Genomic DNA, 70971 nt, shown 5'->3' with positions numbered 1-70971 from the left:
GTCAGAATTCTGATATTAAAAGTAACAGTTTTCTGAGCTATAATAGTTTTATGGTTGGTACAAAACATGTTTATGAAGATGTCACTTCTAAGATCCTCTGCGCATAATCCAGTCACCAGTTGGTGCTCCACAGCAAAGAACAATGACGTAAATAAAATATTTAATAGGTGCCAGCACAAAAAAGAGCCAACGTTTTGACGCCCGCTTGTATCTTCGTCAGAGTCACGGTTACTCTGACGAAGATACAAGCAGGTGTCAAAATGTTAGCCCATTTTTGTGCTTGCACCTATTAAATATATGAGTGCTTCAGCTTTCTTTTTGCTTTTTTAGGTGTATGAAGTTATTTGCACAAAATCCCTCTTGAATAAATGGATTTGTTTTTCTTTCTTGACATTTTCAATACTTTCCAGAATGAGCTGTTTCACGGCTCGGCCACTTTAAGTAAACAAGTTGGATCTGGCCACACTTCCACCCATGCTCTATTTGGCTGCTGTAAACTGAGATGCTCTGATACTTGAAAGGGGCTCAGGTAGAGCTGCTGCTCCTCCACCAGGCACATAATTCCTAATACCAGACAGAAAACAGATAGATGGTTATTTTTTTTATGTTTGGAGTGTTTGAATGATAAATGATAAATGACCCGCACTTGTATAGCGCCTCTCAAAGTAAGGACTCCAAAGCACTTTACATTACAGTGTATCATTCATCCATTCACAGACACATTCACACACTGATGGTGATGAGCAACGATGTAGCCACAGCTGCCCTGGTGCGCACTGACAGAGGCGAGGCTGCCTAGCACAGGCGCCACCGGTCCCTCCGACCACCACCAGCAGGCAAGGTGGGTTAAGTGTCTTGCCCAAGGACACAACAGCAGAATTCTCTGTCCGGAGCCGAGATCGAACCTGCAACCTTCTGATTACTGGACCACCACTTAACCTGTTGAGTTACTGCTCAAAGAGGCAGTAGAGACCCATACGGATGCAAAAGGTAAGTTTTGCATAATATATCCCCTTTAATGTCCGATTTCTGACATTCAAATCAGGATTCTGACTTCGTTTTCCCAAGATTAAAGTCAGAAATATTTTTTTTCTGTAAAAATCTACCATATGAGATGTGTTGTCATTTTTGAAAAACTAAAGTTTGTTTCAGTTATTAAATTTTAAAAGTTATGAAACAAAAAATAAAATGTTTAGGGAATGTTTTTTTTTTGCGGAAGAAAAATCTGGTATATCTAAAGGTACTACTGGTACTTTTAGTGTCATTTTTCTGTAGAATTACAAATAAAATAGAATGGACTTTAACTACACACAAAAAAAGTATTGAACACATACTGATGTTAGGATAGCACCAGTAATGGTGAATCTATGGAGTTATACTTGGTTAAATCATTTTAGCCAAAGTTATTAAAAGCCACTGTGGAGGGTCCAAAGGGCTTTGAGGCTCCAGAGGCACAGATTGCAGTACCCTGGTCTAGCCCATTGCACGACACCAACAAGGGGCTTCGGGAGCAGAACTGGGTCACGGCACTTAGTGAGTGGAATGTAGTTAACCTGGAAGCTACAGCCATACGTGGCTAATCAGTTCCAGTGATACATAAACTGGTGCACCATGCTCAGAAAAGATAAAAACGTGGAAGATGGAAAAAGACTTCACATCAGAATGCGTGTGTCATGCAAGTCAGTTGTCCTATAAATGCTGCATGGAAGTCAAATCAGGACGCAAATCACACCCCCATGTTGAACTGCCTAACCAGCAAAGTACATCTGTTTCTCTTTTGCTCCCTTCTGTGTGTGTGTGTGTGTGTGTGTGTGTCAGGCGCTGGTTATCGAGTGCTGCGTCAGTCATTCAGTCTACAGACGAATGTGACAGTTTTACTTTGGTGCACGCTGGCAGCTTTATGTGCAAAATAATTTGGGGAAACCAGCCAGGCACTTGGGCCAAACGAAGAATTGCTTGTCTTCATTAAAGAAACATTTAGAGCAGCCCAGAAAAAATAAACAGCTCCCAAATCAACCAGATGGAGACCTATTTCCACCTGGAAAAGACTTGGGCAAACCAAAATAGGATTTATGAGGGGTAAATGATCAAATGTCAGCTTTTTTGGGTGTTGAGAGCACATTTAGATGTTTAAAGTTTGAGCCAAATCAGAAATAACACAACTCTGTGCTGTTGAGAGTTGATCTTTTATTCTAGATAACAGTTTGTGTGGCAGGAAGTGAATCTTCATCATGAACTCCACCCAATAATAACTTTATATGGTGCGGTTTCTCAGATGTGAGGAATCATCTGTTACCTTTTGATTTTCCTTTAAACAGACTTTCAACATATATTATAAATAAAAAGTCAACAAATTCTCATAATTTCTTTAACAATTTAATCTAACTTCAAATAACTTTTCATAAATTTATACCACATTCAGAACGTTTGTATGAAAATTTCAGTCATACTAAAAATAACTTCAAAATACGTTTGAGGAAAAAGGTTCAACTTTATGTTCTTCGATTAGAATTATTCACATTATTAACTGATATTATTATAGCCTACTGAACTAAACCAAATTCTTGCTTTGCAAAGTTTAAATAATAATTTATTTAGTTTGGCTTTCCAGGCTGATATTATTATGTTATTGACCTAAATAAGTAAAACTTGTAAAAACATTTTCACTGTTGTTTTTCTGGGTTTAAGGAAAGAAAATGAAATATATGTGAAGAAAAAAAAATTGGAAATTTGAACTAAGTGGGTCAACAGATGCCAATGCTTGAAAACAATTCTCAGATGTGAATTTTTATTTTTTAGTCTGAATGTATATAAAACATTTTTACACCTAAGTACCTGATACTAAAATGCATTCCTCAGCCAGAGAGTACTTTTTACTTCTTGGCTATAAATGCATAATTCTGTGTCTTTGGTCTATCTTGGAAAATGAAACAGTGCATTAGTCTTTTGCGCTGAACTTTGCAGGTTTTTATTGCATCCCCCCCCCCAAAAAAAAAAACTGCCAGCCTAGAAATCTAGACAGACCATAGCAGAAGCAACATCAGGCATTCTCTTCAGGTCAGTCTAGCCTTGCTCCTTTGGAGCCTCAGTAGACCCGAACAGCCTTGTATTTTGCCAATCACAGCCATCTATTGGTGTGGTGGCCAGGATAGTAATGCAGCTGAGCGAAAAAACAAAGATGGCTGTCGTGGCGTGTTTGAAATGGCTTTGGCATCGACTTTGGACTATTTAGACTTGGGCATAATCAGGGGGGAGCCACGGCATTACAGTGAAGGTGATAAGACCATTCCCCCCACCCCCAGACTTTTAATGGAGGTGATCGGACAGACAGGTTTAAACGCAGATAACGCAGTTGATGCTGAAATATCCTACATCCCTGATTAAATATTTTAGTGAACAAATGTCTTCGGTGAAGGCAACAACAAACGTTCTATCATTCAGTGTCAATAGATTAAATCAAACATGGATGGGTGACTCTCGACACAAAGTGAGCATGGCTCCTCTGAAGCTGGGGGTCGATGACTTCTGTTATTGACATTGACACTTCAGTAGCTACATGACCCCATGCTTCATGTCTTCTGAGTCCACAGTCTCTGTGAGACTCATTTGTGTCACCGACAGAGCCCAAAGGAATTACCTGCATCACACACACACACACACACACACACACACACACACACACACACACACACACACACACACACACACACACACACACACACACACACACACACTCTTCTGCACGTTCGGACTTGCATGGAGCCTAGAGAAGACATGTGTGGCAAAGTACAGTAGAAACACTGAACCACACAATGCCTTGTCTTGTGTTTTCCTGTTTCCATTTTTAAGAAGCAACGTACGTGTGAAGAGGAACAAGCTTTCATTCTTCTTTTGTGTCCTTGAACAAGCCTCGCAGTGACTCATGAAAACCTCCCGATGAGATCAAAAATCCACAAGAGTTGTTTCTCTTTTACCTGCTTTAAAAGCTGTAAAATACAGATTTTAATTGATGTTGGCATTCGTGCCAACTCTCCTTAGTTTTTAGGAGGCCTTTTAAAGGGCGCTGTTGCAGTTGGTGGAAATACAGTAAAGTTTGCAGCGGTGACCCAAATCGGTGAGAAAGTGGTTTTATTTTCGCAGTTGGAACCAAATGTATGAATGCAGCGGCGGGTGGGAACTCCGTGCCTCACGCTGCATCTGTGTCCTGACGTGGCCCCAGCCGTCTAACCGCATTTTGTCTTCTGGAACTCAGGGGGATATAAGGATCTCGTACGCCTTTGGCATGGGTTCACGCCCACATTCCTCGGCTATGTGCTCACAAGCATTCTCCCCGTCTCCCTCCCACTTTGCTCTGACACCAAAAACGTGGCCCACGTTGCGTAGCTCCATAAAAAACTGCAAACACTGAGGCATTTAGTTCACCTCTTTTGAACCGATTCTTTTCAGCTTGCTGCAGCTTTAAGTGACACCTATGGAGGCAGATTGAAAAGGTTCATGGAGGTTGTTCACCTAGATGAAGCAAAGCAGCAGATAACTACAAAAAATGATAGGTACTTGCTTTTTTACTTCTCAAACAGAGCTGTTTATTGGACTAGTCCCTAGCGGTTTGTCTAGTTAAAGGTTATCTTTTACTGACAAGTCAAAGTCAAAGGCAGAGGGGCCACGGAGGTTGAGCAGTTTGCTGTCTGGGGTGACTGGGTTCAGGGGTAGGGGGTGCAGGGTGCGGAATGTGGCTGAAGGAAAAAGCCAGAAGGAATCAGTATTGCGCAGAAATGAGACGTCAGAACTGGAAGCAATGCACAATTGTAGGGTCCTCAGTGGGGTTTTTTTTCGTTCTTTTCAGTGACAATGTGTACATGTAACTTTTTTAGGGTGTTTTGGGCAGTTTGAAGTGTGTTTCTGTTTAAAGTTAAAACTATTATTGTAGTTTATGTAGATAGCTTAATGAACAGCCAATGTGCAGAGAAATAGCTAATGTCTTGTCCTGAGTGCAACCAATTGTGAAATGGTGAACTATTACTTCGATCCCCAAAATGTGACATCACCATCAATGTAAAACCGAGATGAATCCCTTTAGTGTTTAGGAGACTGGTTTGTTTGATGACGCTAGTCTTCTTTTGAGTTGGGGCTAACCCCCAAATTCCACTACCTCCGCTCCGCTCCGCTCATGTCCGCCCCCGCCTTCCGCAGCCGCTCGCTTCCGAACTCAATTTTTACTGGTACCCGCTCTACAACGGCTCCGCTCCGGTGCGGAGACCTGAGGTGGGCAAACAGGCATGCGCGGGATTTTCGAGATCTTGCGATACAGTCCGAGCAATAAACGCGGAAGTTAGATCCAAACACCCGTTGTGTGGGAGAAGCATCGAAATGAACTGTTTAATCTGCCATCATGTGTGTTGAGAGATCAGCAGTGTTTGGATCAACAAAGTGTGACTACTTTGATAGTGGAAACTGTATTCATGGCTTACTTTTGTGCATTTAAACTTCAGCCGCCACTGATAGTTGTTAAAAGTTGTTAAACCTGTTCATATGAAACAAAAAACACCTTTTGTTTATCGATTTATTGTGAAAAACGGAAGTTGTGCTCGCTCCTTTTCCTGTTGGGCATTTGTGATTTCTGTCCATTTACTGCGGAGGTGCTCCGGCATCCGGCAAAAATAGGATTGGTTCTATTTTTGCCGGACGCCGGAACAGAGGGCGGCGCACGGCGCCGCACTGCCGGAGCACGGCCACAGTAGTGGAATTGCTCTGATTGACTAGAATGGGACCGATTTTGCTCCGGCGTTCGTGTTGGAGCGGAGCGCAGCGGAGCGGAGGTAGTGGAATTTGGGGGTAATCTGACAAATTTTTAGCTCAGTCTTACAATATTCCACATAGAATATGTTATTCATGCTTTTACAACTTCTAGACTTGATTATGTGAATTCTGTTCTGTTTGGTGTAAACATGTCTTTGCTAGACTGTCTTCAGAAAGTCCAAAATGCGGCAGCACAATTTCTGACTTGGATAGGCGCACTCATATCACTCCTATACTCGCTAATCTACACCGACTTCCTGTTAAATTTTTTTAGTGGGTTTAAATTAAGATCACGAACTGGCTGCCTCCTATCTCTCAGAGTTACTCATCCATCACATAACCTACCGCACACTGACGTCTGCTGACCATCTTCTCCGGACCCCTAGAGCAATAAAAATCTTGTGGGGAAAGTGCTTTTGTGTTAGCTGCTCTTCAACTTTGTTGTGGTGAAACACTTCCCTTCTATTGCTTGTATTAAATCAATGTAGCTTTTGGTTTTTAATGTTGAAAGTTTAGTGTTTTTTAATGCGACATTTTTTGTGTTTTCGTACTGCCATCGTCTTTTTTCCTGCTTGTACTTTTATGAATTTGTACTTCTCTGTTTTAATAATATTTGTACACAACTTTGGTCAGCAGCCATGCTGAGTGGTAACGTTTATAAAATTGACGAGTTCATCAACACGATACGAAAAGCAGAATGACACTTTTGGCCCTTTTCCACCTCTGCATGGCTCTACACAGTTTGGGTGGTTTTCAAATACAATTGACAAATGACACTAGTGAGCGGGCTCATCGTAGCGGAATGCCCCAGAGTTTGAGCAGTAGTGGGGGAGATCTGTACAAAACACAAAAATACAAAAATGGTAGTGATGTAAAAGATTCAGCTCAGTCTGTGGCTTTTTGTTAGACCCCAAAAAGAAGAGACCCGGAAAAGGCTGAGGGCAGCGAGGCAGAACACTTTGGAGCAACCCGTGACTCCGCCTCCTGGCCAGTTAGTGACTGACGGTCTCAGACGTTGCATTTTCATCCTGGCTCTTTACGCTTGGAACCACATCTGAGTACTGAAAAAAAAGGCGACAACCTGAGACCCGTTTCTTATTGGAAGGCTTAATTTACTGGTGGAAAATGCCTATTTTTCCTTGGACAAGAGTTCATTAGTTCTACTGTTTCTCCATACTGAGGCTATTCAGGAAGCTTTATGTAATGGTTGGTATTTCTCTGCAATTTTACATAGAAACTTAAAAATTGTAAAAAAAAAAAAAATCTCTATAACTGACAAACACAGGAGTAAACTTGTTCCAGTTTCATGCAAACTTCATTTTTGGACAACAACTTTTAAGCATTTAAGTCAAAGTTTTACAATAAAATGTTTAAATACTCCAATTGTGGGTATTAAACTAGCTACATAAGGCAAATAAATAAATAAATGCTACTTGTCTGAGTCTTTATATCCAATATTTTGTTAATTTATCAAAATAATGAAGATTAAAAAGAGCTTCCTGACCTTAACTAAAGGTCTCAATGAAGGTCAGTGATAATCAGTCTGCACCAAACCAAAACAAGACATTTGTTTGCACATTTGTGTATGTATGTCGATGGTTTGCACACAATCTCGTTCCTACTGAATAAAACAAATCGGACATCTAATTTCACACAGAAGTACATTTATTTAGATTCTTAAAAGATTAATATTGAACAAGTTACATATTTTCAATGATTGCAAATCAAAACAATTCCAATGTTATTCTTTCACGTATAAAGTAAATGTAACAGATTTTTTATTCCAAAATATATAACGGGATCTCTTCCTATTGTCATGAGGAGCCCTTTGTTAAAAATACGTAAAAGTGCAACATCTAAATTGGTCCAAAATCTGATATCTCGAGAAGTACTTCTCTGAAGAATAAATATAGTTTCATTTAAAAAATGCTATATATCTTTACAGTTTTGTCTTTTATAATTTTTTTAAGTAATTAGCATTTTTGGTGCAATTTTCTATAAACCTTATTGGTATACAATTAAAAGCAACATTGCCAGTTAGCAAAAGCGTAGCGTATCAATCAATGCATCAAATATTTTCTAAATACACTTCATTTTTTTACTACCCCCTCCATAGAACTATCTGAAACATAGAGTTCTGATGACACTGACACCATAACATCTCACAGCGTTATGTTACATTAAAATATCTCTGTTAAAAATTCATGGGGAAAAAAATACAGGAAATATTACAACAGCAACGCAGAATTAAGGAATACGATGCATAGATTCAATAATATGAAAACACAGAGATATAATTTACTTAGTACAGCTCTTTAGAGTAAACCTACATAGATTCATTACAGTTAATCCTGACACGAGTGACCGGCACAAATATATATGTATATTCATAGATATAATTCTGAACACATCACTTGATATAAATGCTAAACATGTCGCTTTGGCTTCAAAGGCAGATTTGGCTATAGTACATCCTACAGCATGTATGGGTAAGAAAAGGCAACACATGGCAAGATCAGCCAAAAAGCAGCTTTGCAACGGCTCTTCTGCCTTTTGAAACGACTAAATATTTTATTTATCCCAGCATTCCACCGGATGCGTAAGCTGCGTGAAACGTAATAGACGCATTTTCACTTCAACCTCAGCGACACAACCTTTCCCATCGGGAGTGTTTTAGACGGCAAATGTCAGCAAAAGCCTTCCAAGCAGCGAATTCCACAAGGTCACGAAAGTACCGGAGAAGCGTGATTTCGGCAATAACAAAAAATAAAATTAAAAAGGTAACAGCACGTCTCCCAAATGGTCCGTGGTTCATTTTCTGCTCTTTGTACTACAGAGGGATCACAGTTAAGGACGTATTAAATCTACATTCGGGAGTTTCCCTCTTTCAGGATTTATGTCAAATATTTAGAAAATTTGTGAAAGTGCTAGTCTTATCATGTGCTCTTATGTAATGTAGGCAATAGTTTTTTTTGCTAAGCCTGTCCCCCATGCCGTAGAGCCTCATGCAATTTACCGCTTACGTACAGTTGTCAATCACAGAGCATGTGTGAGCATTTGAACAGACCTGGGCTAAAAGAGTAGGGGAGTTTTTCGTACGGACGAGCCTGATTTATACTTCTCCGTCAACTCTGCAAGGGAGAGACACGCACCCATTTACAGGCATTTTGCTCTCAAATTTCGGCTTTTCTGTGGTATCCTGCCACCATTACACTCATGTATCCAGTCCACAATAGTGTATATTCTAATGTGTTTATATATTTCAGAGACTTTATAAAACGGACAAATTTGTCCTTCATTCTCCGTCACCTCTTCATACTCTAAACCCAGTTTCCCATCATTTCAGTCCACGAATAAAACGTTAGCTCCGTATTTTTGTACTCCTTTAGTCACGGGTCAATAAACGTTCATGTTTTTGGATTTTTCTGCGATGTGCTCTTCAATCAGTTCAGTGTATGCCGCTAAATATTTTTAAAATTTTTGACAAGGCAATGGCATTGCTGTTGGCAAATTTAAAGGGAGCGGCGTCCTGACCAATCACAAGCTTGCGGTCTTCGTCACATTCAACAGATAGTTAAAAATGTGGGCATGTCTCCATTACTCTCTGTGAGCCAGTCGGTCAGCCCTCACCCCATCGCATAATGAGTGTCTCCATAACGACGCAGATGGAGAAGTATAAATCAGCCTTAGGCAGGGGTGGACTGGCCTATCTGGCATTCTGGCACTGTTCCGGTGGGCCGCTAAGCCAAGTGGGCTGCTTGCCCAGCTTGGGCCGGCACTACTCCACAGTTGGTGATCTGCAGAACATTAGCTACATGGTAACCCAAAGCTAACAGAGTTTTTCCAGCCGTTTTTAGCAAGAAAAACGCGGTACAGCGATGACGCAGGAGTTGTTTTACCACGTTAGCATGTAGCTAATGTCCCGTTGATCTCCGCCCGTGGAGAATGAGCTGATCTGGAAGGCCAGGGCTCCCGGTCGCAGCGGTCTGGCCCTGCTTGTAATTTAACAGTCCCAGTCCATATTAGATATCACATTCGGCCTAGAGATGAGTCCGCGGGCGGCAACACCCCCCACCCCCACCGCTCTCCCAATGGGGAGGGCCGACGATTTGTAAAAATGCCAGGGCTGAATTTTGGTCTCAGTCCACCCCTGGCCTTAGGTCTTTAAAATATAAATGTGTGAATAAACAACATAACATGAGAATAATATTTACAAAACGTGTTTTAGCTCTACTTGTCGGCTAGAGGTGACGTTCATGAACGAGAGGCATTGCGTTCTATCGTAAATATGGAAGTGGAAACCACGGCTTAAGGTGCGATAAGTTTGTCAGCCACTAGATGGTGCTGCTGCCAGGTTACAAATATACTGGAGAGTAGCTTTAAAGCAACTGGAAATCTGCACTTGTCTTTTAATTTTAAAATCTTCTGGACGCATTACACTGCTTTCCTATTTGACTTCCTTGATCCATTCATGAAGTGTAGCGTGAGAAAAATAGACCTGAAGCATAAAATTTGTGGTGCAACATGACGCTATGTTTCTGAGACAGTGCCCGCCCCGGTAGAAACAAACCCATTGACCGTAACGGTGGCTATTGGCTGCGTACTACGCTTTGCAAAGTTGACACAATGATTACACATCAGGTGGAAAGTTGCAGTAAATTAAGTTTCTTCAAATCTATTTCTGAGGAGGCAGAATATTTGGATCTAGAGTATGCACGTTTTTATCTGAATCATGGAAAAAATAACTATTCTTAATTTTTTCCTTTTTAACAATCAAAGAATCAAATAAAAACCTGCAAATGTGAGTCTTCCCTATAAATCACACATTAAACAATCTTTAACTTTATTTCTAAGCCACCGAATGAGTTGACTTCATCGATTTCGAAACGTGTTTTCACTTCTTTTTTTTTTTGACTCCACACAATAAAAGTTATTTAGAGGCTACAAGTACAGCATGAGGGGAAAATACACATGTACATGCTAAGACAACATTTTTAGATTAATGGTAATTTGCTAAGAAAAACGTGATAGTAAAATTGTTTACAAGATGCGTGTGTAAGTGTGTGTTAGCATCATATCAAAAGTTTGAAAAGACGGGGACAGCCAGAGGTAGGAGGGGCAGAGTGAAAGCAGTGAGGCTGTTCAGTCAGACCGCATCAGAGGGCTCCTTTGGATTCAAAAGGAATCATTATCTAAACTAATCTATACCAGGCACAAAAACTTTTTAAAAGTGAAATCCAGAAAGGGTCAGTTACAACAACAGCACTGACAAGCTCTTTAATCTGAAACCCTGTAACGATCACAGCGCCAAAAATAACATTTACACATCTTTTCTTTACTTCTATTGTCAATTTAAAGCAGGAACATTAAAATAAAGTTCTCTTCTACAAGAATGCTGGATTTGAGGATCTTCTGGACCTGATAGAGATCTACAATATTAATCCCACAAGCCTACAGTCAGAATCCACTCTGTTAGGCACAATAAACAGGCCTCTGTGGTATTAAGGTTCAGAGTGACAAATAATTCAGAATTATTCCAACGTCTGACCGCAGGTTACGCACCAGCAGAAATCTGTATCAGCCACAAATAACTTAGGTCTCAAATATATCCTAAATCTGGCAAACATTTACTACAGTGTTTTAATATACATTTATATTGTTATGTACACAAAAATCAGAGAGCGAGCTGTGATTCTGCAGCCTGACAGACCAGTTTGATGCGTTTTAGATCCAGTTTTCCATGTGAGCAATTTTCTGCTGATTAGAATTTTTGTTGTCTTCTTGTAAACACTATTTACAAAAGTTACAAAATACAACAAAAAAAAAAACAATTTTACAAACTGTATGATTACATTATGTACACTCAGGCATTACACGTGTGTTACTGTAATATCATGTAAAGATCCTTTAAGAAATCTCGCTTTTTTCTCAAATTTCAGTCCAAAAAACCTCATGAGCCGGATTGCCTTCATTATTAGTCCATAGCAGAAACTCAAAAACATTTGATTGATGGCAGCAAACAGTCTGACCCTAACCATAACCCTAACAATATGCTGATGATGATGAGATCTATTTGGCAGTTTCACTACAGTCTAATATCTGTAAGCTTTGTGTGAAAACCAGAAATGTTTCTGTTTGGCTCTTTTGTTAAGGCGAACATTTTTGGCACTTGAAAAGTGATCTTGATTCCATCTTTTTTGGGGGGAGGACGCTCTAAAATGGGATCAGTCCACAGCTGGCCATGACCCAATCTGCAGAAGGGAACGGGAATGTTGCGTCTGCAATTGTTGAGATGAGGTCATTTAATTTGAAATGGTTTCGATTCTAGTTTTCTACCCAGAAACCCAGCTGTGTGTGGTGGTCTTCACCCCATGCGGGAAGCTTTGCTGGGTCACAACCGGCTCGAAGTTGAAGTCCAGCGAGTCTCCGTCCATGAGAGTTTCATGGAGGACAGTCTCCATGTCGAATTCAAACTTCTCGATGGACATGTCATCCAGGTCACTGGGAAGTTTCTCCGCGTGCGATGGGACCAGCGTGCCCGCTCGACCGTATCCGTTGGTGTTGAGGGGACAGAAGCTGCCCGGCATGCCCCCCACGCTGAGGTGGCCAGAGAGGCCGTAAGGCATCTGCATGGGGCTCTTGGCTGTAGGCAAACGCACACAGCCCCCGTTGTAGTTTAGAGACATGAGCAAGCGACTGTTCATAGCTGGTGATGCGGCCGGGGCTTGGTTGTGCACATTGAGCGGGTGGGGGTGAGAAAGACCACGCGGGTGGCCGTTCCCTCTTGCCATGAGCTTGGCTGCGTGCTGGCTGCTGTTGTACGGTGGCAGCATGGGCTGAGGCACTACCGTCTCCACTGATGGCATGAGCTCTCCATGTTGGTCGTTGTCCGACGTCAGTAGCTCCTTCAGGAGCCCTGCGGGGCAGTTGTACTGACCCATACCGGCCCCAAAGTTGGGCTTGCTCTCTGACAGGCTCTGCAGGGTCATAGGGGACAAGGTGTTCATTCCAGCTTGGCCATACACGCACTTGTGGTAGTCCTGCTGCGGCTGAGAGCCCATGCTGGGGGAGCTGTAGGGCGGGTACCCAGGGCTAGGCTGCATCAAAGGTGAGGGGGAGGACTGGGAGGAGCCAGGGGTTGTCGCCCCTCCTCCTACCTGAGAGTTGCTTGGTGAGAGCAAATTCAGGTTGTCCAGAAGGTTTTCCATGACGTTCTCAGAGCTGTGTCCCAGAGAGCCCGTCATTTCTGTTAGACTGGGCAGCGTGGCTGTCATCTTCGCCCCTGGAGCTCCTGGGTATCCCATGTGCACTTCTGCTTCTCCCAGGTCATCCTCAGGCACGAAGGGTGAAAGGCGTCCACTCAAGGTGCTGGCGTTGGAGCTGGTTCGAGGCCTGAAGCTGCTCCAGGCATCATAATCATCGTTGCTGTGGGAGTTGGGGCTGCCTGGCCACTTGGAGTAGGAGCCTGGGCTGTCGCCACCTCCGTCAGGGCCACCCTGCAGGGATAGCTGGGTGGGTGGGTGGGGGGTGGGGTGGGGTGGGGGATGGTGGTGGTGGTGGGGGGGGGGGGCAGTGAAACTCTCATTAAACAACAATAAAACTTAAGCTACTCAAATCCATCATTACAGTCTTAAAGTTTTCGGATCATATTTAAGTTTGGCTGCATTTTCAAGGGTCTTCCAACAGATATCTTAAAATATTTCATTTAGAGAAGCGAACCTCATAGCTATAGTTCAATTATTAAGTATGATCAAGTAATCAAAATTCATGCCAATTAAACACTTGTTTTACCAGAGGATCACTCTGCAGAAGTAAGGGTACCTTTTTCTTTGCCGCTCTCCCTCTGCTCTTGGTGAACTTGCTGTTGTTGTCCATGGAGGCAGCTCTGCGTCGCGGGGACTTCCCGCTCTTCCCGCCCTCCGGGTTCAGCATCCACCACGAGCTCTTCCCCGTCCCCTCGTTCTGAACGCGGACGAAGCGGCTGTGCAGGGACAGGTTGTGTCTAATGGAGTTCTGGAAGGGAGGGAGAAGGATAAAAAAGAAGGTGAGGAGGACATAAAAACAGAGAGATGTGCCCTTTTCCCAAAACACATCAGATGCTTTATCACACATGTGCAAATCCATCCGTACAGGTGGCCGCCTGCAAAAACACTCACGCCTTGACAATTGGACAATGAGAAGAAAGGGGAGGTTTGTTAAGGTCACTCAGCAACCTCATGCTGTTTGCTTTAGAAAAAAAAAATACCACGTGCACACACTCTTGGTAGATGTCAGCGAGTTTACTCACATCCTGAGCAAATATTCTGTACATGCGGGCTTTCCCTGACAAAAACAGCGAGGCCCATTGTAAAGCACCGCTACACCAACAGTCACATTCCACCTGACCGTGAGTCGTGTTTAAACCGGCACAAAATCAAAGAGAGGAAACAGGCTAATCTTTTTTTCCTTACAGACGCAGTAATGCTAAGCTCTGACGTTGCTCGGTGACAACACCAGTGGAAAAACTAATTTTTGAGCAGGAAGCTAGTGAAGCGTTATAAAAACAGGGCAAACAAAGGAGCGAGAATGTCGGGCAGATGTCTGCTGAGCAAACCGAACGAGGCCAGACACCTCCAGCACTACGCCCGGGGTACAAAGCGCTCAGGGTGTAAGTGATGATCTTCAGCTCGGATGGAGGCGGAAGGGACCGTTTACGGTCGAAGATTGGTTCAGAAACTTCAGCTTCTGCATCAATCTGTGTCCAAATCTCAACATGAAATCACGAGACCTGTCCAGGCATCACTGTGTAAAGCTTGTTTTGGAAGAAACAAGTCCCAGCTCTCTCTCTCTCTCTCTCACACACACACACAAACACACACACATAGACTCGCACGCAGAGCTTAGCATGCATAGTGGCCAACGTCATCAAGCCTTTCGCTCGCTGTGAGTCACTGCCTCACATCTGGTTCACAGTCTGCAGCCTCTGCACTTCCTTCACCTCAGATTCTCCTCATTTCAACTTTTTTGTCTCCTTATTCAATTCATTTCAAAAATACTTTATTAATCCCAGAGGGACATTGATTAATATTGATTGTGCCACAATGATGTGCCCTCTGCAACATTTAATACGTGAGCTACACATTTTTTGACGTGAACCCAAAAAAACTGAAGTATTCCAAATCTTAAAAATGTTGTTTGAGACTGAGTTAGGGTTAGAGTCTACTAGATGTGATATAAAACTCTCTTTTGACTCGGTGTTGCTCGAGCACCAAAGTTTAAATACTTCTCGTTGTTTCTAACTGAAGAGCACCTCCTCATCAGATGGATGGAGCTGCGGCTCTTGTCTCATTTCTTCTCCGTCTCCTCCACTCCTTTCCTCCCTCTCAGCCTCCAAGGCACATGAGATCCTGTACAAACACTGCTCTTTTTTACAAATGAATGCAATTACCCCTGAATCAAATGATCCTGCTGCCTGAGCTATGATAGTCTCGGGCGAGTTTGCATGATCTGAAGTACGTGATGGGCCTTCCCTGATTAGCCTAGCAAATGCTGTTCTGCCTCCCCCTTCTGCAGCACATTAGTATCTGTGGCAAAAGAGTAAAGTCTTGTCCAGAGCCGCTCTTTCCCATGACTGCTAAAGAGTTGCTGCTGGTTTTCAGAACGGCTGCAACGCGCGCTCAGACGTCGAGACGTCTCGTGACGGCCCCTCCATCATCTCGATGACAGGAAGGAAAATCTCACAGCTAGAGTCTCGGCTTTGCAGACTTCTATTTTGGCTCGTGTGACAGTTGAGACGCCGGGTGTGATGATCTAGAAGGTTTTAAAAGGCGGTTCGGACGGCCTGATGTAGAGCTGAAACAACTAATCGATTTAATCGATTATAATCGATTATTAAAATAGTTAACAACTTTTTTAGTCATCGATTAGTTGTTTAATAATCATATTTTACCGCATAAAGTCTATTTTTTACCACAATCTGACATCGGTTACAAGCTGTTAAATTTGCCGCCAGTGTGTGGCAGTAATGAGCCACTGATCTACCAGTGGAGCCGTAGAAGAAGAAATGAGCCAATGGGTGCCCTCGGTTTTCATGACGTATCACGTTACTGACGCTCATCTTGCTGTGAGAAAATGGCGGAACAAGAGGAAATACGGAAGAAAAATAGAAGCGACAAAACTGAAGAGAAACCCCGGACAAAAACCTCACGAGTATGGGAGCACATTTGAGACGAAAGCATGTGGGGGCTGATGCAGCAGAGGAAGAGCACCGCGGTCAAGTGAGCCGTCATTTGGAAGAGCCAGCCCGGTAAGTAACAGAAAATAAACAAGCTGGACTTAGTGTTTTAGCTGAGTTCGTTATAGTGGATGTTAAACATGTTTTTTTGCCGCGTCAGTCTGCGGTGTTCTACTTCTGATTGACTAGATGCCATCGTGAATCTCCTCCGTGTTGTGTATCATGCGCTTGCCAAATTTAGCACGTCTGTTTATAAGAATGTTCTCGTTAAGAGAAAAACGGCACAAACCCATAACTATGTTCCTCATTCAAAAAAGGACAACTCCGCGGTGAAAAATTTACAGACGAGCTGTGTCCAGGTGAATATAACGCGGCATAGTTGTACACTTTCAATTTTTAAATACAGGAGAAATTCAGAAAAAGTCATTTTTTTACTATTAAAAGGCTGTTTTACTATCTAACGCTGTAAAACGCCTCACAACACATTTTTATCATGTTTCTTAAACAGTATTACACAAAATAAACATTTTTCACATTTCTCTGGCTAATTTAAACACTCCCGACTCAAAGTAAAAACCTCATGAGCTTCTTACTTAGAGCTTTTTAATAGTAAAAATGTTTTACTTTTTTTCTGAATATCTCCTGTTGCGGGCTATTTTGTAGAACGTAACCCTCAAAATAAATGATCACTGTATATTGTTAATTAATTCAAATAATATAATATTGATTTAGTGTTGTAGTGTGTGTGCTGCTTTATTTTATATGTGTACTTATTTCAGTCTATTTGTGTTTCTTATGCAGAAAAAAACAAGCAACGATGGACAACTACATGGGGAAGAAGACACTCACCCCCCAGCAATTCATACCACTTACAAACTCTATTCTAAACATGCTGGTAAAAGACATGAGGCCACTATCCATGGTGGAAGGAGCAGGCTTCCAGCTAATGCTAAAAATTATTCTGGACTGATATTTTGCACTGTTTAGCTCATTTTATACTGCTGACTGTGTTCATGTGCAATAAAATAGATTGCAGTCAACTGCACAATTCTCTTATGTTTTTTTGTTCTTAACTGAAATGCATCCATCACTTGTATAGGTTAAATAGCTAAACAATAACAAACCGATTAATCGATTAATCGAAAAAATAATCGACAGATTAATCGATTATGAAAATAATCGTTAGTTGCAGCCCTAGCCTGATGCAAGAGAGAGAGAGACGGGGGAGGAGAGGTGAGGGGGCGTTAAAGAGCTCTGATGGGAAATACCAGAACTGGCAGAACTCGGTGTGACCTGCGGAGAGTGTGGCTTGGGGGGTGTCTGGTGTGGCCAATGGAAAAGCGTCGCCCCCCTGCTGTGGGAGCACGGGGCGGTGCCAGCTCGTGTTTTTAACGGGATGGCAGAACGACAAACAGCAGCATTGTATGGTTTTGATTTTACGGCTCGCTCAACTGCTGCCAGTGACGATGATTATAAAAACACGCCAACCGGGTCAACAGAGCTGACTTGGAAACAAACATGCTTTGAAAGAGTTCAACCGCTTCACACCATTGATTAGAGGATGCGTCTTTCAACACACACGAGCACTTTTTCCTGATTTTTACATGCAGAGAGCTCGTCTGGAACGTGAGACACGGTGTGACACGGATTTATCTTTGGCTGCAGTACACAGGAATCCAAACATTCCAGCTAATCGCTGTGTGTAAAGTTCAATTGTAATCTCTGCCAACTTGCTTGTATCTTTTAGGAAACAGTAAATGCAGGATTCCCAGCCAAGCAGTCATCACAATCAACATTCCTGAGCGAGGTTACAAAACCAGCCATTTCACAGAGGTGAACTTTGATTATCGTCACCGGAGGACGTTCATATCTCGGGTTGTAAATAAAAAAACGATAAAGACACAGTGCTCCTGTCTGCAGACACAAAAACAAAACAACAAAAGGGAAACTCTTTTGAGGAGATGAAGAAGGGAAAGTTGGAAGTTTTAGGTTTTAGGGACAGCGAGCTGAAAACGCCGTCTTTGGGACGACCTCCGGCCGGTGTCCCGAGGAGCACCGACTCCTGTTCTCTGAGTACTGAGCAGAGACGTTCTGGCAAAACACAAGGAAGTGACCACATGAAAGAGGACTGTGACAGGAAACAGAGCTGACTTCCTGTCTCACAGGAAACATGGCGGTCGGTAAGCGGAGAAGAAGGCATGGAATGTGAAGCCGCAGAGCTGCGAGCCAAGCGGACACCACAAGTCCCCCCTCGATCATCAGCCACAAGTGCTTATGTTTTGCTGCAGGCCCGAGGGCCCGCTGTCGAGGAAGAACTGTCAAACGGACGCAATGTTTGTGTTCTGCTGAGACCGAACTACACAAATGGATGGGTTATGACTCAGAAAGTGGCTTTAGCGAAGAACGTCTGGCTGTAGAAGCTGGGACGGAGGGGTTGTGTGTGGCGTTACTGGACCAGTGAAGAACACACTGTGCTGAGCCCAACTGGGAGTACTAGAGAAATACCACACTGTGGGAACAGCACACCATTACTTTGGCTTTGTCTGGTCCAGTCTACGTCTCTCCCACTTTCATGATCTCTTATCCCGCAACAAGCTTGTGTCCGCTTCATCTCCCACTTTCTCATCCAGGTTGCAGAAACTCGAGGCAACGACGAGACGAGGTTTCTCAAAGCTGCTTAAATGTCACATCATCTAATGAAAAAGTCCCCAGAGGGGCACAGCACCACCTACACGCAGCGCCGCTTCGAATCGGTTAAAGCCACAAGAGAAACCTCAAGCTGCAAAGCCCGTACATGTATTGGGTATAGAGTGCAGCAGTCCTTACTGGCTGAAGGTTTGCAGCAAATACGAGCGCAAGCGCATTAGCGAATATCGCTTCACACATTTGCCTGGACTGGATGAAAGTGAAAACTGTGGTTTCCCTGCACCGTTTCCACTGAAGTCATCAGAGAAATGGTGCTGTCCTGAACAGATCATTTTCCTCTTTTGTTACAAGCGTCTCAGCCCTAAAAGTCTGAGAGCTTTTGCGTCGCAACTACCTATTTTCTATGTCATGTCTGCATCAGTGAAAGCTGGCATGAGAACCTTTTTTAACCAATCAGGCGAGTAGCCCTAAAGCTTCAGCTTGGTCATGTCTGGAGGTTTGTGCTGAGTCTGGCTGAGTTAAAGTGATGCGGTTAAGACAGAAAATGCATAACGTGTCATTATCCGAACACCAGCTCAGCGTCTCTGCTCAGTTAACAACAGCATTCGGCTCCAGGTGGCGACCAGCGACAGTCATCCACCTTACGCTTTGATTGAAAACTCATCAAGAGATAAGACTCGCTGTAATGGTTCTTTACCCCTTCGTTGAATCAGATGAACTCAATATTCTGCAGCCCAGAAGCCGGCGCGAGATTAAATGTGCTTCTGGTGCAAAGAAATGTCTGAAAGACAATGAAAAACATCAGACTTGATCAATTCACCTCTTCCTTTGTCCGTGCATCACATAAAACGGTTTGTGCAAAAAGCAATAATTCAATGATCAAGTCACCCTTCGTTCTGCAGTTTTAAACAAACAAAATCATCTTATGTTGAGAAATGACAGTCAAATCAACAAAAATAAAGTTACGATCTCAGCCAAAACGGCAAGATCTTGCTCCATCTGTTAACACTGTATGTTAGAAAAGGAGCATCAGCTTTTAGCAAATTATATTTGATCTCAATTTCTGTCAAACGGACTCTGATATGCGGGGTTTAGTGATTGCTAAGATCAGGGGTCTGCAACCTTTAGACTCCACAGAGCTGTTAGTCATCATGGTCAGTTTTATTTATAAAGCACCTTTATGCAACCTGGTGGTTGCCCGAGGTGCTGGACGTTGCCTAAAACGAACTACAGCACATAAAAACTATGAAATTCAAGGTAAAAAGTTATTTTCTTTACTTCAGTCCACCTTAAAAAACTTGTTTAGAGCTGCAACTGTTGCAGGAATTCTTAGAAAAAAGATCAATTTGTGGTTTTGAGAATTTGAATGGAAACACATTAGGGTCACAGAAAATAAATTGTCTTTTTTTCCTTTTTCCAGTCAGAAATCATCATAAATATCAACTACAGGAGATTTGTCTATTTTATTGTCCATTATTATGTTTTTAATATTTTAAAAAACTGCATGTTAAAAGAGTATGGATATTTATCATTAGGGTATTTATATCTGTGTAAAATTATGTAAATAACTAAAATAAATAAATAAAACATAATTGGCACTTTAAATCTAGCACAATTATTCCACGAAACAATTGAAAAGCTGCTTAAACTTGCATTTACATTTTTTTCATATTTAAACATCAGTTATATTTTATCATTTTCAGCCAAATTTACTAAGAGACATTGTGGAAGTTCCAAAAGAGCCACTCTTGGCTCCAGAGCCACAGGTTGCAGACCCCTGCTATGATCAGTTAGCTCAGTCTGAAGTGATTTAGTAGTTAGTTTCATGAAACAAAAACGGAAAGGCACATTTTGCATCCATAAAAAGCTAAGACACATTAAAACAAATGTTTATTTCTAACAAAAACTTACTTGGTGCATTATCCTGTCTGTTAGTGAAACTTTTTCCATCTTATTTGGCGCGTGTTAATTAGGGATGCTCTAATCATCAGCTCAGTGGCCTAGTGGTAGAGTGTCCGCCCTGAGACTGGGAGATCAGGGTTCGATTCCTGGTCGGGTCATACCAAAGACTTTGAAAAAATGGGACCCAATGCCTCCCTGCTTGACACTCAGCATTACGGGGTGGGATTGGGGGGTTAAACCACCAAATGGTTCCCGAGCGCGGCTGTGTCTGCAGCTCACCGCTCCCCCAGGGGATGGGTCAAATGCGGAGAACAAATTTCGCACACACATCAGTGTGTGTGACAACTAATGGGACTTCAACTTTAACTTTAATCCGATCATGTGATCGGAAATATTATCATGTGATTTTCAACGGATCGGAATCGGGTGGAAAAGCTCGGATTGAATCGTAAAACAACAAACATTACTTTTTAAATGAGTGAGCGTTTAACATGCGTTCAACACTACAAATCTGAAGCGCCACCTTAAAAAAAATGGCTCCGTTTGCTGCAACCACTGCAGCCAGCCCACAAGAAATAAAAGATACGTAAAATTACCTACGGACAGCAACAATGGCAAGCAATAAGTATATTTATCACTCACTGGATGAGTGTGGCAGCAAACGCCGGGTTTTACTGTCACTTTGAGTCGAGTTATGATCTGACTTTTCTTACAGACGGAGCAGCTCTACAGGTGTTCTGTAGAAAGGAGCGACCCTGCTGCTGATCGTCATGTTCAAAAAGCCGCACACCAAGTAAACGATTAGAAAAATGAGCGACAAGATACATTTCTTATTATGTACCTGCTGGACGAGGGATATTTTATAGCAGATACACTAAAGAAATGACAAATACAGAAAGAATGAAACACATAAATGATTTAAAAAAACTTAAATGAGAACTCTAGTGTGTTCTCTTTTTTTCCTAATGCATTTTTTAAGTATCGGGATTCGGGAAGCACGACAATGTGATCAGAACATCCCTAGTGTTGATTCTGTTGTTTTTACATACAAAACAGTCAAAATTAACACGTTTAAACCAAATCCAACCCAAAGTTACACAGAAGTGATCTAACCAGACAACGATGACTTCATGTGTTTGTGTTTCGCTGCTTCTCATCGGCACCAATATTGAACTGGCCAGTGATAATCACTGACCTATTTCCAAAAGTCAATACAGCAGTGATTATAAAGAAAAAGGCAGAGGAAATAAAGGGACAGGCACAGGAAATGTAGCGCCGTCGGCCTTATTTCTTTTTTATTTTATTATTTACACCCTCAGATTAAAAACAGACAAGGCCCAGTCTGGAGAAAAGGAAATGATTGTTGTCATTAATGTTGCGTGGCAGTGAGCAGGACACCACAGCGCCCCGGGTTTGTCTGGTGAGCGGAGAATAGACGTGTCACTGTTAGAAAAGATATAAAAAGAAACGTGTTTTGCTTCATTTTATGTCTTTTCTTTTTTTAAAAGCCTCACAACAAAAATGGAAACTGACCCTAGGACATTAGTTCAAGCCAAAATAATAATTTGTTTCACCCTCTCCCTCCATGCCACACCCTCTCTGCTCCTTTGCTCCATTTCTCTCCGTTTTACTTGGCTTTTTAGTCTCAGCTGATTGCACACTGGTGATGTGGCAAAAACAGGTGACTTTCTGTTATTTTAAATGAAATTTCGGCACCAGAAGGAGAGGAGAAAAGCATGCAACCCCACCAACTCACTCCAGGATTCTGTTAGCCAGAATAGCTGTCTTCAAAGCGGACATTGCAGATGCAAACTTTTACGGCCGTCATAAAGCAAAGAGAGAAAGACAGAAAAAGGCAAGTCATGCAGGAGCAAATCTGTCTGCAAATGTATTTACTGGCTGCCTCTTGGCAGGATTGCCTTTTCACAATCCTCCTCTGAGCAACCAGACTCCTTTATGCTGAACTTGGGAGGCCTAAGTGGTTGCTGATTGGCTGGGATGAAAATCGATCGGTCACACAGACCCTGCAGACAACTGATAAACAGTTTGAGTGGCTTGTTGAGATGATGTGAATCACGGGAGCAACTGACACTCTTGGATCTTTTTCATCGCTAGGATATTGTGCGAGTGCTGCCGTTGGATGCGACTGGCATGTTTGGCCATTAGAGAACTTCCTGCTGCACAGGAAGAGTTAGCCAGGCCCGATACGGATCCCACTGATGCCCCTGTAAAAACACAGCTAAAAGGAGAACGTGCTAGGCGCAGGGCAAAAGGACCAGCCGGAGAAAACGGCGGGTTCATGAGCCACGACTTCCTAATCAAAACTCCAGTCTGACTGAGCAAAACAAGAGGAAAAAGGAAAGAGCGGGGCAAACTTGGTGAGAGATTAATAAATCATCTACTGCTTCCTTGAGATTAGCTGAAATGACAATCGAGTGGGGGAAAAAAAAGCAGGCTGAATAAGTGGCTACATAAAAGTGCACATTTGGCTTTTGAGACACTTTAGATGTGTAAATTCAATTCATTTAAACATTCTAAAACATTTGCTTGAAATCTTTTTCATATTTTTTTATTATTTTTTTCACCAGCATGTGCTAAAATGACCCTTTACACGGTTAATGAAAGACCACCCAGCCCCTATCGCCCCCTGTGGCTAGAATATTCCACTTGCAACGTCAGACTGGTGAGCTGCTCTGTTGGGACTTGGAGCTGACATACCTGGCGCTGTAGTCTGGTTTCAGCACATTTCCCGCATGTTTTAGATTGACACAGCTGATTTGTTTAATTTAGTGATGAATCACTCCTGTAGACACTAAGGAAGGCTGGGAGACGTTTCGGCAGCAAGGTGATTGGTTTTGCTTTCAGTTCTACAAATGGACACTGGGGGGTGCTAAAAGCAAATCACAACTGCCTAGTTCTCCTTTAATGAAATCAAACAAATAACTGGAACTTAGCAGGACTGTCCTCTCACCTTGTAGGATGCTGCACCATCAGCAGGGCGGTTAAACATTTCTCTAAACAAAGTTCAAGCACTTTCAATGTGAATTTTCTAGATTTTCCAGAACCCTAAAGTGGTTAAAAACACAAGTATGCTTAACACTTCTAATTCACATCCTTGTTTCACACATTATGATCAACTTAGGGCTGCTCAATTAATCGAATTTTAATCACGATTACGATCTGAGTTTTGAACGATTATAAAAAACAAAACAAGCCGATTATTTGCTCCTCCCGCTTGCGCTGCCCTGAGTTGCAAATGAAGCGCTCCTCCACAGTGTTGCCAACTTAGCGACTTTGACGCTATTTCTAGCAGCTTCTCAGACCCCCTTCTTGACTTTTTAACTTACAAGTACCTAGTGAACACCTCAGAAACATCTCTGGTAACCCTTAGCTACTTTCTGGATAACTGTCGTCGACATTTCCTGCAGGTTAGCTAAACACTCCGCGTGCGCTCCGGACCGTTCTTCAGGACATTAGGAAAGGGAATGATGTAGTGATGTGTTGGTCGCTACAGAAACGTCTCTCAGAGCCGGCTCCCTGTTGGATTAACCAGAGTGAGTGACACACACACCGCACCTGCGGACTCCTGAGCCGCTAAAAACAGCTAAATGTGCACGTGCGGCGTGCTAAACACATGTGCAGCTTGCCCGATTGCTGTGAGACCGGGTTGGGGGGTGGGGGGTGCAGCTGTGGTTGGGACAATTATTACATTAACTTGTGGACTTGTAAATAAATAGTTTATAAATAAGGTAGAAATAAGTTCCTCACGCTGATAAATAATAACTAATCTCTCTGAGGACACAGTGCAAGTGCACTCTCCTACAGCACCTTGACACGATTCAATACATGTTATGCAACATTTTGTGAACATCAATTTATTTGCATGTATTTGTTATAAATGCCACTGTATAATTCTTGCTGTCAGTATTTGCAAGATATTGGTATTTGGGTCTGTACTGGTTAGACTTAAATGAGTTAAACCAAGGTCTATAACCCTTGGGTCATAGACTATGAGCTATAAGTATATTAGTCTTTTTATCCTGGGAATCAGGAGTTATTTTAGTGATCATCTTGTTTCTTATTTTTGTCCTGATTGTGCCCTGAGCAATTTTATGACTGAATAAAAACAAATAAAATCAACATAAATTGAAAAATCGTCCTAAATAATCGTGATCTCAATTTCAGTCACCATAATCGTGATTATTATTTTTGCCATAATCGAGCAGCCCTAGATCAACTCCAGTTACAGTTTGAAGCACCTTATTAAAAATTTGAGCATCTTAAAGCTCTCATTCACTCGATTTTTGAGTAAATCTGCTAGTGTCTCTTGTAAGAATGAACAATAGTGAGTAATTTTCAGTAGAAACAACCCTCTGGCGCTCCTGTTTCAGGAGATACAGGTTAGTCGGAGAAGTGGGGAAGCAAAACATGGCAGCAGAGTTTCCCCCAGAAAACTTGCCAAGCCCGGTGGCTTGCTGAATTCTCTGTGCTGAAACAGGAGCACCGGAGCTTTTTTTCCCCAGAGTATGACTTACAAAGCATTCGTTGCTACTATAGACCACTGCAAATGTATTAGAAATATGAGTACAGTTGATCTCAACTTTTCATGATATGCAAAGTCTCGCCTCTGATTGGCTAACAAAACAACTCTTCCGCTGCCACCGTTCGCTCGTTTGGTTTTCTTGCGTAGAAATGCAACACTGATGCTTTATCTCCACAAATAACACAAGCCGAATGTTTAATGCCTTGAAGTGGAGTTTCTGATGCTAACAGTTAGCTTCTACTAGCCGTCACATGCTCTGCGGTTTTTCTGGATGCTAAAGCAACACAGCCATCTGTGGTTTCAAGCTAAAAGGGGAGGGGCCACAAATGCACATTTTCCCTGTGACACAGAAGAGACGGGCTTTTTCTGACCTGATTGTTTACCATCGATTTTCTTTCTGCGGCTAATGCAGGAGGCAAAGGTGGAAGACAGTTTTCACATTCAGCATGAATATGCCACTCGGAGTGACTGGTAGTATTCCCAAAAAATACAAGTACTACATATTTTCTCAGTGAAAGATCCCATTAATGGATTTCAAAAATACTGCGTCACATTCCTAATGTGGTCTCTAGGGAACAAATAAAACAGAGCATCAAGATTGGGACATAAGAGTTCATTGCACCCACTACCACTACCTGGAAGGAACTCGGGTATTACCTGCAACTTCACACCCAAGACGCCATGCTTTGCATCACCAGTTCAGTGATCATACGGTAATGACAGCTTCACAATTTTGTTCTTCTCCAACCAACCAACCAACCACAATGTTATGTCAGACAGTTACACCATTGCTAATTTTAATGTTTTGACTACTTTAACTTCAGGTAAACAAACATTTGAAATTGTCTCACGTACGACTTCCAAATGTTCAACGAAAGAAACGGCAGCGCTCTCTCTCTCTCTTGTTAATTATCTGACTCAGACTTAAGCAGCTCATGTGCATAGACAGGGACTGGGTTGTGCTGGCTAAGCTCGCCATGCTAAAATATGTGCATGTGTTGCTACACGCAACACAATGCGACTCTGTTAATGCACAGAGCTGTGTCTGTGGAGTGGGGATATTCTTTGCCTCCGATCAGCACTACCGCTGGGCTGGGACGCTGCCTGCTCACCCTGGATAAAGATGCAGTGTGTGGACTGCAGCAATGAGGCCATGCAGTGGTCTGGGTTTGCAGGCCCAGCCTGTTGCTACATCATCAGGGGGTTGTTGTTGTTGTTGTTGTGGAGATGTTTACATGCCTGTAACTCCCTGTTTAAAATTGCAAACGTGGGGATATCCCAGCCCTGTTTCAGGGCCAGACCCGATTCTCATGGTATCATAATTGGGTCGATTTTTGACACAGTCCTCCTCTAACAATCTTAAGGATGAGATCATTTGCTGTAACAACTCTAAAGATAATCTTATTAGATATTCCTGCCATGTGTGGTGTGTTCAGAGGGTTTTGGTCTGTTCTGAAGAATGTCGGGATTGATCCAATCGCAAATTGGGGCTTTCACACACATTGGATTTTCTAGGGGCAAACGACTTGTAGCGAGTCAGAAAACAAGGTGGCAGCAATACGCTGCATGCTCCTCCTCTGTCATGTTTTTTTTTTAAAGATCTGATCTTGAGAGATTTCTTGTCTGACTGTTAAGTCGGTTTGTGTGTATTGTGTAGTTTATGACGTGCTGTCGTACATCACACTGTAGGACCAAACTGGTCCATCCGGGACTTTTGGGGTCTCTCAAAAATAGAAAATTGTCCCCGTGAACCGAGCCTTCAATGTCTTCTCATTACATCCTTGTTTATTGCGTTGTTTCATGGCTTTTAAATCTGTGTGTTAACTGATGTTTTATATTTTGCTGTTTTTAATTTATTTTTATTGGGTTCTTATATACTCTTTGTTTTTATCTTTTTAGTTTAGTCTTGTGCAGCACCTTGGTGACATGATATATGTCTGTAAGGTGCTTTTATAAATAAAGGTGATGATGATGATGATGATGATGATGATGATGATGAAACATAAGTCATAAAAATAACTGTAATCATAAACTGTCATTACTTGCTCTGGTTGAACTTGGTGATGACACAACAAAATATCGAGAAGAAAACAAACTTTCACTAAAGCAAAAGAGCCAAATCTTGATGATCTGGATTCTAAAAATCATTTTAAAATTCATGAAACAATACCTGAAGGCAAAGCACTCATCTGGAATTGAACAGGAATTATGAACTACAAAACGAACGGGCAAATTATGTGGCATTTTCAACATTTTCCAACTCCTGACTTGATTTACACACAATGAACAGAAGGGCAACCAAAAAAGTAAATTTAACAAAACATTTACAGAATTTAATGGTGAACTTAATAAAAAAAAATGTTTTTATGTTAAAATCAAAATAAGGATAATAAAAATGTCCATATACCTTTGGGAAAAAAGATTCTTTTTACAGTGTACATGTTTACTCATGTTTGTTTTTAAATTATACACTAAAAGTTACTGTGCTTTCATTTCAGGTACACTTATACCCTTTAGCCTTTGTAGACTTTAGGCGCCCAGAACCCTGTACACTGAAAAAGAAAATACAGAATGAAGGTCACCGTTTATTACTTTTATACATGTGATTTTAAATGAATATGAGATTCGAAAATTGACATCTTTTGAGAATTTATGCTAATAAAAGGGACACAGTGTGAGCAGGTGATCAATACTAATCTATCCTTAAAAAAAGCTTTGTGAAGACAAATACACCAAAAAAATGAATTTTTTTTCTTGCTCTATTCAGGTAAAACATGATTTCAATTAGATGAAGTGGCCTAGTGGTAGAGTATCCGCCCTGCACTGGGAGATCGGGGTTCGATTCCTGGTCGGGTCATACCAAAGACCTTGAAAGAATGGGACCCAATGCCTCCCTGCTTGACACTCAGCATTTAAAAGGTTGGGTTGGGGGGGGTTAAACCACCAAATGGTTCCATTGCGCGGCTGTGTCTGCAGCTCATTGCTACCCCAGGGGATGGGTCAAATGCGGAGAACAAATTTCGCACACACATCAGTTTGTGTGACAACTGATGGGACTTTAATCTTTTTAAAGCTGTATTTGTGACATAAAACCAGTTGAGACTCACAAAAATCATCATGTAGTGCAATAAAAGTTAGAGGCCGACCAATATGGGCTTTTTTTAAGCCGATGCCGATTTTTAAAGAATTTGGTTGCTGATGGTCGATATCTAAAGCCGATTATTAAGGTCGGCACAGACTGAAGTGTGAGGTTTATTTATTTAGCTGTAAAAAAAAATCATCATTATCAGTGTTCGACCACTTTCCCTGATTCAGTGGACATGAGGTAGTGAGTGTGAACATTTTAGGCACATTGGACTTGATGTCTCGGACATACAGAACCATTGATTCTTGCAGGAAGTGCAAGAGTTCATCCTAATCGGACCTTTACCCTGTTTCTGACTTACTGATGCAATTATTACCATGAACAAATACTCTAATATGTGATATTTAAAGATGATTATTTCAGATTGCATGGCATAAACAACAGCGATTCACTTCCTACTCTTAAGAGCAGCTCAGAGGAAGGATGTTAAAAATGAAGGAAACAGTGGAAGCGGAAGAAGCTGTTGAACTTGGCGTCACGCTCGGCGTTGCTTCCTCTGCAGACATCACTACCCTGGTGCTGCATACCTTGTGCAGCTTTCAAAGCAGCCACTTCCTGTCAGCCCGCAGCCAAAATCTGCACCTCTTTAAATGGAAAGTGAGCAAGATGAAGGTAGAGATAATAAGCGCTGAAATTAGATGACGGTAGAAACAAAAAGGACAGAATTTTTCTTCACAAAGGCAAAAGTGACTATTCACAGCAACGAGACAAATATGAGCATTAGTTATCAGCATTCTGCTAAATAAAATAAACAGTAGAAATAAAGGGAAGATTTGCTTGTTGACTCCGTTAGCACTCGAACTCTTGATGTTTCGAGCTGAAAATATCCCTCCACATCAGGCTAAAACACGCATTTCATTTCCCACCTGACTAATTAATTTAGACCATTACACAACTCTCTTCACAGAAGATGAATCGCGATAATCGAGTTCAAACGTTTATTTCAGCCAACATCCTGAGGATAATGTAGATCCCGTCAGGAAAATTGCGCCTCGTGTCGGCCATCGATAATGATGTTTTGGGGAATAGCTGACGGAAAGATAGTCGAATCTCCGTGAGGTGTGTCACTCAAACACCCAAAGTCAACGCTCCTGATGGTGGTTCAGCCATGCCACTTTGCCCTTTGACCCCTAAAACAAACTCTTTATCACTGTGACAACAGAAGCGGTCAAAACGGGGTTTTTAATTGATCTCAGCTATAAATTTCCGGCTGATGTGCGCGCGACGCAGAGCCTGAATGAGCGTGTGACGGTGTGATAATGTCAGGCCAGTCTGAACGGCACTGTGCGTAATCGCCTCAGGGCAGGCGTTGCACAACAATGTGGGTCTGGGTAATTCCTGTGGTTTGGGGCCCGAAGCAGCACGCATTCCCATTACTTTTTATTTTTTTATTTTGCATTAAATTCTCATCCAGTTCACAGGCACACGCGAAAGGAGCACCAACGACTCTCACTTCTCCTTAAAATACACACAGTAGTACTCCTCGCGTGGTTAAACAAGGCAGAGGACTGCAGAGGAGTTAGAGGATTTCTCCAAGGTTTTTTATTTTTTCCCCCTTCTGACTAGATGAGAACTTGTGATAGCACACAGAGTCGCGGCATATTCTGTGAAGCGAGTTGCCAAGTCTGGGCAAACCCACAACCAAAACAAAGCATCACGTGCTCCGGTCCCGCTACTACCGTCCCCACGTCGAGCGGAACAAAACATTCTGACTCACTCTCCAAACCACTGTTTACCTGACAACGTAACTGGAGCTCCGCTCCTTGTTTTCACTTCCAGCGTGGGGCAGCTGCTTCGGGACGCCCTCCCCTCAGACATGCTGCATGAGAATCTACTTTCTGTATATCATTTACACTCGCTGGGAAGTTACTGGACACTATGCTCACTTGAACGGTCTGTGCTCTGGTCCACAGCCAGAAAGAGAGACTGACAAAACAAAACCCTGGCAGCAGCGCCGCAGGCCTGAGCCGTGCCAGAGTCTGAGGTGGGTGGAATCACCCGTGTGCTCATTTGACATGATTTGTTTGAATTTACAAAATGAAAGGGGCACTTTATGGGATTTTCCAAAGTCCATTCCAGTGAGATAAAGGCTCAGTCGGTGTTCGTTTACCGGCTGCAGCTTTGGCTCGAAGTTAAAAATACTCACGGCTCGGGATGCGTGAAGTTTTTGATGAGTTTTTAGGTTTAATGAACGTTTGACCTACTTTTAGAGAACTTGTTCTGCAGCTTAGCAGCTGCTTGGATTTTTATTTCAGATCAAATTCAGAAAATTAAAATTAAAAGTTGAGCAAAACTCTTTGAATTTGAAAGTTAAAATGTCATAAATACACAAAAATTTACAGCTGGAAGTGCTTTTTTCTTACCGCCATGTCTCCCCTTAAATAATACCAACTGTACTTTTTACCAGCGGTTCCCAAGCCGGGGTCCGTGACCCCCTAGGGGGTCCCCACAATTTTGTCGGAGCTGAGATTGTGAAGTTACGAAGTTTATTTTTGTGAAGATTACATTCATAAAATCCCAATAACACACCCAATAGTATAACCAAACACTGTGTAAGAGTTATAACTGTATGTATGAAGTTTGTTATTTATCAGTTTGTGTGCATGTGGGTAGGAGTTGGGGTTAGGGGGCCCCTGCTTGTCTTGGACGCAGCGTAAGGGGTTCTCGTGCAAAAAGGTATGGAACCACTGCTTTATATCGTTGGAAAGCCAGATTAATCACCTTTAATGAGAGGTACGACTTGGAATTATCGTGCATCGAGATTACAAGCGCCACCTCCAAACGTGTTGGTAGCACTCCCTAAAAAATGTGCATTTCATGCAGTGATCGGCATACTTTAATCAGGACATTTGCAGTGGTCTCTAGTGGCAATGCATGCCTTGTAAGTCATACTCGATAAAAAAATATAATAGTGTACCATTTCCAGGAACTAGAAGTGAGCGTCATCCCAGCTGAGCTTCAGAAGGCAGGACTCTTTATTTCCTGATTTTGGACATTTTGCCCTGGATTGAATAACAGCAACGCGACTCTACCACTGACTTGCAACGTAGATGTTTTATCTCCACAAATAACACAAGCCTGGAGGAGCTTCTGCCGTGTGGTGAAGGTGCTAACGGTTAGCTTCTACAGGTTGAAACATTCTCTGATGTTTCCTCGACGTTAAAACTACAACAGCTTTCCTCATCGTGAGTCAAAATGGGCGAGTCCATGAATGTTAAGCGACAGTGAGACGTAGATCTGTCAGACTTTAAAAAGGAATGTCCCACATCTTTAAGATGGAGCGCTGCTCACACATTCAGCTGTTACTAAAGAAAGCACGGCCCTTTAATGTTAGACTTTGTAAAAGTGGTGACTGATCAGGCTTCTCTACAATATAAAACACTAACTGGGGTTATTAAAGAGAAAGAAGCTTGACTATTTCATATGCTCTTTTTTGATGCTTAAACAGAAACCTTTAGCAAGAGGGCAGAAAGAAACACCACACAAGACATTAATATTCATTGGGGGGGTTAAAGCTGCATGATGTCATCAGAACGGCGCATTCATAAATAAACACACGTGTGCCACACGCAGACATAAACATGCAATCACCATTTGATATCTATGCTGCATCGCTCTGACCTTTATGTTCCTGCCTGTTTATTGCTTCAGCCTGTTAGTTTGATTAATATCCCAAAATGCTTCCTGGTAGACGGGACTGAAACACAACAGAGCGTGATAGTATTTCTGTGGGCTGGCAGGTAAACAAACCCGAAGCAGTGCGGTGGAGGGAAAAACACGACGTTGGGAAACTGCCCGTGTGGCTGCTGAGGTCACGGCGTTGCTCAATCGAATCGGCGAGGATGAGCAGTTACGTCACTTGTCTGTTTTACACCCCGCTCTCATTTATTCGATAAGTCACCCGTATGAATCATGTTCGTCTCCTCTTAATCAGCTCCTAAGGCCACTTGCAGTTGCGTTTGTGATCAGCAAACGCGCGTGAGGTGAGTCAGCGTTTCAGAATGCTGCGGCCCGCTCCGATCAGGGAGGGAGGAAAAGGCGGTTTTAAGAAAATTCTGCGTTATAATCAGCTGGAGAGAAAAAGGGAGAAGTTGAGTGTTCCTTCCCAATAAAATAGAAAAAAAAGAAGAAATAAAAGTATGCGCTGGAATGTTCCCTGTGTCTGCCTGTCTGTCTGCCGTCGAGATTGTGCATCTGCCAGCCGCAGGGCTTTAATTATAAGGCCCAGGTTATGTGCACGCACACAAACACACACACACACACACACACACACACACACAGAAGTATAACGTCCCACATATCTCCAACACAGTGCCTCACAGTTCCGCTGACTAACCAGTGGCACCAGACTTTGGCCTGCGGCTCCCTGATTCCAGTAAATGTCTTGTTATGCAACTCCTAACAAGTGTCACCCAGACTGAACTTGGAGCTTTCTGGGACTCTTTCTCCGTTTATCTCTTGGTTTTTCTGCAAGCAAAGGATGTGGCTACTATGAAGGGGAGAATTGAAGTGGTGTGTGTGTGGGGGGTGGGGTGGGGGGGGGGGGGGTCGGTCCAGTAAACCCTTCAAAACACTGAGAGTGACCCACTTTATGCAGAAAACCAGCAACGAAAAGGCAGGAAATGGGGAGGAGGGTGAGGAGAGCTCCTTCAGCTCTTTTCCTGAGAAACACAGCTGCCCCTCACGTCTTGGGGCAATGCCAACTTTGGACTCGTTCGGCCGCCTTGGGGGGGTGGGGTCATTCTAAATCAGTAAAAGCAGCCCTCTGTCCACACATTCAGTCCTGGAGAAGCTCACATTCTGCGAGCGGCAATAAAGTTCATTCAGCTTTGCGGTTTCTCAGAGTTAAAACAGATTCTGTCTTAGACACGTTGTTTTATTTCTTTATCTTTTAGACTGACTTATAAAAAATAAGTAGCTTTGTGTTCACATTACGTAAAATAAGAGTTATATAAATTCATGGAAGTTCTGTTGTTGCATGTTTACAATGCTTCTTCCTCAGAATGCAGACTCTCCGAGCACAAAGGGAAGTAACTGGTAATTTAAATGATCGCAATCCGACATCCAATTGGTGAAATTTCAGCAGTTTAATGGAGCGTTCTTAACATCAGCCTGTTGGAATTAAAACACTGAGTAATAACCCCTCAGCGAAGCACGGGGGTAGATTCAGCCTGTGCGCATGCGAGGACGTTTAACATGAGTCAGTACAAGTCCTTTCAACTGAAAATGCTTGTTGCATAATGCAATTAATGAATCTTAAAGCTGGGTGCATTATTGTGGATTTCAGTATTGCAATATAAACAAGCTGAACTCAGTGTGGAGAAAAACCTTGTAGACGATGAAGTGATGAGGCTTATTATCTGATAATAATTGATGACAGTTATCAATAATAATAACTGCTTACTTGTAAATTTCACTGTTCCGTAAGCAAACCAAGCTTAGCCTTTTGTGATGTCTGTTTAAATCTGTAATAAGTACACCAACTGGCTTCTAGGGCTGCTCGATTTTGGGGAAAAAAAACCATCAAAATTGCAATTATTTTCAGTTATTACTGAAATAATTTCACTAACTGATTTAGGAAACATTGTATTTATTTCCCTTTCTTCAGCAAAAACATCCTAAAAATAAATAAAAACGAGACACATGGAAAGTGTCACTGCAGGACGCACTAGACCTTACATTATGATATTCTTTCAGTTTAACATACATTTTCCATCCGTACAGGCCATTAGGAATGCAAGAAAATATCGATGCACTGAACAAATGAGATATTTTGTGTTATGACACTGAATCAATATTTAAAAGCGGCATATCAATGTTTTATTGAGAATTAACAAATATTTACTGTATTTATTTTGTGTGCTGCAATTCAAACTCCGACAGCAAGGTGGCAGCAGTTTTTACTGCCTTCATTCTGACAGAGCAAGATCTTGCAATAACACAAAGGCTGTTTCTCAATATTAAGGAACCTCGCCTTGGTCCTGCCATGGTTGCCTAGGAGATACGTCATCAAGAACCACCAAGGCATGTCCCGATCGGTTCCTATGTTCATGTGCTACCGAGGCGTCTGCCCTCCGTTTGTCTGACATTTAGCTAACTGTTATCTATGGTTGGTTAGTTGCAGCTTTGGTGACTAGCAGGTACTAACTCACTTCCAAATGTAATTTAATCAATATATACACAAATTAAAAAGTAAAAGGCTCGTTATACACTTATATTAAAACTTCTACGTATAATATATATACAAATAACTACCTCCTGTGACGTGAAATGACCACCGCAGTCACATGAGCCTTGTTATTTTATTTTACTCATATTTTACTACCTCTTACCTGAGCTGTCTTTGGCGAGCGCAAAGTCAATTTCGTTGTAATTGATAATTGATAAATGACCCGCACTTGTATAGCGCCTCTCAGAGTAAGGACTCCAAAGCGCTTTACACTACAGTGTATCATTCATCCATTCACACACACATTCACACACTGATGGTGATGATGTAGCCACAGCTGCCCTGGGGCGCACTGACAGAAGCGAGGCGCCACCAGTCCCTCCGACCACCACCAGCAGGCAAGGTGGGTTAAGTGTCTTGCCCAAGGACACAACAGCAGAATTCTCTGTCCGGAGCCGGGATCGAACCTGCAACTTTCCGATTACTGGACAACCCGCTCAACCTGTTGAGCTACTGCTGCCCCATCTGTGCAATGACAATAAATGATCTTGATTGTTGAATGAGGCAAATCTGTTCCATTTAACCATTTTCTTTGACAGAGGAAGGACTGTGTCCTTATAAGCATGGAGCCTGGCCTAGCAAGACGTCGACTTGCTAGGCCAGGCTCCTTGACATTGAGAAATACCCAGGATGTGCCTTGCAAGTGTCTAGCCTTTAAAATTACAAGTCTTAAAAATTACACATACCGTCTAACTTTAGTATTACAATATATCGTAAAATCATCCCTGTACTGTGATATATATCGTACCACAAGATTCTTGCAAATACACACAACTACGTGCTGCAGTTGTGAATATGAATGAGTTCACTCAGAAATATGCCTCTGTCAGTGCACCCCAGGGCAGCTGTGGCTACATCGTAGCTCATCCCCACCAGCGTGTGAATGGGTGAATGACTGATTGTGTTGTGAAGCGCCTCGGGGGGCTGTAGCACCCTAAGAAGGCGCTATACACATACAGGCCATTTACCATTTGCGTGTCAAAGCACAAAAAAAAAAGCCAAAAAGGTCGTGAGGTCAGATTTGAAGGAGGCTGCAGAGACTGTTTATAGTCAAAGAGTGGCATAGGTGTGCTGATTAGTGGTAATTCAAACTGTAGCGACATGAATGGCCTCATTTGTGACCCAAAGGTCACAGTTCCTCAGCTGGGTCAAGCTGTCCTGGCTGTACTTCTATTTACAGAATATCCATCACAGGAGACACAACGTCTGCTGTAAACCATCTTTAATCTGACTGCTGTTCCATCCACAAGATGAAGGACACTTCATGATTTAAAGGGACTATGAGGAAGTTTGACAGCCAAAACATGTATAGAAATAACACATTTCTTCTTCATACATTCTCCTGCAATGCTCTGGTCCTGTAGAATGAGCCCTGGCATTTTTACTGAGATTGCCTGTTTTTCTGTAAAATCACAGAAAAAGAGAGCTGCTCGGGTCAAACAGGCTGCTTCATGCGTGTTCACGCTCAGGAATAGCCCGTAGCATTTGCTATCAGTAGCTTTAGCAGCAGAGAGGTAGTGCCAACTCAGCGACTTTGTCGCTGTTCCTAACGCCTAGTGATGAACCTAGCTACATTTCTGAGGACCCTTAGCTACTTTCTGTAGAACTTTCTTCTAGATTTTTCCTGCAAATTAGCAAAAAAATAGCCAGTTTCGCTCTGAACCGTTCTTTGGATTGACGTTGTTTCAGCTGTCATCAAGGATATAAATGTTACAGATACAAAGAACGTCACTGGTGCTTTAGCTCACCTAGTAAGATGTCTGACTCTCATGTAGGAGACCTGGTTTCAACTCTGGGTACGAATAAAGTTTATTATTTGGAGTTTCTTTTTTACATTAATGATAATTTTTTTACAGTAATAAGACGCCCAAATTTTTATTTGAGACTTGCCGAAAGGCATTGAATTCATGGATAAAAAAGATGTGGGTTCGACTTTCATTTTGGAACTATTTTTCAAGCAAGGGAAGGGAATGATCTGAGCATGCAGGAGGACTGACCCATCATAAACCTTTGTCGGCTGTGCTGAAGAGAAAGGTACGGTACCAAATTATTTAATTAGCTGTGTTCTCCTGTCCTCTATCCTCCGAGCCACCCACACACACACACACACACACACACACACACACACACGTTCGGCCGGCTGACGAGAAAGTGCAGCTGCAGAAACAGAGGGACATTATTTTTATTAATTTGCTGTGTTCTTCTGTCCTCCGGGCCACACACACACACACACACACACACACACACACACACACACACACACACACACACACACACACACACACACACACACACACACACACACACACACACACACACACACGGGACTGACTCAGCTGTTATTTTCATTAAGGAGTGTGCACGTACAGCATGCGCGCCTCGTGCACGAGCCTACTATTGAAGCTGCCATTACGCTTTTGGCCTGAGGGGGCAATCACGAGCATAAAAATTCAAAAGTCCGAAAAGTCCCTTTAAAAGAATCATTTTTAATAAACTCTTTTCACTGTCTACTACAATGTTCATAAATAATCATCAATGTTCATTATAAATGTATTTAATTACTGAAATGAATTATTATTCTTTGGTTAATAATAATTATTATTTATGATAATCAGTAATGTTTAACAGTGACAAGAACATCGTGTGCACTTGTACACACCATGCAGGACACAGTGAATCGGGTTAAAGGTAACTGCACTCACACGTCTTTGTTCCATAACACCAAAGCTTTCCATCTTGGGAGGGCGTGTTCCGAGGTATGTTAAAACCAAAACTCCTCAGTTCAAGTTCAGTTCTTGAGCTCACCAAAAATCTCTCCGTGGCACGAGAGAGTCCAGAGTATCGGGTCGGCCGATCGAAACCTCTACTAAAGCTCTTCTGTCACGCCGACAGAATTGCTTCAACAAACCATCTGCAACAAGCTGACGCTACGAGATTCCTTAAGAATCTGCTAGGACGCAATTCCACACCTGTGTGCCTGCGGCAACTCTAGGACCAGAGAGTCGGTACCGCTGGTCTCCCCTACCGGACCGAGTACCAGAGGCTGATCAACATCCTCCCTTGACCTCCGGATCCAAACAGAGGGTCGTCTGAACGGTGAGGTAGAACACAAGATTGCGTCTGGAATGCCTGTTTTATTAAGAAATAATTTAGCTTAGCTGCAAACCAAACTCTTTCACCCAGAAAGCATTTTCTCTCTCTGAGATAGAAACCTTCTGAGACTTCCATTCACACATCCAAACACACACGTTTCATCTTAGTTTCATCCAGACACAGATTGCTTTAATACCAAGTTTTAATATCAAAACTTTTATAAATTGTCATTTATGAATTGTCTTTTAAATTGTTAATAATAAATTCTTAACTTTTTAAACCTGACTCTTCTTTGAAATAAAACACAGAGTTGTGTATATTTGGTCACTGAACGAGCAAAGATCTCTTTAAATCTTCTGAATTAATAAATAAACTTTTGCTATTAATTTAAATCTCTTAAATTAAATATTAATCTGTTGACTAAATATACACAAAGCTAGTTGGTGTATGAACTTCTATCGATTATATAAATATCCGTGGATATATATATATATATATATATATATATATATATAATATAAGTTCATTGCCAGTTCATTTGATCTTTCTCAGAATTTAGCAAAGCTGCATAGCAACAGCGTTAAATTCTAGTTATGTAGATTAACAACGCTACATAACTCATAGAGCATAATTTTATTTTTATCATCCTATGGTTGACTCTGGCTACTATATGCCTATATACCTATATACTATATGCCTAACATCAGGTCTAGATAGGACCAAAATTTAAACTGGAAATGTCCGATATTATCATTCTGCCAATATTATCAGCTGATATTGTCATTTAAATTCTATATTGGTACACATTAAACTCTTCAGCTACTTCTCCTCTCTGTCAAAATGTTAAAATATAACAGATCTAAGGCCCCCCCTATGGCCAATGTAAGGAAGCAAAACAATCTGCAAAATTGCTAATTCAAACCAATATATACTAGCATGGTTCTAAAAGCAGAGAAAAGCTGCGATGGAAGCCCAGATGTCCAAACAGGACGTAAGTTGGGTTAAAGTGCATTTTTTAAGGAAATAGAACAGTGGGGAATAAAAATCAAAGGTTTTGTTATATGCCAATGTGTTTTGCTGTCATTCTGCCATCTTTACATGTAGTAGGTTTCTTAAAAGACCACACGTTGCTTCAGAGTTTCATACATCATTCAGAAGAAATGACAAAAGAGCATGTTTTTCTTATTGTTTGACTGGAAATTAAAATTAAAAAGTGAGATTAATTGCACAGCCCTATATCCAAATCCTCAATCAGTTTAGGTAATCCAGATCTTCTGTGTGATGGATACAGTAAGTCCGACCAGGATGGGGTCAATAGGTGCGTTTACCGGGTAATGACCCTTGTTGCGGTACAATCTGCTCGGACCAACGTGTTTCTCTGATCCAGCAGTTTGTTTAGAGATTTGTGGGAGTGTTTACCAGCATGGGCCGAGGAATTCCAGGTCAAGAGAGCGTCCTGTACAGAGAAACTACAACTGAATTGATCCTGACGCTGACATCAAAGCGTACCCGCGCCATCCAGCTCCACTAGCTGAAAGCAAATATTTATCCTGTGGTGACGTAAAAGAAGTAAAATGGAACAGATCCCTGGCAGGTGAGTGTATTTTATCTGACAAGAGGGCAATTTCTGAAATGCTGCTTAACTTTAAATAAAATTCTTTGATTAAAAGGTTTTCTTTTGAATGTGCAACACTAGGAATAAGTAAGCAGCTTGGCACACAGAAAGCTTTGGTGATACATCGTCTCTGCCATCTGTTCTCCTTCCTGTTGGGTTGCATCCTGCGCCAGGGCCAGTGTCCAGTCCAATCCAAGAGCTTTTCCAAGCTGGTCCCACCTGGCACAACTGTCCTCAAAATTCTCACTGTCACAGACGGTCTGAAAAGTGTGGAGGCTGTCATGACTCAGCCTAGATGACTGTGGCACTGAAACACACTGCATCAAACAATTACAGAGCAGACAGCCTTAATCACAGATTAATGAAGACTTTGTGTGCTTCGGTTTAACGCCATTTTCTTGGAGGCCTTTGACGCGGAGTAACAATCTTTACGGTAATTGCAGCTAATATTTTAAGGTGGTAAATAGTCACTGCTGCTGTCAAAAGCATTTACAGTATGTAGCAGAAACCTCCACCAGCCTATGACTTACTCAACCGCTGATTCACACAAACCACGGAGATCGTGTTCGGATTCAGGGTGCTTTCTGTGCGGCCAAAAGAGCACGTTAAAATGGAAGGTAATTTGATTTTACCTAAATTATTTATGCAAAGTGAGTAAAAAGTAGAAGATGACATGCCTAATGGAAAAGTCTGCGCTTCAGTCAGTCGTTTCACCAGAATTCAAATCAAGTAAAACATCAAATGTGGTTTGAGGTCATCAAAATGAAATTTTTTTTAAAGCAAAGCATATTTGAGCTACCTAGAAATAATCCATCTGTGTACTCAATGCAATCTGCTGGGTTCCTTATATAGGAGACTTTTCGCTGATGGGCTTAATGAACTGACCTGTATTGGAATGTTTACTGTGTGAAGTGCCTTGAGACGACTCTTGTTGTGATTTGGCGCTATGTAAATAAACTTGAATTGAATGCTTGCGTTTGGCTTTTACAGTCATAGGCACAGTTTTCAAATAAATTGCATTTATTCATAATTCTTCAAGATGAAACTGCAGAAAAACTGGAACCCTATAACAGCCTTCAAATCCCAAAACCAGTGCATCTGTAGCAAAAGCACCAATGGAACAAACGCCACAAAGGTTGCATCTTCATCTTTACTACTTTTTAGTTCGGCCCACCGAAGTGAGCTTGCTCCGAAGAGACAATGTGCGATTGACCCCCCCCCCCCCCCCCCCCCCCCGTGGGGAACCAAGTGGAGCTCTATGAATAACTCCCCTCGCAGCGCTGAATGGCACTTTGCTTTCCACCAGTATTACTCAGTTTACACCCCCAACATGGCAGGATAAGCAGCGTGCTCACGCAGGGAGCTGAGCGCCCCTCTCCAAGCTGCCAGTCTGACAAAAAAAACCTGTTAAACAGACAGAAAGTCCACTATGTTTATTTAGACGTTAGAAACTAAGACATGTCAAGGCTTTATCAGCGTGCTCTGCTGTGTTTTACAAAATGTAAATGATTGACCACAGTAGATCATGATGCTGCAGAAAATTTACCAGCATTTACTTGTTGCATCTGGTTTCTGCTGAATAACTTTAGAAAATGACACTGTACACAAAGAGTATCACTCAGGGAGGTGTCGACCAAAGCACGTAACTACAGAGGTCACTTTTGTCTTCTAAGAAGCCAAGTCAGATAAAAGGGTTAATCCTGCTCAGCCTTGGGAATAGTGCTGTGGTAACTGGCTAAAACCAGAGAAACTCAGTCATTTTAGTGTCAATGGGGGCCAGACACGTAGATATGAGAACTAAAGACTTTGGTCATTCGTTTAATTAGCAAAACTAAACAAAGAATGAATAGAATTTGCCTGAAAGATTGTTTGCTGAGTAACCAGATGTATTTAGAATAAGCATCATCCTAATTAGATATAGCACCTTAACTTCCTAAAACACACACATGTTGTGTTCAGAGTCAGAAAATCTAATAACGCACTAAAAGCCTAAAAATTTAAATAACACCTTTTGATCTTTGAAAGAGCCCAATGAATAGATGGGAGGGAAAATGTAGACATATACATGCTTAAACAGTTTTAATCTTCTCCCAATGACTATGTTCTAATGGTACGAGACCACAAGCATGACCTTTTGTACGTTCTCTATAATTCTAATCCTGGCTAGAGTACGGTGTACATTAGTAGATCCTCAGCTCTCAGGAAAACTTTGTTAGACATCTGATCAGTGTCAGACATGAGGTCATAGCAGGAAAAGCATCAGGTTTCATTCAAAAACTCATCAGACTTCTGACTAAACTGTGTCAGAAAAAAAAGTCTTAAAACAAATTGTCATCAGACAAAAGGGAATCAGGAAAAGCACCGTCAGATGAATAGGACTTGGGAATGTTCCAGTTGGACAAATCAGACTCAGGAAAACTGCCATAAGACAAAGAAGATTAAGGAAAGCTGCTATCATAGGAATGCTACTGTCAGACAGATCGGATGCAAAAATATTGCTATCAGAGGAATTGGACTCAGGAATACTGTTATCAAACAAATTAGACTCAGGAAAACAGCCATAAGCCAAGTAGGATTAAGGAATACTGCTAACAAAGAAATCGGACTCCGAAATACTACCGTCAGATAGATTGGATGAAGGAATGCTGCTGTCAGACAGATAAGATGCAAAAATACTGCTATCAAAGGAGCTGGACTCTGGAAAACTGCAATAAGACAAATCTGATTAAGGAATACTGCTTTCAAAGAAATCACACACAGGAATACTTCCGTCAGACAAATTGGATGCAAAAATATTGCCATCAGAGGAATACTGCTGTCAGACTAATCAAACTCAGGAATACTGCCGTCAAACAAATTGTACTCAGGAATACTGCTGGCAGATGAATCGGACTCAGTAATGATGCCGTCAGATGAGTAGGACTTGGGAAAACCACCATCAGACAAAATGCTCTCAGATAGACGAGACTCGGAGAGACGCATCCTGCAAGTGGCACCATTGTTCGGTTAGAGCCAAACAGTTGTCCAAAAACGGCATCAACATGCCACAGCGGCAAAAACCCAACACCGTGGTAAGTTTAATGACTTCTCCCTGTACTTTACTACAATCATACTGTACTAATTGGGATAAAGTTGTGTAATTTACATCACAATAAATAATGTTAGGAGGCTGAATCCTACGTTAAGCCATTGAAGAGCGTTAGACAAAAAGTTAGCCGTTACTCGACCGTTACGCTTCCATTTTCCTTAGTTTTTAGCTGCGCAAATAAAAGACATTTGTGATGTTTGTACAAAATGCAACAATTTAAATGAAAACAAGCAAACAAAAATTAAAAAAAAGCACCTGAAAATGGCGCCCCCTTGCAGGATGATCCTCTTTGAGACACTTCTATGTGAGTGTTTCATCTGACAACGTTTTTCATGAAACCTTCGTTTCTGACACCGTTGAGACAGACATCTGTAGAGTTCCTGGATCAAACCTGATGCTTTATTCTTTATGGTCTGGTGTCTAACGACGTTTTCCTGAAAGCTGAGGTTGTCCTAAAACGTACACCAAAAATAAGTTGATGACACCAAACAAGAGATCAAAAATAGGTCTTAGATCAATATTCCCAGTGATGAAGCAGCAAGAAAAAACTTCTGCACTTCCGGATGACAAAAATGTGTCATCTAGCAGCACATGACTCAAACGTAGCCGCTCCAATAGGGCGAGAAAAGAAAGAAACTACAACCGCTTCAAATTTCATCAGCAACCCAGACAGCCTAAAACAGAGAGCAGCCATAATAAATCTTTCACCGTGTGGCTACAGACTCAGTATGACTTCCTGCCGAGAGAACACACTGTGATTAATTTATTGTCAGACCTCACTGAAACTATGTGTCTCTAAAAGAAAAGGTTTACACCCTTCAATGGGAGGGCAACCATTTTTTTTAAGAGTCTGCTCTTGTGCAATGTTTTGGACAGTTTCTAAGACACATGACTGCCTCTGGTGTGGCCTTACGACAGATGTTTAAACGCAGCTGGATCCAATTCTACAAATCGAACACAGAAAACTGTGATTTAGTTTGTAAAAAATCTGCAATATTCTGATTGTCTTTTCAGAGAGAGAAAAAAAATTTCCCCCAGTCAGTCAGAGCTCAAGTATTTTCTGATGTGTTTAAAAGATCAAAAAGCCAAACAGAAAAAAAAAATCCTGTTGAGTCAGGAGACGCATAAGTCACATTCTGCAGGGAGAAGTCAGATGACTGGGGAAGGTGATGACAGCAATTGGTCAGTTTACTAAATTACCATGAGGGAGGGTGAGAAACAGTCAAGGTTTTCTGTCAGGTTGCGTCAAACTGGGAGCATCTCATGTGCTGCATTTGTAAAAATGAAGGCACAGGACGGAAGAAATAAAAATAATCCATAATCTAAGCAAAAGAGCCATTACAATAAAACTACTGAGCACCACGGACAAGCCAAAAGCCCCCCCGGAGGGGCGTTTCACTGATACCACATGAGATAAAACCATAATAAAGCACAAAGAAGTCCACTGTTAACCACCACAGACACAAAAACTCCCCACTTGATAAGTTTATCCAGGAAATGCCCTTTTTCTTTTTAAATGTAAACCCCATTCACTCCAAAGGAGACGAGGATGCTTGAACGTACCTTCCATCCTGCAGAGCTGTTGCTGTCTCCCTTGTCTTTGAAATAAGGGACACTCTTCACCATCCAGTCATAAATCTGAGACAGAGTTAATCTGTTCTCTGGAGAACTTTCGATAGCTTTGGTTATGAGGTCTGCATAAGACATATTCCCCCAGGCGTTCCTCCGGGAGGAGCTGCTCTTCCTCTGGGCAGCGGCTGCTGCAGCGGCCGCGGAAGGGGACGAGCCGACCGGGGTGGAGAGCAGAGGCACCTGCTGCTGCTGATGCGGGAGTTGCGGGTTCGGGTGCTGCTGCTGATGCTGATGGTGCTGCGGAGCTTGCTGGTGGGCGCAGGTCTCCTGACACTGAAACTCGTTGCACAGGATGACGGGCTTCTCCTCTGGAAAGTCCTCGTTCTCCTCCAGCAGGCTCAGGTTGTTGATGAACTCCGCGTTGCCGCTGCCGGGCTCCTGCTTCACGGAGGGTACCGGCGACGATGTGTTGGAGTCGCCCGGGTTGATGAACTCCGGCCGGGGCAGGGGCCAAGTGCACGAGCGGGGCCGCGACAGGGGCTCAAAATCCGGGTCGATGTCCACCAGGTGTGGCTGCTGCTGGGGCGCTTCCGCCATGGTCAAGAGGTAAACTGACAAAGGTGTTACAAAGTCATGAAAGAGTGAGAAACGTAACAAACGTGAGTAAACAGAAGAAAAGTCTGAACGGGAAAGGCGCGCTCCGTCTGAGCGTCACATCCCAAGCCGGTAAAAATAAAAAACTGCGCAAAGTGAAATAAAAACGTGGCTTCTGCGCGTTTTTTTCCGCTCAGAAGAAGTTGAGAAAGAGGCAGCAGAGTTTTGTTTTTGTTTTCCAGCCGTAGTGATGTTCCGTCTGTGACCCGTCCAGCCTGTTGACTCCGTGGTGTGCAGCATGTGAGGGGGACTTACTGGAAGTCTCATGTGTCAACTGGCCCCGCCCACAATATGATGGACAGCTAAAAACAGCCAATCAACGACCGCAAAAGTTTTACGGGGGGGGGGGGGGGGGAATTTTTGTTTTCATTCTGAATAAAATTAGACCACAGGTATTTTTACCAGTGCTTCTCCAACAGCCTAAATTTAGAGTTTGGCTGAAAATGACGCAGTATTTTAAAGAAGGCTCTAAATAACACAAAAAGCATGTTTTTTTCCCACATTAATGAATTTTAATTCAGATTTAGCTTTTTATTTAAAGTTAAAGTCCCACAAGTCATCATCACACACTGGTGAAATTCTTTGCAAAATATTAGAAACTCAGTTAACAGAGCATTTGAATGTCAATCTAAGTGGTAAAACGGGAAATGTGTCAAATAATTGTTTGGTTTAAAATATGTTTTTTGTTTATATTTCAGAAATTAAAAAGTAAACAAATTCCTAAGGAGCAAAGCTGACACGATTGCACTAATTCACCATCCAGTGCTAATAGTCACAACTAGAGAAAAACCTCTTTTGCAACACATCCCTAACATGTAATTTTAATTCTGTTTTGGCCCCACATTCTGTGCAAGTCACACAAATCGAGTAGTTTTTGATGAACATTTCAATATCCACCTGTAAATATTCTGTTTTCATTAGCCAATAATATTTATCGTCATGTCCCTGTGTATTTCTGGACAGCCTCTTGCAAGTCATGTTTTTCAAATAAACATAATTTACAACAGTACAGGAGGCTTGGCATAGATTTTTTTTCATGTTCTGGAGCCAAACACTGTATTGTTAATGTAGAAACTATAAATAAATAAATAAATAAATAAATATAAATAAATACATTAGGAGGAGATTTAAAACTCAAATGCATGTTCATTTGTCGGATGTTTCACAATAACCTACAAGTCATTGAAAAAAAAGATTATTATGAAAAATATTTGATAGAGTATCACGGGAAAAAAAGAAAAACCTTTAATTTACAGCTAGTGCAAGCTCCAGTGACCAACTACCTGCTCTTCAATCAGACCTGAAATGAGTCCCAAAACAGCTGGAGTATAGTGACATCTTGTGGTCAATAACGTGTAGTGTAACTGAAATTTCTACCATACTAAACGAGTAACTAACTGAATGTATACGTCACCATTAGGTCACGTGTGCAAAAACAGCTCATGCCTCATGCATGTTTTTTTTTAAATATACTATGTATAAAAACAAAGAAATCGTATTAGTAACTATATAATGACTATAAATGCATTGTTATTTTTTTGTTTTCCATTCCCTGAAGGTAAAAATGAACTACTGTGCACTTTAAAATGTGATATAAATGCAATTTTTAATTATGGCATCAACATATTTGTAATCTTTTTTATTGTGCTGGGTCAACTTTACTTTCACATGGAACCAGTTTTGCAAGACCTTCTACCACAAAGATTAAAGTAAACAAAACGATGATAAACACTGTGCTCGAGTTTCTGTGAGCATCACATTTACTGTCAACTGAGCTGTGCTGGTGTGGGTTAAAATTAGAACACCGTTAGAAACTAATTACTTTCATGTGTCTCAACCATCGTCTCAACTTCTTATCTCATAAAAACAAACTATTAACTCTCTCCAAACCAACAAGGCACAGTTATTTGAAAAGAAAACCAAAAAACTATTTAATGCAGCAAAAAATATATATATTAAATTTTTTTATTTTTTTAAAATCAGTACTAAGTTCTACCAAGTAGGTAAAATAATGGGTGGCTTAATTTTAAATAAAGAAAGAAAAGATCACCAGGGGGTCACGTCAATAAATCTGAATATTTCCGACTATATTTTAACAGATTTAGAGTTTTTTGACATTATTCTTTAATGTGACAAAAATTGGAGATACTATGAAAAATCTTACTCTTGTAAATGAAAAAAATTCCCTCATTGACAAAAAAAAACTCACTTCCTACATCGTCTTTGATGTGTTGCAGTTGAGTCTGCGCACTAAAACGTGCGCTCGAAAGAGTTCCACGGCTCTGAGAAGACGGAAGTGGAGTTTGTATAGGAGACTGGACACAAGGAAACGTGACGTGTTCTCCCTGGACCGAGATGCTCATGAGGATATTTAAAAGTCTGTTTTAGATTTCAACACACGGCGAAAACTGCGGCTTTGAAGTCAGATTATCTCCGAGCTAATCCATTTTAAAGTGGATTGAAGGTGAGCATGATGATGAAATGTGGACCAAGCTGTTCTTCAAACACTATTATCATCAGTGTCAGGCCTTAAATGAGTAAATATTTATTCTGAATTGTTTTCAAGGGTGTCCTTGTGGAAAATAACAAAGGTTAAATATCTACAAACGTGTTTACATGTAAACAGGTTTCATCATGGCTCCACACCCGGTAGTCCAGGCTCTCATTGACTTCTCAGCTGGAGCAGCAGGTAAAAATATCTATAGCATTTTTATTTGGAGTTGAGATAAAGTGTCATTAACAGCATACATACCTGTCAGACACGTGGTTTATTTACATTTATTTTGTAAGGAATGTTATGGAATTTGTTTTCTACTAGTCAATAAAATATATTTCCCAAAATAGAAAATGAAAAAAAAATCTGTCTATTACAAATTACAAATGAAATCTTGTGTGTGTGTGTGTGTATTTATATGAAAATTCAGTAAAAGTTTGCATTAAAATTCTCAATATGATTTTTATTATTTTACATTTCATAATTTGATTCATAATTCCCAGTTTAAGAGATAAAAGTTGTTTTTGTGGCAGTTTTTCATAACTTCGATGTTGTTGTTTTGTTTTTGTATAAAATAAACAAAAAACAAAATAAAGTCCATAAAAACTCAAGAGTCAACAAACATCTTCATGTTGATTTTATTGAAGCCACATGTTGACACACGGTTTTTCATCTTTGTGAACTTAAATACGTTCTCTCCTTCAGGTGGCATAGCGTGTGTGATGAGCGGTCAGCCGTTTGACACCGCCAAAGTGAAGATGCAGACGTTTCCCACCATGTACCGTGGCTTTGTCCACTGCTTCATCGCCACTTTCAGACAGGTGGGACTCCGAGGGCTCTACAAAGGCACAACGCCGGCCCTCATTGCCAACGTCAGCGAGAATGCGGTGCTCTTTTTGAGTTATGGGCTGTGCCAAGATGTGGTCCGCTTGTTGACTGGGACGAGTAAAGGGGCTGATCTCAGGTGTGACGCTGATGTTTCTGTAAAACCTTTAAAATTGACACTTTAACACTTTTTATAACAGATTAATATTTATTGAATGAGTGTTTGTCTGTTTGAATCATTTATATAATGATTGAAATAAAAGTATAAAAACAAAAATGACTCAAACTGATCCAAAAATCAGAGAGAAAGTAGAAGTTTTGTTCAGATCTTGAACCATTTCTAAGTCAGGCCATTACAAATATGTCCGGTTTTAATATAACTTTTAATCGTTTGCAAGTTTTTTCAAAGTAAAACACATTTTAGACTTCTTACCATCCAGTCCACTGGGCAGTCTCATCCAACTTCTTTATTGCTAAAGATTATTATTCAGGCAACATGTGATAAATCAGTAATTTTATCAACTCATGCCTGAATTTCTGCCCCTTCTCCTTTTGAGCTGCTTGGAAAATCTACAATCACAAAAAATCTGGAATCCATTTAGAATTCTTATTTCATTTGGTTTAATGATAAACCCTAAAGCATTTATTTCAATAAATTATTTTACTTACAAGCCAGATTTTCAAAAAGCAGCAGGTTTTCCTTAAATACGTTCATAATGAATGATTTATGCTCAAGACAGGACAAAAATAGCATTATATTCATTTTTATATCACAGCTATTAAACAAAGGTGATTAAATGATATTTTGGCTGCAATCTAACTGCAAATGAACTAATTTCTGTCTAAGTGTCTCCATTTTATTTCTCAGTGATTTGCAGAAGGCATCTGCAGGCTCTTTGGCCTCGATCTTTTCCTCCTTGGTGCTGTGCCCCACAGAGCTGGTGAAATGTCGTCTCCAGGCCATGCATGAAATGGAAGCAACCGGTAAGGTGGCAAGAGGACAGAAAAGGTCAGTGCCATCAGGGATGATGGAATGACCCGAGTGCGTTCAGCCACGGCTGATCTCATTCTTGAATGTTTTATTTTTGTGGTGTGACTTCAGCACGGTGTGGTCCGTTGTTAAGATCGTTCTGAAAACGAGAGGTCCGCTGGGTTTCTATGAAGGACTGACGTCCACCATCGTGAGGGAGATTCCAGGCTACTTCTGCTTTTTTGGTGCTTATGAGCTGAGTCGGTCTACCTTTGCGCAGCATATGGGGACAGATAAGGACAGTATAGGTAAGCTCAGGAATATTCCTTTTGAAGTTCCATCTAGAAACCGCCCCCGCAGCGTAACGTCTGTGTGCGCAGGTATTCTTCCGCTCATGTTCAGCGGTGGATTCGGAGGAGCCTGTCTTTGGCTCATGGTCTACCCGATAGACTGCGTCAAGTCCAGGATCCAGGTCTACTCTTTAGCCGGGAAGCAAGAAGGCTTCATGAAGACCTTCCTGGGTATCGCACGTAACGAGGGTAAGATTTCAATATGCTTCGTTAAAATGAAAATAATCCAGATGTGTTTAGATTCTTGCTTCATATGATTCACTCAATTCAATGATAAATTTAACACCTTCAGTTTATTGCTGGAATAGTATATGTTTATTTTTGAATAAATACAATTCCAAGGTCCAAACCGCCTTTTTCCTCTGTTTCCCCAAAAGTTACATCTCCAGAATACAGGAATGTGCAATGCTGGGTCACAATGGTTCGGTTTCACATTTTTGACCCATTGTTGGCACCATACTCTGTCACAATTTCTAACCTAACACACCTGCATAACCATATAACAAGTTAGTATGCTAGCTAATATCAACACATTCTCACACCCAAAGCGGCTAAAACTGACGAAGGGTGACCAAGCGTGTGCCAGAGCGTTGCTTTTCAACGCCTGCAGTAAAAAGAACTTTTCACCGACATGTATGGGCTCGACACACGGGAGGCGACAAACGACCACGATCAGCGAAATTAGTCGCTGTCGCTTTTATTACCTGACACACGGGAGTCGACCCGCAGCAGCGGCCAGCGGCAAAGCCGTCTACGTGTTCTGTTCCATGGTGAAATTGAAACTTCCGTTGTTTTGTTTGGCTGTGTCAGGTTGGAGGGAATTAAGGTTATTTAAGTGGTTCAGAGTTGAAAAAAGTGGTAGATATGATGTTTCACAAGGTGCTGCTAGAGTTATGTGAAATCTTACTTCTGATTTTACTTTATAAAACATAATAATAATCAACTTCTCCTTCATGTTTGCTCGGAGATGTGCGGAGCATCCTGTCCGCTCATTGGTCAGTGAATGAAACCTCCGTTGATTGGTCCTCGTCCGAGCGACAGTGATGAAAAGTTGAAAATATTTCAACTTTCTGGGATCGCGTCGCTGGGTCGCCTGTGCACGATACGTGCATGAGCGCAATTTTACACACGCACATTTTTCGCGTTTCGCTTAGTAGGAGGGGGACCCGCGATTATTGCTTTGTCGTGCATGTCTCATTGAAAATGAATGGAGGAGAGGCGATGTCGCCTCCCGTGTGTCGAGCCCATTAACCTCTAACCTTTAGCGATTTAACCTTCCGCTCACCCCATCCTAACCTTAACCCAGTTTCTCATTCTAAATTTCCCGTTAATCGTGTTTTAGAGGAACGATACAACAAGAAACAACATCGTTGCAGGCGCAAGTGGGTTAAGGTTAAGATGGGGGTGAGGGAAGGTTAAATTGCAAGAGGGTAAAGGTCAGAGTTCGATAAAATCTCCGTTTTACTGCGGGCGTCAGAAAGAGACGCTCTGGCACAGCGCCTTGCCTCCCGGCGCACTGGGGCTCCCAACGTGTCGGAAACAAACTCTTGGTCACCCTTCGTCAGTTTTAGCCGCTTTGGGTGTGAGAACGTGTTGCTAATATAGTGTGGTGTTTCTATGGTGAAAAACAAAGCAGTTTTTAGCTTTCTTGGTTTATTCTTAACTTCAAAATCAAGCAGCACAGCGCCACCATATTTCAAGAAAACTTCATGAACAACAACCTTTACAATGTTCATTATGTCCTCTTTTTTTAATTTTAAACGAGGTTCTTTTCGTTTCGGACATGAAGGTGTTTCGAGTTACCTTGACATGTTTCGACCGTCGTCTGCGGTCTTCCTCTGAAATGTTACAGATGTTTGTGTGACACGTCTTTATCAGCTGTTCTTCTGGTGGGTGCGCCCAACCCGGATCTGTCAGATCCACCGGGTCGGCAACGCCCACCTCCGCCAGCCGGTCCTTGGAGAAGGGAATTCCAGGTGTGAGACAGCTGATAGGCCCCGTCGTCTCTGTTCATGTTCCCAATGCTCACGTTTCCTTATTTCTATTGCCTCCCTGACCCAACGCTTGAACCGGTTGTTCTCTGTGTTGATAATTTTTCCTTGATCCCAGTCCATGATGTGATTATTTCGTGCACGACAAAAGTCCTTATACCCGCTATCAACAAACATGCACGCCCATTGTCAAGGCAGCATACTGACAGACATCTCTGCCAGCCAACAACTTTGCAAACAACAAACAGAACAGAAAATTTGGTCCACGGGTGTTTCTCAGTGTCAAGGCACCAATTGGAACAGACTTAACTCACGTGACTGCGGCTGCCCAGAACCTAGAGGCCTCCGTCTGTGCACTTGTCCCTGTGAAATGAAAACAAAGTAATATTTTATTTTTATAACTTTCAATATAGATATATAATAAGCCTTTTACTTTTTAAATTGTGTATACATTAGTTAAATCAAATGTGTAAACGAGTTAGCACCTGCTAGCCACTACTAAGCAGCTAACCAACCACAGATACTAGCCTGATTGCTACAATTAGCTGACTTACATTTAAAGTGTAAATTTGACCCTGAAGTTGCTGCCGGCTCCTGGTCCGCCATTGTTTTGAAAATACTGCGCTGTATTCTGGGAAATGTTTGACCAAGGGAAGGCAATAAGGCACCTCTCGTGGATCCTTGGTCAGCTAGCTAAATGGCAGACAAACGAAGGACAGACGCCTCCATAGCACATGAACACTGGAACACGCCTTATCGATTCATGATGACGTATATCCTAGGCAACTGGGGCATCAAAGCAAGGTTCCTTGACATTGAGAAACACCCTATGACACTAGCTAGCTTGGCTCTGGCTTCGTTTCCTGTTCAGTATGTGCAGAAGGGGGAGGGATGGTCAGAGGACAGTTTGATGGCTGGGTTATAATCCAATCATTTAGAAAGTAATGTAAGTAGTAAGTAAAGTACAGTAAGAAATAGCAAACATGGTTTCATTTAACCCAAAGCTCATATTTACTTAGACCTTATAAACGTCTAAAAGGACTCTCATAATTATCCCAGAATGAAAAGGCTTTTTTTTTTTTTTTTTTTTTTTTTTTGGAGTTCTTTGAGTCCGAAGGCCTCTGAGGAATGATGTGTAGCTGTTTATCTCTGCTTTACCCCACAGGGATCACTGCCCTGTACTCAGGCCTGACCCCGACCATGGTACGCACCTTCCCGGCCAACGGAGCCCTTTTCCTGGCTTATGAATTCAGCCGCAAGTTTATGATGGAGACAGTTGGTGCCTGATGTCCCCACGTGATGGATCCTCCTACTTGAATTGCCTAATCTGTGATAAAACACTGCCTTTAGTATTTTTTCAAATGTACATTAAAGTTGAACAAGTAATTTAACAGCTGAACATCTGCTGTGCTGGTCACAGTCATTTAAAATAAAGTTTTAATCCTAACTTTAAATTGGTGGCTTGATTGGTTAGATTTTTAGCATTTTTTAAATTGTGAATCTGTTTTAGAAATAATCTCATTGGATTAATAAAAATTAATAGCCAATAACAACCTTTCAGTACACCACATCATTAAATGACCCCTTTTTTGTATATTATATGTTTGCTTGCTTTTTCACAGTGACAGTTTAGCAAATTATACTAAATTAAATTGAAGAGGAGTGCTCTCGGGAAGAAGCAAATGCAATAAATTTCAGTATATCTGCTTACAATTAAAATGCTATTGAAATAAAAATATTGTTTGATTATTGGGAATTAGAGATATTTTTCATTAAACTAATGACTTCTGAAGCCTACAGATGTTGCAGAAAGGACAAATACCAGTCATTGAGAAATAACTTGAAATAAATATTTACTGAAAATCAAGAAAATGCTACATTGCTTTTGAATTGAGGCTTAATAAATGTATTTTTAAAGTAAGCCATGAAACTGGTCTGGACAGAAAAGATGGTACCAGCCATCCATTTTCATCTGCTTATCCAGGGTTGGGTCATGGGGATAGCAGCCTAAGCAGGGAAGCCCATATTTCCTTCTCCCCAGCCACTTGGGGCCAGCTCTTCCGGGGAAATCCCAAGGAGTTCCCGGCCAACCGAGAGATATAGTCCCTCCAGCATGTCCTGGTTCTCTGGAAAATCTTACCAGGGAGGTGTCCAGGAGGCATCCAAACCAGACACCCAAACCACCTCAACTGGCTCCTCTCGATGTGGAGGAGCAGCAAGTCAATTCCGAGCCCCTCCCGGATGACCAAGCTTCTCACCCCATCCCTAAGGGAGGACCCAGCCACCCTGCGGAGAAAACTAATTTCAGCCGCTTCTATCTGTGATCTCATTCTTTCGTTCTTTACCCAAAGCTCATGACCATAGGTGAGGGTAGGAATGTAGATCGACTGGTAAATCATGAGCTTTGCCTTTAGGCTCAGCTCACTCTTCACCGCACTAGACCGGTACAACGCCCGCATCACTGCAGACGCAGCACCAATTCAACTATGGATGTCACACTCCATCTTTCCCTGATTTGTAAACAAGACCCTGAGATACTTAAACTCCTCTTGAGGCAGGACCTCATCCCTGAGCTGGAGAAGGCATTTTGCTCTTTTCCGAATCAAGACCATGGTCTCGGATTTAGAGGAGCTGATTTTCATCCCAGCTGCTTCAAACTTGGCTGCGAACCGCTCCAGTGAGAGCCGGAGATCACGTTCTGATGAAGCCAACATCATATGTAAAAAGCATCATCAGTAAAAAAAAACATCCCCTCACCACCTTGGCTGCACCTAGAAATCTTGTCCATAAAATCCCAAACAGAATCAGTGATGGTGCCACTTGATTTGGGATGTGGTGGAACGGGGCGACTGTGGCACAAGAGTTGAGTGCTTGCCCCGTAATCGGAAGGTTGCAGGTTCGAGCCCCGCTCAGTCTGTCGCTGCCGTTGTGTCCTTGGGCAAGACACTTAACCCATGTTGCCTGCTGGGGGTGGTCGGAGGGACCGGTGGCGCCAGTGCTCGGCAGCCTCGCCTCTGTCAGTGCGCCCCAGGGCAGCTGTGGCTACATTGTAGCTCATCACCACCAGTGTGTGAATGGGTGAATGACTGATTGTGTTGTAAAGCGCCTTGAGGGGTTCCAGGACTCTAGAAGGCGCTATATCAAATACAGGCCATTTACCATTAATATTTTATTGCATTTCTGACACCCACGATAGGACTTCTACATTTGTTTACAGGTATTTTGTCCCACTCCTTATGATCAAACTGCTCCAGACATTTTAGCTCCTTCTACAGATGTTCAGCAGGATTTACACTCAGCTAAATGATTATTAGGAACACCTGTTCAACTTCTTAATGCAATTATCTAATCAACCAATCACATGGCAGTTGCTTCAATGCATTTAGGGTCCTGGTCAAGACAATCTCCTGAACTCCAAACTGAATGTCAGAATGGGAAAGAAAGATGATTTATGCAATTTAGATCGTGGCATGGTTGTTGGTGCCAGACGGGCGGGTCTGAGTATTTCATAATCTACGCAGTTACTGGGATTTTCACCCACACCCATTTCTTGGGTTGACAAAGAATGTTGTGAAAAGGGAAAAACATCCAGTATGCGGCAGTCCTCTGGACGAAAATGCCTTGTTGATGCTAGAGGTCAGAGGAGAACGGGCCGACTGATTCAAGCTGACAGAAGAGCAACTTTGACTGAAATAGCCACTCGTTACAACCGAGGAATGCAGCAAAGCATTTGTGAAGCCACAACACGCACAGCCTTGAGGCGGATGGGCTACAACAGCAGAAGACCCCACCGGGTACCACTCGTCTCCACTACAAATAGGAAAAAGAGGCTACAGTTTACACGAGCTCACCAAAATGGGACAGTTGAAGACTCGAAAAATGTTGCCTGGTCTGATGAGTCAAATGGTAGAGTCAGAATTTGGCGTAAACAGAATGACAACATGGATCCATCATGCCTTGTTACCACTGTGCAGGCTGGTGGTGGTGGTGTAATGGTGTGGGGGGTGTTTTCTTGGCACACTTTAGGCCCCTTAGTGCCAACTGGGCATGGTTTAAATGCCACGGGCTACCTGAGCATTGTTTCTGACCATGTCCATCCCTTCATGACCACCATGTACCCATCCTCTGATGGCTACTTCCAGCAGGATAATGCACCATTTCATAAAGCTCCAATCATTTCAAATTGGTTTCTTGAACATGACAATGAGGTCACTGTACTACAACGGCCCCCGCGGTCACCAGATCTAAACCCGATAGAGCATCTTTGGGATGTGGTGGAACAGGAGCTTCGTGCCCTGGATGTGCATCCCACAAATCTCCATCAACTGCAAGATGCTATTCAATCAATATGGGCCAACATTTCTAAAGAATGATTTCAGCACCTTGTTGAATCAATGCCACGTAGAATTAAGGCAGTTTTGAAGGTGAAATAGGGTCAAACACTGTATTAATATGGTGTTCTTGATAATCCTTTAGGTGGGTGTAGATCGGGGGTCAGTAAAGGCCTTTTTAGAAGAGTCAAGTGTATTATTCTAGGCCCTACTTGGGCGTTGTTAGCTGATGGTTTTGGGTCATTATCCTGTTGGAGGACCCATTACCAGTGATTGATGCCAAGCTCTGATACTGAGCAGCACAGTTTGCTCCAGAACACCTCAGTAGACTTGAACCCTGAGCGGATAATGTGCCCTCTTCAGAAATTACTTCATGTTTCACAGTAGGCAGTCTTCTTTTTCTTTTCTGTAAACATTTAACTTTTGTGATTTGTCAAAAAGCTATAGGACATTCTCCCAGAAGCTCAATGGCTTGGCAAAAAGCATATGATCAAAATCAAGTCTGTTTTTTAATTTGTTGTGTTTCTGTGTCATACATGTTTTCCCCACAGGTATTTTTCAATTAAGACCATTAAAGGCTTAAAATAAGACATACCTTAACCTTGAAGTTCTTCTTGGCTGCTTATGGATGGTTTATTTGCTTATTTTTCCACAATGCTGACTGTTCATCTGCTGTACCCGGGGATGCATTTCCACTTGTGGACCTTAATTTCTCAGAATAGCATGTGATTGTTGTCCCAGAAACATCAAGCTGCTTGGAGATGGTCCTCTGGCCTTTGACATGCTTGCCATTAATTGTTCTACTAATCTCCCTAGACAACTCTCTAATTGGCTTTCTTTGGTCCATGTTCAATATGGATCAATCATTCAGTTCTTAAAGATGCAGGAAATGTTCTCCAAAGTGTTTTTTTTCTCTCTCAACTGAAAAACATTACTTTAAAGTAAGACAATTCAACTGACCAATTACTCTGTCCCAAAGGGGTCAAATTAATATAACTCTACATAACGGTCATATAAAAGGTCGAAAAAACAAGGGGAAAAAACTATCTAAAGGAAGTAAAATTTTAAATGAAACCAAACATACAGAAAGGAAAAAATAAACTAAACAGAAAGAACCCAACAGCCCCACCCCTGAAGGCTGAGGAGCATATGGTTGAGCCTGATGAGTTGGCTTTAGGATTAAAACTATCCTCGGCCCTTGGCCACACCAGTTGCTCCACCAGGAACAAGTCGACATCCCACCGAGGTAACTGAAAATAAAATAGAAACACTTATTGAGGTTTTAAAGACCAGGATTACTCAGAAAACATTTTTTACTTAGTATTTTCCAAAATGATGTCACTCTGAATTGAACATGCAGGCTGAACGTGAAAAAAGTCTCTTCCTCTTCTTCCTGCTGTAGCTTCTGATAGGAAATAGACGATGAAAAGTAGGGTTCAGAAAATCCTGACAGATGTACGTCATGCCATCATTTAGCATTTATGGACCCACGGCAGGGAAAGCCTTTGTTCCTTCACTGTCCAGGAGACAGCAGAGAGCATCTCGGCTAGTAGAGGTGCGAATCTTCACTCGTTTCCCAATTCGATTCAACTCCAATTATTGGGTCAACAATTCAATTTGATTCGATATCCCGATGCTTCACGATGCATTGGTTATTTGATTATTTTCCTCAGCTCTATCGGCTAATAGAAGCTAAGCGTTAGCATTAGCAACTCCACCACATGGCAGAACTCCTCCAGGCTTGTGCTATTTGTGGAGATTAAACATCAACGTTGCAGAGCAAATGAAGTCAGTGGTCGAGATGCGTTGTTGTTAGCCAATCAGAGGTGAGATGTCAAAATATCAGGAAAAGGACTCCAAATCCTGCCATCTGCTGCACTTTCACCTCCAGCTGATTTCTACATCCTAAAACAGGTGCACTGGAGCTTTTTTCCCCAGAGAACAACTTACAAGACATTAATTCCTACCCGAGACCACTGCAAATTTGCTAAAACATGAGTAAAGTGTATACCTTTTAAGTAGGTAAACAAAAAAAAAAAGTATTTGTGATGAAATGATGAGGTGAGTGTGCTGTAGCCATGGTTACAGCTATCCCAGTGGTACACATCCTTGTACCTAACAGCACTGCGACTACTTTTCAGTCTTTATAGGCAGACCGGTTGATTACAGGAACTTGAAACATTCTTTCTTGAAGAGACACAGGAAGATGATCATGTCTGCTTCTTGCACCATCTGTTACAGGACTTGATTATTTATTCACTACCTGCAGTCAACATGTGACCGACTCCCCCTGGACTAAAAGTCTAATGGGGAACCAGGGGGGTTGAACTTTAAGCCTCCGACAACAAGAGCCACATAGATGCTGGATCACCGGTTTATGTTACCTGTTGGCACCCAGTAGGTCCAGAGAAACAGTGGTGCAACGTTAATGCGTGTCTCGGTCTCAGGTTAATGGAAAAACTATCAGAAGTGTGTTTAAGCCACACACCCCCACACACACAGAGAGGAGACAGGTAAACAAGAGCAGCACTGCTCCAACCTCCAGACAATTCACCAATGATCTCAACAACTTCCAGCACAGCGGAGATGGTTACACAGGCTAAACTTCAGATCAACTCGGGAAACGTCAAAGGTAAATGCTTTCATAACTTCTGTAGTGAAATCTTGTGTTTTAAAGGGTATTAAAGTGGAATGTGTAACAAATGGTGTGGCCAAGAGCCGAGGACGGGAATTGTTGTTTAGAGCAACAATTGTTACAAGACCTTTTGGGACAAGACCCTTTATAATTTTTGATAGAATGCTTTGGACATGGATTAGGGCTATTGGAAAATAAAGTTTATCACTTTTCTCAGAATCCAGAGAATAATGTGAGAATTCAGGGGAAAAAAACTTTTTTTTTCTTAGATTAAAGTAAATTAATCTCTTCTCCCCACCTTTTCCAAAAACGAGATTTGTTGTTAATTTTGGAAAAAGAAAAAAAAGTTTCTAATATTAGTATTTAGTTTGATATCAGCTATTTTTTTTACTGATATCTTATATTTAATAGCCTAACTCTTAATTTCCATTAAACCAATTTCAGTAGAGGTGCCCCCCACCCCACTCCCTGTTAACGCACATCACATATATCATGCATTTACGTAAACTTCAAAAATTATTTGTGGAACTACAATTTAAGTTGGTCCAGTTGTGCCGAACAAACAGAAACATCTCAACAATTAAACCTTGGACCTGTCACATTTTGATGTTTTGAGTGAGAGGAGACGTTGCTGAAGAGTTTGATGTATAATATGTGCATGGTATGAAAAAGTTCTGTTACTAAATGGGTAAAAAAAAACATTGACGACAATTTGCCAATATAATAATCATAGGTTTTAAAATTGAGAGAAAAAAAACCTTTAGAAAGAGAGTCCTTTAGGGGTCATTCAGTTTCGGTTCACCGCTACTATTCCCAGCAAAAACTGAAAAGTTGCTTAAACCTGCCTTTTCATTAGACCGATAATCAAAAACATGAGATAGGTTTTCATCTTTTATAGCCAAAGTTATGAAATGTCAAAGAGCCACAGGTTTTAGACCCCTGACCGAGACACTCTCAATGATAAGAAACTGGTTAAATGGTATTGAAACTGGGACAGAAACGGCTGTTTGAGGTTTAAATCTGGGTATGGAATAGGCAAACTCTGAAAGGTGATGGTGTTGTCTCTCAGCTCAGACACGAGGGCATTGTTGAACGCAGCAACAAGACAAAGAAGTTATACACAGTCAGAAAGTCTCTCCCAGGCTAAGATTTCAGTGCAGGCTTAGGTTTCAACATACATGTTGAAACGGGTGTGTAGCAACAGGCTCGTTCGAAGAGGCTGAAACGGGGAAAGATAGGAACTGAAATGTGGCAGGAGTATTTCTTTTTTCTTGACATCCTCTGATCTGACAGAAACCTGCAAAAATCCATCCTCTGGAGAATTTTGGTCAAACGAAAAACCTGTGACATGGAAAAAGCAAAATGAATCAGTGAGGAATAGAAAACAAAGAAATAATGCAGCTGACTGGTGGATCAAATTCATAAATGTTTAGCTGAAGCATGGGTTGATCAAATGTGCTTGAAAAACAAGTATAGATATTTAAGAGGGTATGATAGGCTTTGCATCCATTCGTGCTGCTATGTAGGTCTCCACTGCTTCTATAAACACTCAAAAAGTAAAATATACCAAACATCTGTTTTCTGTCCATGTTTGGTTTAGGAAGTATGTGGCTAAAATGGATGGTTTCAAAAAGTCCTCGTTTGTGATGTCACAGACGAGGAAATTAGGATAAGTCTTCTGATGATAGAGCAGCAGCTCTACTCCAAGTTCCTCCCACCCCATCCCATATCAGGGATGGGGTGGGCGTGGCCAAATCCATCTTAAAGTGACAGAGCCCTAAAAAGGCTCATTTTGGAAGGTATTGAAAATATTGAGATTAGTTCTGCTGAAAGGGCTTTATGCGAGAGGGATATGGTGTAAAGAACCTCATAAACATGGTATGTATCAAACATAAAACTATTATAACTTTAAAAAGTCAATTTATTTGCATTTAAATCATCTTGTTTCTCCACAGATAAGAACTCAGGGAGTCTTGGATGTTTTGGTTGGCTGCTGGTTATCATATCCCTAATTTTTGTAGTGGTAACCTTCCCAATTACTCTGTTCATGTGTGTCAAGGTAGTTTAATTCTGAACAAAGTTTAATCATTAAACTTTAGTTCAATAACATAAGGTTGACTTGTTTTACTCTTTCGTATGTCCAGATAGTGAAGGAATATGAGCGAGCAGTCATTTTCAGACTCGGAAGGATTTCAGACAGAAAACCAAAAGGACCAGGTTTGTAATTTCCTCTTTTTGCTCCTTGAGAAAAAAAAAGTCTTTTTAGAAAAGATTAAATCTGGAATTTTTCTCTTTTCAGGACTTTTCTTTGTTTTGCCATGCACTGACAACTTTGTGAAAGTCGATCTGAGAACGGTGTCCTTTGATATTCCTCCACAGGAAGTGAGTTTTCCTGTAGATGGGCATCTAATATAAAACATCTTCTTGGCTGACTCTGGATCGAATTTGGTTTACTTCCACAGATCTTGACCAAAGACTCGGTGACGGTGTCTGTGGATGGAGTTGTGTACTTTCGGATCAACTGCCCCATCTCATCTGTGGCCAATGTGTCTAACGCTTGCTCATCCACACGGCTGCTTGCTCAAACCACTCTGAGGAACGTCCTCGGCACCAAAAACCTTTCAGAACTCCTGTCTGACAGAGAAGGGATTTCTTTAAGTATGCAGGTTGGAAAAGCACAGAGGGGCTTAGGAATTGACAGGAATGGCAACATATTTGTTCTGAGTTTGTGGGAGACTTCATTGCATCATTTTTATAAATTTCTGCTGCCCATTTTGAACTGAACTCCAACAGTTCAAGTAGATTCTCAAATTCCCACATCTCCTGCTCCTGAGCTGCCACCTCCAAATCCACCAATATGTCAAATTGTTAGCGTCTTTGTGACGCTGCTGCCAGGTTCTTGACGGGTACACACCGACGTAGCCACATTACCCCTGTCCTGGAACATCTTCACTGGCTCCCTGTCATTTTCAGAGTGCAGTTTAAGTTACTGACTTTTGTTTTTAAAGCACTCAATGACCTGGCACCTTCCTACCTCTCTGCCCTTCTCACTCCATATGTGCCCACCCGCTCGTTGAGGTCGGCTGACCTTTTGCTGCTGCACACGCCGCGGATGAGACTCAAATCGCGGGGTGAACGAGCATTTGTGCATGCTGCCCCAAAGCTATGGAACTCATTGCCCATTGGAGTTCGGCAGGCTCCATCTCTGGCGGTTTTTAAATCTCGTTTAAAGACCCACTTTTACACTTTGGCTTTTAGACAATGACTCGTTTTAGCGTTTTATTGTCATTGTTTTAATGTGTTCTTATTATTCATGTTTTCTCTGCTTTTAATTGAGATTTTTATCCTTTGTTTTAGCTCCTTGTAATGGGTGTGTTTTGTTTTAGCCTGTGCAGCACTTTGGGCAGCTCCCATGCTGCATTTTAAATGTGCTATATAAATAAACTATGCTATGCTATGCTATGCTAAAAGAGCGGTGTTTGTTTTTTAGGAAACCCTGGATGAGGCCACTGATAAATGGGGCATCAAGGTGGAGCGCGTGGAGATAAAGGATGTAAAGCTGCCGGTACAGCTGCAGAGAGCTATGGCAGCAGAGGCAGAGGCCAGTCGGGAAGCCCGGGCTAAGGTGAGTGAAGAAACAACACATTTAGCCTTCAAAGCAGGAAGAGCATAATTTTAGAAACGCCACCTGTGTTTCAGATTATTGCTGCAGAGGGTGAGATGAAGGCCTCCAGGGCTCTGAAAGAAGCATCCCTGGTGATCGCAGAGGCCCCGTCTGCTCTCCAGCTCCGGTACCTGCAGACCCTCAACACCATCGCTGCAGAGAAGAACTCCACCATCATCTTCCCTCTGCCTATAGATGTGCTGCAAGGTTTCATGCAGAGGAAGTGATGAATTGGCCATTTTATTTACTGCCTGAAACAAAGTTTGCAAGATTCTGATGAGAAAAGGAGCTTATTGTTTATTTAAATGCATACACACTCACCAAATCTTGGTTTATGCACTTATTGTGTTTGCTAATTCTGATTTAGTACATTAAATGCAAAGTGCGACATATACAGCAATGTCTTCTCATCATTCACCACAATACTGCAACCAGCTAAGTTACAGTTTCAAATCTTGCGGAAAATAAATAATTCAATAAAATTCAAAGCATAAAGTAAACACAAAAAATGTGGAATTTGACTAACTCGGAAAGACATGCTTTTGTGTAAACTTCTTAAATACTTAATTACAATCAACTTATGATTTGTAAACAATCAACACACGTACGAGACATCCATGTGACACTCTGGGATAAAAACTGCAAACAAAAGCTCTTTTTGTGACGTTCATTCAGTAAACGTGTCCACAGGACACAGAGGTCAGTGCAATATGAGAACCTGACTGAGGGGAAGGGGATTTCCACCTCCTCTCAGATAACTTCAAACATTAAAACTGGGGCAGAACTCCACATGTATAACGTCTCATTCATTATATAAAGAAATACTGAAAAGTAATGTAATAAATTAAATACTATTTCAGTTTTTATATTATTCATGCTAACATTTTGAAACAGTTTGACCACTGCTAGCATCTACGTGATTGCATACAAAGTGTATTTTGCAAAATGTTTTGTGAATTTTTAAGATGATTAGTTATTGTATGAAACTATTTTAAATAATATGCAATAAACTAAAAAAAATGACAATTGCTTCCCTTTGATGATTCTAAATTCTTCTTAAATCCTGAGATAATCTAAACAATGAGAAATGAGGTGATATTGCAATCAGATTGTTTTTGTCTTTTGCCTGTACTGGATGGCTGACTGATTTCAACGGAAAGATGGCTGAAATAGGTGCTCCAGGTACCCTCGAAATATGTCAATATGATTAATGAGGTCTCCAAGAAAAGCTTAGGATCCTTGTTGAGTCGTTTTCATAACCTTTTCACAGGAGATGCTAGCTGTTACCATTCACTTACATTGTTTATGCTAAGCTAAAGCTAACGGAACATTGCCAATTAAGGAGAATGACTGGGCTGGTAACAAAATGCTTTTTCCCACTTATCTAACTCTGGGGAATATGCCTGCAGCCTGAATGTCACTTAGGGGTGGAATAAAGAGGCTATTAGAAGTCAGGCGTGTCTTCTCAACTGGGATTAAAAATATTTCTTACAAAAGTTCTGTTGGTTTGAGAAGTCAACATATTCCCGGTATCAGTGACCTTAACAGTATCTCGACAAAACGGACTATTTCTTAATAATAATTATTTAATATTTTGATCCCCTATTGTTTGATGTTCATGGAAGATAATATGAAAGAAACACAGTCGCATCAGATTAGTACATTTTTTAGACACTGAATTTTTATTCTTTGAAATTATGTATTTGAATTTTTTAAAAACAAAATAATTTGATCTTCAAAAATTCAACAGCAAAATGTCAATGAGGTGGCTTCTGGTGACCCAAACCAAAGTAATCGTCACTCGGTCGAGTCAAGTGGCTTTTAGCCAATCAAACTACGCTTCTCTGAAACTCTGCTGTTGATTTTTTACGGATAAATGTTTTGCTCATGTATTTTAATTTAAAACACTTGAAATACATAATTTCACAGAAAAACATTCTACTTATAATAAAACACCATATTCTGGTGACACTGTATTTCTTCCATAACCATATTAATAAAACTTATAATTCATAGTAACTGGAAGACAAGCATGTACAGATTTGACAAAGTCCTGTCAACAATGTGTTCACCTGGTTTGTGGAGCCTTTTTTTGTGGATGCTGATTGCAAACTGTGTAGGAAACACAGGATGATTGAGGTTAGATGGCTTTCATTATTACAATCATGATGCGTGAAGGAAAACAAGTCGTTTTTTTATGTCATTTAAAGCATTGCCCCCTCTACGCGCTGTTAGAAGTCGCTGGTGGGAGAGAATGAATGGCTGAAGGCGCTTCTTGTTTTTGCTGTTGCATGTCTCATGTCTGCTTTGTCCAGCCTCCTGAGTGCTGAGAGGGAAGATGGGGATGGAAACATGTGAATGAGGCACTGATTTACAACATTCCTGCTCTGATGGGGCATTCAAGAAGAACAGAAAAAGGCTGGGGGATTTCCCTCTGGAGCAAGCAAACACGTGATTATCATTACAGTTCATGAAGTCTGTTTGGAGTAAAATCCCCCTTTAACTGGAGAGAACAAGGGTCAAAAACTTCAAAAGTGAGGGTTGCACGCTGATAAAAGCCAGTAGTGGATACAACCGCTTCCTTTGAGAGTGTCACTGATGGTAGGAGTGTGGACGAGCAGGGGAGCCTGGCCCAGACGGGGGTCTGTGAATGGGGGATGAGGTGGGGGACATGTGGGGGCTCAGCTCTCCAGTCTGGAGGCGCCACAGGAGCTCCTCATTGGTGCGACTCAGACGCTTCTTTTCTTTGCTTTCCTGCTCTACGTGCACTTGCAGGTTAGCGTTCTCCACGGAGAGTTGTCTGAAGGAGAAAATGTAAACAAGAACATGTTGGAAAGGAGCTTTTGTTCTTTTGCATTTTGAGTAAAAACTGGAAAGCATCGTCTTATTTAAAGCTGTGGTCGCTTAGCCTTGAAATCTCCCCAAACCGCTGTAGCCTCAGCTGGTTTACCATTGGCCCAAACAATTTTAGCTCTGGCCAATCACAGCGCTCTAAGTTTTGGCACCAAAAGCTGTGATAAAAAACTACAAGCATGGCATCAGCTCAGGAACGTTACTTGTGTGAAATGGGAAAATAGATTTTTCAGGCTCAAAACCACAACATCAATTCCTTCCTGCCGCTTTAAGCGTCGTTTCAAACATAAATGAACATTTTATCTACAAACAGACCTGGAAACAGCGACATTCTTGTCTATTTGCTCCTTCAGGTCTTCGTTCTGCTGCTGCAACACTTGAAGTTTCTCCTCCAGATACACATTTTTTTCAGCCTGCTCAAAAACAGAGGGAAAAGTGCAAAATTTTAGTTATTCAAGTGAAGAATGACAATTTAAAGCACAGAGGCGGGTTTAGCAATTTGGGGGCCCAAGGCAAACACAGACATGGGGCCCCTTACACAAAATTGTCAACAATCTTACCTTTAACTGGATTTGCGAAACTCTCCCCTCTTCTGACATGAGTTATTTTCCCTTTTTATTAGCTCTCCTCTTTTTTCCTGTTTTTCCCTCCTTTTGAGTGCTTTCATTATTTGCTCTGCTTTCTTTTTCCTGTCAGTGCTCCTGTGCTTTTTTTGCCTTTGTTATATTTTTTCTATTTTCCATTTTGGTCTGTTTTCCTCCCTTTAAACATTTTCCATTGTCTTTCCTTTCTGCTTCCTTTTGATGTTTACATCGAAAAACGACGTCACTTTCAGAAGTGAAAATAAAAGCTTTTATGAAGCATGATGCTTCTTTCTCTTATTGGAGCCACTAGGATAACTCCATTTCATGCTTAATGTTTTGACTATCGCTTTGAGTTTGTTATGAACGCTCCCGCCTCTCTTCTTCTTCTTCTTGTTTGTGGTCTTATGGCACTGATGGCAAACAACCATTTGGTGCATTACCGCCACCAACTGGATTGGAGTGGAATGACTACCAATCACTTCCTGTTTGTGCATCGCCGTCTTAATAACCCTCTTATGACCATAATTATAACAGGGCTGCCTGGTATGTTTTAATCTTATGGCTGTAAAATTGTAATAAAAAGTACAAGTGTGTGTAACTCTTTTCCTTTTTTCAGAACAACCTCAGCTTTCAGTGTATGGTTTGTATTTAGAATGTATTTCTATTACAAACTTTAAAAAATCAGCTTAAAAGTGAAAAAAGCAAAAAACGGATTTGAATTTTTTACATTTATTACTGAACAGGAACTTCTAAATTACTGGGCAAACAATTTGGAATGAACAATTTAAACTTTGAAGTGTAATGCATCTATTCTTAAAGTTTGAACCTTGGTATCTTTTTTTAGCAGTTTTTAGGACCATTTATTTTTGTAAACTTTCAGACATTTTTATTTTATGTGGTAGACCTTGAAGCAGTTTCTCTCCAGCTGCAGGCAGAGTCCTGCACACCTCACACCGGCATGGGGTGCTTCTCTGGCACACCGTGCTGCTATACCAAAAACTTTTGTTTTAGCAAATATAATTATTTATTGTAAAAAGATAAATAATGCTTGAATGAAGCTGAATCTTACAATTAGCAAATAGTTGAGGGTTGTTCAAATAAAAAAATAAAGACGGAACAAACATTCATACCCTGGTTCACCAGAGATCTGTCCTTCTTCGTGGTCACCGTCTTTAGATATAAGCCTTCTGTGACACCTAATAGATCGTGTTGATTTTCTTTGAGGCATTTCCATAATTTCATGCTGGTTTTTATGCTGATTAGCTTCCCCGTTCCGTTATCCGCTTTCACCGCGGCGCTGCGCTCCGTTTCAATCAGGCTGTACAGCAGGATTTCCCCTCGTAGCGAAATATTTTCCATAACTCTGATTGCTTCATGCTATAGATCATTGGAAAGCTGCTTTTATGTACGTTTAGGAACCGTTGGAATTTTTTGTATCTGATCAGCCATTCAAACGTTATAACACGGAGCATTTTGGATGACAAACTCAGCACGTCTCTCTGTGTTGTGATTGTTGCGCTCAAGACAGAGAATCCCGGTGGCTACCGTAATGTCTTGTATATGCATGAAAAGCCCCAATTTTAATCTTTTCAGCACTTTTGGAATTTTAATGATATCTTGAACGGTTCAGGAAATATGGTAATGAGAAGCATGTCCAATCCCGTCTGCGGCGACAGGTTGGTAATAAGAATGTTGTGGCATTAACAGAGGGGTGCCGGTGGTCAGGGCTAGGAGGCCCCCAACACAAGGGGGCCCCAGGCGGCCGCCTACCTATGCCTAATGGTAAAACCGCCTCTGTTAAAGCAGCAGAAAAGTAAAACACGGCAAAACTGTTTCACAAATAAATTCAAACTGTAACTGTAGTCCAAAATGTTTATGCTAAATTGAAATTTTTGAAAAGGATTTGCTGGATCAGAGTTTAAATGCATTTTTGATGTTCTTAAACATAACCCAGAAACTTCATGCACATGTTACCATCAACGATTATACATTTTTATTTTTAAAAACAACTGAAAAGGGTGAAACTTGAAGCCTACTATTTTCTCCAATTCTGAAATCTTCAGCTCCTGCTGATGGATTTGTTGATTTTTCATCTCCAGAACATCTTTCAGGCTCTTCAGGTCCTCCTCTATGTGTTTGTAAGGAGCCAAAGCATCCTGAAATAACCAGAAGAGAAAAACACTTTAATTTTGGTAATGTTTTCAGAGCGTCACGCTGCAGAACTCACCACAATCTGCTCATCGGTGCTCCTGCGGAGAGCTTCTTCAAATCGCTTTGCCCGATCTCTGAGGCTACGGTTCTGAAATGTCAGCGTGTCCACCTGATCCTGGAGACCAAACACACACAAATGTATTTACTGCCGCTTAGCAGAAATCTTTAATTGTGTCGTACAAGAAGCTTACCTGAAGTGACAGTCGGATCTTCTCAAATTCTTCCTCCAGGGACTTCTTCTGCTGTTCGTGAGCCATCTTCAGATCTGTCAGCAGTTGTTTTATCAGAAAAAGGAACCAGTGGAGAAGATAAACTGGTTTTTAAAGCTGCTTACTCTTTACGGTCCTAGCATGCTCCTCCTGTAGAGTGGACAGCGTGTCATTATGGGTTGTCTCCATCTCCAACAGAGATGCCTCGTGGTTCTCTGTCATCTCCTCGAGCTTCAATAAAAGCATCAGAGTTAGACCAGAACAAACATCCTGAGTTTTGTTTGGAATCAGGCTGCACAAACCTGCTCCTGCTGCTGGAACTGCAGCTCGTCCAGCTCAGCTTGCTGTTGGGCCTGCAGGCTCCTGGCCTCGTCCATGTGCCGAGCCTTCAGACGCTCCTCCAGCGCTCCCAGCTCCCTCTGCTGCTGAGCCCGTAACCCCTGCAGCTCGGCCTCAAAACGACGCTCCAGGTCCTCCTTCTCCTGCTGCAGCTGCTCCCAGTGTGCCACGCTGAAAGCTGGGACACCGAGCAGAAGTGTAACTGACTAGATCTGATTCAAATTGAGGCCATGCACTGAATGATTTTATTCACATTCATTTTTTTCTTTTGCACATGAAAAGTAAATTTGGTTTAAAATGGTTCTGAGCTGATTATATATATATATATATATATATATATATATATATATATATATATATATATATATATATATATATACATATATATATATATGTTGTGTCCTTGGGCAAGACACTTAACCCACGTTGCCTGCTGATGGTGGTCGGAGGGACCGGTGGCGCCAGTGCTCAGCAGCGGGCCCCAGGGAAGCTGTGGCTGCATCGTAGCTCATCCCCATCAGTGTGTGAACGTGTGTGTGAATGGATGAATGATACACTGTAGTGTAAAGCGCTTCGGAGTCCTTACTCTGAGAGGCGCTATACAAGTGCGGGTCATTTATCATTTACACAAGAAGTCAGCTCAATGGCTAAATCTGGGCAATGAACAGCTACGCCCTGCCAGTAATCAGATATCCTGCAGGAATAATAAGCTGGCCAAAGAAAGAAATACAGACCGCAGATGTTAAGACGCAGAAGCTCCAAACTATGCATGGAGGGCTCCATCCCAAGTCCAGCACCCTGTGACTGTACACTAGCCGTAAGCCAAAAAGTTCAAATGAAGGCAAATGGACTTCTTTGGTTTCTTGAAGACGTTTTGCTTCCCATCCGAGGAGCTTTGTCAATTTTACCTGGAATATGGGAGAGTCTGTAGCTGTCTATTGTTATTTAATGAGTAGAAACTACTCTGGGTACCCCGCCTCTCCATCCCCTGATACGTGGTTAGCCTCTATTGAGGGTGAGAGGGAGTTGTTGTGTTGATCAGACACAGGAAGGTGTAGCCTAGACTGAAACTGCTTAGGAAGGAGACTCAAAGCTGCATTATAGGTGCTGGTGAAATCTAAGCCCCCCACCCCTATTAAAAGTGGGGGTTTCCACGTTTGACATAGATACCTTCTTTTACTCCTCTCTCAAGAAGAAGAAGAAAATATCATTTCTATAGCGCCTCTCAAGATAAAAATCACGAGGCGCTTCACAAAAACAAAAGTAAAAATATAAAAAAGCATTTAGAAAATGTTTAAAAATATATTTAAAATGAGCAAAAAATAGGCAATTGTGATTTTAAAAAATGTTAAGAAAGAGAGAGTGAATAAGAAAGAGGGAAATCAGTGGATCCTGAGGAAGGAGGAATAGGTGGGGAGAACAGAATAAAGAGAGAGTGGTGAAGAAGGTCATACAAAAGCCAGCTTCAACAAGTGAGTCTTCAGCTGCTTTTTGAAGGAGACCACTGAGTCCACTGATCTCAGGCTCAGGGGGAGAGAGTTCCAGAGTCTGGGGGCCACAGCAGCAAATGATCTGTCACCTTTTATCACAGCACAAAGAGGACTCAAATGCAGAGCTCACACAGTTTTAATCAGCAGAAGGGATTCCTGGCAGTACAGCACAACTGAACAAGTCCAAAACTAACTAAATACACTTTCACAAAGTGTTACTGAGAGCAGGTTCACAGTACTCAACTGAAGAAGACAAACTGGCAAAGGAAACTGTTGCAAAGACGCTTAAATGGAGAAGCCAGGACCCAGGTGCAAGACATGAGGCAGATTAGTGAGGAGCCTCATGTCGTGAAGCTGCCTGTAATGAGACAGGAAGTGAATGCACAAAATAAAACAGGAAGTACCAAAAATACAATAAAACCAGAAACAAGACTGCAAAGCACTCAACCTGCAGAATCACCCATGACACCTTTGGTCTTTAGCCTGGTGCGGCTTTGATCACTGGACCTCAGGGACCTGCTGGGGGTGTAGGGACTAAGAAGATCACCAATGTAAGATGGTGCTTGTCCATGTAAGGCCCTATAGACCAGAACCAGGATCTTGAAATGAACCCTGGAGTTGACTGGCAGCCAGTGAAGCTAGAGGAGAAGCGGGGTGATGTGGGTGTGTTTGGAGGACTTGGTCAGAAGCCAAGCACAGGCATTCTGAACCACCTGTAGACGGTTCAGGGAGGTTCTGCTCAGACATGTGAAAAGAGAGTTACAGTAGTCTAAGCGTGAGGAGATGAAGGTGTGGATGACTGTCTCAAGTTCAGAGCGGGACAGAGTGGGACTCAGCTTAGCAATGTTCCTGAGATGGAAGAAGGAAGAGCAAACAAGAGAACTGACATGAGAATCCAGGGTGAGAGCTGGGTCAAAGGTCACACCAAGATTCCTGACAGAAGGTTTGGTGTAAGAAGCAAGCTAACCAAGAGAGTCTCTGACTTTGGGAACCAGCTTGTCTGGGGCACAGATGAGGATCTCAGTCTTATCTTCATTCAGCTGAAGAAAGCTCCCAGCCATCCAGGTTTTGATAGAGTCTAAGCAGGTGTGTAACAGCTGCAGCTTAGACATCTCATGGGGCTTAAAGGAGATGTATAGTTGGATGTCATCTGCATAAATATGGTAGGAGATTTCTTTGAAGGAGCTCAGGATGTGCTGAAGAGGAAGCAGATAGAGGAGGAAGAGCAGAGGCCCCAGCACAGAACCTTGTGGGACACCATGGGTAAGAGAGGTGGTGGAGGATCTAAACCATATAGCTTCACTGTCCAGAATGTGTACTTTGTCATCTTCAGAGGTGTGTCCCTTGTCCTTCAGGTGTAGGTGGACTGCAGAGTCTTGACCTGAAGAGGTGGCTCTCCTGTGCACTGCAACCCTGAATAAGTTCACTGACCTCAAAATTTATGAGGAAACTGATTACCTAATAATTTTTAAGTCAACTTATCTAAAAACTATGTTTACCATAACCTAAAAAATATGACCTGAATAAAA

General features: G+C 41.7%; 4 protein-coding genes and 1 long non-coding RNA gene across 11 annotated transcripts in view; 3 read left to right on the top strand and 2 right to left on the bottom strand.

The window, feature by feature from the left end:
- Positions 1–11900: 11900 nt before the first annotated feature.
- On the bottom strand, positions 11901–44667 carry foxo1a (forkhead box O1 a). Its single transcript, XM_015951330.3, has 3 exons — positions 43834–44667; positions 13618–13809; positions 11901–13304 (listed from the first exon to the last, which is right to left on the bottom strand). Exons 1-3 carry the CDS (start codon positions 44437–44439, stop codon positions 12129–12131), a joined length of 1974 nt encoding a protein of 657 aa, XP_015806816.3. The 5' UTR covers positions 44440–44667; the 3' UTR covers positions 11901–12128.
- LOC139062519 (uncharacterized) lies at positions 15901–17057 on the top strand. The gene is made up of 2 exons (XR_011516060.1): positions 15901–16081; positions 16811–17057. It is a non-coding gene; the product is annotated as an uncharacterized lncRNA (long non-coding RNA).
- A 2116-nt stretch (positions 44668–46783) lies between the features above and the next one.
- Positions 46784–52778, top strand: slc25a15a (solute carrier family 25 member 15a). Its single transcript, XM_015951331.3, has 7 exons — positions 46784–46960; positions 47123–47185; positions 47696–47954; positions 48684–48824; positions 48918–49093; positions 49166–49324; positions 52292–52778. The coding sequence occupies exons 2-7, from the start codon at positions 47131–47133 to the stop codon at positions 52411–52413; spliced, it is 912 nt and encodes a 303-aa protein (XP_015806817.1). The 5' UTR covers positions 46784–46960; positions 47123–47130; the 3' UTR covers positions 52414–52778.
- A 5010-nt stretch (positions 52779–57788) lies between these two features.
- Positions 57789–62104, top strand: stoml3a (stomatin (EPB72)-like 3a). Its single transcript, XM_015951336.3, has 7 exons — positions 57789–58089; positions 60048–60151; positions 60237–60309; positions 60392–60474; positions 60555–60758; positions 61583–61717; positions 61792–62104. Exons 1-7 carry the CDS (start codon positions 58014–58016, stop codon positions 61981–61983), a joined length of 867 nt encoding a protein of 288 aa, XP_015806822.3. The 5' UTR covers positions 57789–58013; the 3' UTR covers positions 61984–62104.
- Positions 62105–64216: 2112 nt separating this feature from the next.
- Positions 64217–70971, bottom strand: part of mtus2b (microtubule associated tumor suppressor candidate 2b) — a 29230-nt gene continuing 22475 nt past the window's right edge. For 4 of the 7 annotated variants that reach the window (XM_070543541.1, XM_070543544.1, XM_070543543.1 and 1 more), the window contains 7 exons: positions 67916–68130; positions 67739–67844; positions 67596–67669; positions 67421–67519; positions 67230–67349; positions 64925–65025; positions 64217–64556 (listed from right to left, as the gene is read on the bottom strand). In XM_070543541.1, coding sequence (XP_070399642.1) covers positions 64349–64556; positions 64925–65025; positions 67230–67349; positions 67421–67519; positions 67596–67669; positions 67739–67844; positions 67916–68130 — 923 coding nt within the window. In that variant the 3' untranslated portion in view covers positions 64217–64348. Of the gene's footprint in view, positions 64557–64924; positions 65026–67229; positions 67350–67420; positions 67520–67595; positions 67670–67738; positions 67845–67915; positions 68131–70971 lie in introns of those variants that run through there. The other 3 variants (XM_070543542.1, XM_015951335.3, XR_011516056.1) reach the window with 2 other exon arrangements.

The sequence above is a fragment of the Nothobranchius furzeri genome, chromosome 13 (assembly GCF_043380555.1).
Source record: "Nothobranchius furzeri strain GRZ-AD chromosome 13, NfurGRZ-RIMD1, whole genome shotgun sequence".
Lineage (NCBI taxonomy): Eukaryota > Metazoa > Chordata > Actinopteri > Cyprinodontiformes > Nothobranchiidae > Nothobranchius > Nothobranchius furzeri.
The sequence above is the reverse complement of the archived record's forward strand: the minus strand, read 5'-3'. Positions and strand labels throughout refer to the sequence as shown.

What these genes read in the sequence shown, in the direction of transcription:
- foxo1a (XM_015951330.3), bottom strand. Translation starts at nt 44,439, where the DNA reads ATGGCGGAAGCGCCCCAGCAGCAGCCACACCTGGTGGACATCGACCCG. An exon ending in ACAGCTCTGCAGGATGGAAG is followed by an intron (nt 13,810 to 43,833) that starts GTACGTTCAAGC and finishes CCTCCCTTCCAG; the next exon opens with AACTCCATTAGACACAACCT. An exon ending in GGAGAGCGGCAAAGAAAAAG is followed by an intron (nt 13,305 to 13,617) that starts GTACCCTTACTT and finishes CCACCCACCCAG; the next exon opens with CTATCCCTGCAGGGTGGCCC.
- slc25a15a (XM_015951331.3), top strand. Translation starts at nt 47,131, where the DNA reads ATGGCTCCACACCCGGTAGTCCAGGCTCTCATTGACTTCTCAGCTGGA. An exon ending in CTTCTCAGCTGGAGCAGCAG is followed by an intron (nt 47,186 to 47,695) that starts GTAAAAATATCT and finishes TCTCTCCTTCAG; the next exon opens with GTGGCATAGCGTGTGTGATG. An exon ending in GACAGATAAGGACAGTATAG is followed by an intron (nt 49,094 to 49,165) that starts GTAAGCTCAGGA and finishes CTGTGTGCGCAG; the next exon opens with GTATTCTTCCGCTCATGTTC.
- stoml3a (XM_015951336.3), top strand. Translation starts at nt 58,014, where the DNA reads ATGATCTCAACAACTTCCAGCACAGCGGAGATGGTTACACAGGCTAAA. An exon ending in TTGATATTCCTCCACAGGAA is followed by an intron (nt 60,475 to 60,554) that starts GTGAGTTTTCCT and finishes TTACTTCCACAG; the next exon opens with ATCTTGACCAAAGACTCGGT. An exon ending in GGATTTCTTTAAGTATGCAG is followed by an intron (nt 60,759 to 61,582) that starts GTTGGAAAAGCA and finishes TTTGTTTTTTAG; the next exon opens with GAAACCCTGGATGAGGCCAC.